This window comes from Salvelinus fontinalis, chromosome 6 (assembly GCF_029448725.1).
Source record: "Salvelinus fontinalis isolate EN_2023a chromosome 6, ASM2944872v1, whole genome shotgun sequence".
NCBI lineage: Eukaryota > Metazoa > Chordata > Actinopteri > Salmoniformes > Salmonidae > Salvelinus > Salvelinus fontinalis.
In genome coordinates, this window is record NC_074670.1 from 6962211 (window position 1) to 7034299 (window position 72089).

The window sequence follows — 72089 nt, forward strand, 5'->3', positions numbered from 1 at the left end:
ACTCTATCACTAACATACTGTATATAGGAGAGTAAAAACTCTACCACTAACATACTGTATATAGGAGAGTGAACTCTACCTCTAACATACTGTATATAGGAGAGTAAAAACTCTACCTCTAACATACTGTATATAGGAGAGTAAAAACTCTACCTCTAACATAATGTATATAGGAGAGTGAACTCTACCTCTAACATAATGTATATAGGAGAGTTAAAACTACCACTAAAATACTGTATATAGGAGAGTAAAAACTCTACCACTAACATACTGTATATAGGAGAGTAAAAACTCTACCTCTAACATACTGTATATAGGAGAATAACAACTCTACCACTAACATACTGTATATAGGAGAGTAAAAACTCTACCACTAATATACTGTATATATTTTTTATTTTATTTTTATTTTTTTATTTTACCAGGTAAGTTGACTGAGAACACATTCTCATTTGCAGCAACGACCTGGGGAATAGTTACAGGGGAGAGGAGGGGGATGAATGAGCCAATTGTAAACTGGGGATTATTAGGTGACCATGATGGTTTGAGGGCCAGATTTGGAATTTAGCCAGGACACCGGGGTTAACACCCCTACTCTTACGATAAGTGCCATGGGATCTTTAATGACCTCAGAGAGTCAGGACACCCGTTTAACGTCCCATCCGAAAGACGGCACCCTATACAGGACAGTGTCCCCAATCACTGCCCTGGGGCATTGGGATATTTTTTAGACCAGAGGAAAGAGTGCCTCCTACTGGCCCTCCAACACCACTTCCAGCAGCATCTGGTCTCCCATCCAGGGACTGACCAGGACCAACCCTGCTTAGCTTCAGAAGCAAGCCAGCAGTGGTATGCAGGGTGGTATGCTGCTGGTATAGGAAAGTAAAAACTACCACTAACATACTGTATATAGGAGAGTAAAAACTCTACCACTAACATGCTGTATATAGGAGAGTAAAAACTCTACCACTAACATACTGTATATAGGAGAGTAAAAACTCTACCACTAACATACTGTATATAGGAGAGTAAAAACTACCACTAACATAATGTTTATAGGAGAGTAAAAACTCTATCACTAACATACTGTATATAGGAGAGTAAAAACTCTACCACTAACATAATGTATATAGGAGAGTGAACTCTACCTCTAACATACTGTATATAGGACAGTAAAAACTACCACTAACATACTGTATATAGGAGAGTAAAAACTCTACCACTAACATAATGTATATAGGAGAGTAAAAACTCTACCACTAACATACTGTATGTGGGAGAGTAAGAACTACCACTAACATACTGTATATAGGAGAGTAAAAACTCTACCACTAACATACTGTATATAGGAGAGTAAAGACTCTACCACTAACATACTGTATATAGGAGAGTAAAAACTACCACTAACATAATGTTTATTGGAGAGTAAAAACTCTACCACTAACATACTGTATGTAGGAGAGTAAAAACTCTACCACTAACATACTGTATATAGGAGAGTAAAAACTCTACCATTAACATACTGTATAATTAGAGAGTAAAAACTACCACTAACATACTGTATATAGGAGAGTAAAACTCTTCCACTAACATACTGTATATAGGAGAGTAAAAACTACTACTAACATACTGTATATAGGAGAGTAAAGACTCTACCACTAACATACTGTATATAGGAGAGTAAAAACTAGCACTAACATACTGTATATAGGAGAGTAAGTACTGCCACTAACATACTGTATATGTCACGAATATTACCGAAGGTGGCTACCCTTCCCGTTCGGGTGGCGCTCGGCGGTCGTCGTCACCGGTCTACTAGCTGCCACCGATCCTTTTTTCCTTTTTCGTTTGGTTTTGTCTAATTGTTTTCACCTGTTCATTGTTGGGTTGTTAGGGTGGTGTTATTGAAGTTCGTTTAGCCCGCTTATGTTTGTGCGGGCTTGTTTACTGTATGGTTAAGAGGTGTTCGTGTTAGTTGGGTTTTTCGCTGTCCGGATTATTTACCAGTGTGTACTTAAGTGGAGTTTATTACGCCTATGTTTGGCGTTTTTTTTTTTTTGTACCTTTTTTGGTTGGACATTGAAGTGTGTTTTTCCCCGTATCTTTTGCTCTCTGCGCCTGACTCCACACCCATTCACTCTTTGAACGTTACAGTATATAGGAGAGTAAAAACTCTACCTCTAACCTACTGTATATAGGAGAGTAAAAACTACCACTAACATACTGTATGTGGGAGAGTAAAAACTCTACCTCTAACATACTGTATATAGGGGAGTAAAAACTACCACTAACATACTGTATATAGGAGAGTAAAAACTCTACCACTAACATACTGTATGTGGGAGAGTAAAAACTCTACCTCTAACATACTGTATATGGGGGAGTAAAAACTACCACTAACATACTGTATATAGGAGAGTAAGAACTACCACTAACATACTGTATATAGGAGAGTAAAAACTTTACCACTAAAATACTGTATATAGGAGAGTAAAAACTCTACCACTAACATACTGTATATAGGAGAGTAAAAACTACCACTAAAATACTGCATAGAGAGAAGGAGAGTAAAAACTCTACCTCTAACATACTGCATTTGTAACAGTATAACTTTACGTCTTCCCCTCGCCCCGACACGTGCGCGAACCAGGGACCCTCTGCACACATCAACAACGGTCGCCCACGAAGCACGGTCGTTACCCATCGCTGCACAAAAGCCGCGGCCCTTGCAGAGCAAGGGGCAACCCTACTTAAAGTCTCAGAGCAAGTGACGTAACTGGTTGAAATGCTACTAGCGCGTACCCGCTAACTAGCTAGCCATTTCACATCCGTTACACATACAGTGAAGGAGAGTAAAAACTCCACCTCTAACATACTGCATACAGTGAAAGAGAGTAAAAACTCTACCTCTAACATACTGCACACAGTGAAGGAGAGTAAAAACTCTACCACTATTATACTGCATACAGTGAAGGAGAGTAAAAACTCTACCTCTAACATACTGCATACAGTGAAGGAGAGTAAAAACTCTACCACTATTATACTGCATACAGTGAAGGAGAGTAAAAACTCTACCTCTAACATACTGCATACAGTGAAAGAGAGTAAAAACTCTACCTCTAACATACTGCACACAGTGAAGGAGAGTGAAAACTCTTCCTCTAACATACTGCATACAGTGAAGGAAAGTAAAAACTCTACCACTATTATACTGCATACAGTGAAGGAGAGTAAAAATTCTACCACTAAAATACTGCATAGAGAGAAGGAGAGTAAAAACTCTACCTCTAACATACTGCACGCAGTGAAGGAGAGTAAAAACTCTACCTCTAACATACTGCATACAGTGAAGGAGAGTAAAAACTCTACCACTATTATCCTGCATACAGTGAAGGAGAGTAAAAACTCTACCACTAACATACTGCATACAGTGAAGGAGAGTAAAAACTCTACCACTATTATACTGCATACAGTGAAGGAGAGTAAAAACTCTACCACTATTATACTGCATACAGTGAAGGAGAGTAAAAACTCTACCACTATTATACTGCATACAGTGAAGGAAAGTAAAAACTCTACCACTATTATACTGCATACAGTGAAGGAGAGTAAAAACTCTACCACTATTATACTGCATACAGTGAAGGATAGTAAAAACTCTACCACTATTATACTGCATACAGTGAAGGAGAGTAAAAACTCTACCTCTAACATACTGCATACAGTGAAGGAGAGTAAAAACTCTACCACTAGCATACTGTATATAGGAGAGTAAAAAATCTACCTATAACATACTGCACACAGTGACGGAGAGTAAAAACTCTACCTCTAACATACTGCATACAGTGAGGGGGGGAAAAGGCCCATCCATGTTCATCCTCTCCTCCCCTTTCATGCTTCGCCAGTAATTAAAATTCTGTCCAGTTAACTGGTGTAATTTAGCTTTTACGCCAAACATACTGTACTTACTTTGTATGTAGCCTCCTCGAGGCAGTTGAGGACCTGAGAGAGAGAGCTCTCTGTACTCACAGTAAGCCCCCCCTCCACTACCCTTTACCACCCCCTGCTAACCGCACCACCTTTCCCAGCATCTCGGGTCAGGGTGGGGTAGTTAGCACACTACTGTATTGACAGTCAGTCAGTGGATGAATCATTAACTTACAAGACCTAACACTGGGACTGACATACAGGTAAGCAAGCAAACAGTTCAGATATCCTTTATTGAGATGAGGAGAGAGGGAGTGAGGGGGAAAAGGAGGGGTGGAGAGAGAGACAGAATGAGAGATAGAGAGAGGGAGGGAGAGAGAGAGAGTGAGAGAAAGAGGGAGAGCTGGTGAGAGAGGGAGAGGGAGAGAGGTAGAGTGAAAGAGAGAGAGAGAAGAGGAAGGGGAGAAGGAGGGTAATGGGTGAAGCTGCAGAGGAACAGTCCAGGGTTTATATGCTGATATTATTTTAATGTCAGAACCCTGTTCCAATGTAAGCAGCATGGGAGTACTGGCCATCACTTCAATCATAGCCAGGTCAATGGCCGTACTGTTTTTGCCATCAGACTTCTCGTTAAACGTGAATCAATAAAGGGTAAGCAAATACACACATACCTCAACATCTCACATTTTCACTTCAGACATACCTTATTTAACTGTTTCTCGACTAACACCTTCAGCACATCTCAAATTCATACGTTTCTTTTTTTCTCCTAAATGGTTTGAATCTAGAATTTGCATCCTGGCATCTCCCAGGCTGTTAATGCTACTGTACAGTAAACGCTAAGGTGTGTTTCTCTATATACAATATCATCTACATAGAATGTCATTACCTGTCAATTGTCCTTTTGACCTTGATCAAACCTCTGTGGTTCGTCACATGTTATACAATGCCAGACTGTTTGGTGTGTGTCAGAAGTTGGATGATGGTGTATTCACATTAGTTGTATAAACATTCCACACAAAAATGGATTCCCAATAACTAGGCCAAGAACAAAGTAGTAGGCATATTCACAATTAAGAGTAGTCATTGGTCCCATTCAGTAGGCCTCGATAATAACAATGACGTCAGTGCAGATAAAACGACTGACATCTTCCTTCACCACAAGATCTCTAATCAAAGCTTCCCAAAGTGCTGTCGCAGCAGTCGACTGCTGAACCAGAACCGCGGGACATGCTTGTGATGTAGACTATAGTGCACTCAGCCATGCCTGTCTGGTTTCACCCATTCTCCAAAGGCCAAGGCAAGGTCAGCAGTTGGCGGTTGGCAGATGGGGAGGTGGAGAGAGAGAGTGAGAGAGAGAGCGGGAGAGAGGGAGAACGATGTGCATGGAGAGAGCGAGAGATGGGGAGAGAGGGCAGAGTCGCTGTTGGAAGTTGCCACCAGATGGAGGCGCTGCTGAGAACAGACCACCCAAGTGGAGCGTGTGTGAGGTTGACCCAGTTAATTTTATCACTGGAGTCATTGGCTGCATCACATAGGGACCAGGGTGCCATTAGGGACGTAGCGATGTCTCACCCATAGGGACCAGGGTGCCATTAGGGACGTAGCGATGTCTCACCCATAGGGACTAGGGTGCCATTAGGGACGTAGCGATGTCTCACCCATAGGGACTAGGGTGTCATTAGGGACGTAGCGATGTCTCACCCATAGGGACTAGGGTGCCATTAGGGACGTAGCGATGTCTCACCCATAGGGACTAAGGTGTCATTAGGGACGTAGCGATGTCTCACCCATAGGGACTAGGGTGCCATTAGGGACGTAGCGATGTCTCACCCATAGGGACTAGGGTGTCATTAGGGACGTAGCAATGTCTCACCCATAGGGACTAGGGTGTCATTAGGGACGTAGCGATGTCTCACCCATAGGGGACATGACAGAAAAAGGGGATATTATATTGAGGCTGTAGTTTTCCAGTATGTTTCCAGTGTGTTTTCAGTATGTTTCCAGTGTGTTTCCAGTATGTTTCCAGTGTGTTTTCAGTATGTTTCCAGTGTGTTTCCAGTATGTTTCCAGTGTGTTTTCAGTATGTTTCCAGTGTGTTTCCAGTATGTTTCCAGTATGTTTCCAGTGTGTTTTCAGTATGTTTCCAGTGTGTTTTCAGTATGTTTCCAGTGTGTTTCCAGTGTGTTTTCAGTATGTTTCCAGTGTGTTTTCAGTATGTTTCCAGTGTGTTTCCAGTATGTTTCCAGTGTGTTTTCAGTATGTTTCCAGTGTGTTTCCAGTATGTTTCCAGTGTGTTTTCAGTATGTTTCCAGTGTGTTTTCAGTATGTTTCCAGTGTGTTTCCAGTATGTTTCCAGTGTGTTTTCAGTATGTTTTCAGTGTGTTTCCAGTGTGTTTCCAGTGTGTTTCCAGTGTGTTTCCAGTGTGTTTCCAGTATGTTTCCAGTGTGTTTCCAGTATGTTTCCAGTGTGTTTTCAGTATGTTTCCAGTGTGTTTTCAGTATGTTTCCAGTGTGTTTCCAGTGTGTTTCCAGTGTGTTTCCAGTATGTTTCCAGTGTGTTTTCAGTATGTTTCCAGTGTGTTTCCAGTATGTTTCCAGTGTGTTTTCAGTATGTTTCCAGTGTGTTTTCAGTGCAGGTCATTGAGAGAAAGGCATTGAAAATGGTCCGGGGGACATTCTGGTGTCAGGAGTGTCTTCAAGAGGCAGGGAGGTGTAAAGAGATCCATTGTACTGTACGATAACCACTCAGGTTTGTGCAGGTGTTGGTGTGTGGGTGGTATTTGTGTATGTTGGTGCCCATTTTGTGCTGTGTCTGTGTGTGTGTTTGTGTGTCTGCGTACGCAAATGTGTTTGATTGTGCAAATATGTGTGCGTGCAGGCGTGCGCACGTGAGTGTGTGTATGTGGTTTACAAAAGGTGGGCTGGTGGGTGGTAATGTGGGTAAAAGACGCAATGCCTCCTTCATACAGCATCCGTTAGACCTGCTAGCTATTCAGTCACTCACATAACACCCCTGTAGTTCTATCCTATTACCTCCAACAGACACGCCATTCATACAGACAGTACTGCAGGTCTGTGGCCACAGCTCGCCGGCCAATACCTGCGGCATCATGGTATGTATCCCATCTGAATCATGGTAATCTGAAACACTATTCAATCAAAACCGTATGAAGGTTTCAGAGGAAAAGTCAAATACTGTAGGCAGGGTTCGAACCAAAAATGGGGCAGGGAGAAATGTGCAGGTTTATAGCTAATCTCATGCTATTCTACACATTTTGTCATGAGGCTGAGAGAAAATGTTGCTGTTTTAGAGCTATTCTGCTATTCAACACAGAGAACATTTTGCAGTTTTAAAGCAAATTTCCTGTTATTCAAAAAAACATTGCATTGCTTATGACGTGTTCATTTGCTATCTGGGGGGACCACAAACCCCAACCCACCCCCCCCAAAAAAACATGACTATTATTATTTTGGGGGGCGGAGAGGGGTTGTGGGCCCCCACGCCTTGCGGGGGCTGCGGGGGTGTGTGCTAAATATGCAGTAGTGTTGTTGTTTCACACTCTAGCTAAACATTTTTCTGACTGAACAAGGCCCTAGTCTTAGAGACTAGAGGATGGTATCTGGACCAGGCTTTCTTCTATTGATGGCTGTAATACATCAGGCTGACGACGCTGAGTAAAAGACCTGTTGACCGTGATATGTTTATGGACATGTAAGTGTAGTGTAGAGTAGCATGGCACAGAATGGCCAAATCTAAACCAGTCAAACTAAATCTAAAGATGACCTCAGGTTTTGACACATATCCTAATCAAATATTTTACATGAAGGCTGCAAGAGTTTCAATGAGGGGGGTAGGTGGAGGGGGTTGAGGGGATTCTGGGGTGGGGCGTTTATAAGTAGGAGCAGGCTTTACCCTCTTTCTAGTGGTGGTCCTTTCTCTCTCTCACGCTCTCTCTCTTTCTCTAGCTCTCTCTCTCTCCTCTTTCCTCCTCCCTCCTTCATGCCTGGGCAGAAGTCTATATGAGGTGCAAAAGACTGATACACACTAAATCACAGGAGGGAATTATTGTCCTGGTAAGTTTCACCTTTTCCTACAAACTTATGGATGATCATGTTATTCAAACATTTTTTAATTAATGAATGAACAATTAAAATACCATAGAGTCAAGCATCTATAGTTAAATAAAGTCATAGGAATAGTACATTTTAAATACAATGAAATATGGTCCTCATCAGTCTCTGTTCTTAAATCTGTGGGGTATGTGAGAAGAGAGGCCGGGGCTGAATGATCAATGATCTACTTCATTCCAAGTCAGTACTAATGTTAATAGTCATGAATTTACTAGTATTGTTCTCCAATTACAAAAAGTTAATGTACTTACTAATGAGTTGTAATCTAATTTCAGAACTTAGTTGTACATGTAATTAGTTGAGGTAAAGTACAATGGAACATCAATGCATGAATAGTGGTGAGAAGCATGGTTGTAGTCTGGGTGTTTTAGTAATGCTTTATCAGTAGCCACAAAACTGTCCCAAAAAAATGATAAACAATCTATAAATTATTAGGAAATAATAAATCATTTAACACAGTAGTTGTGCACACCCTTCATAAATGTCATTATATTACAGATGCTCTGTATGCTCCTAATGTACTAGCTACTGCATAGCCATGTGTTTCCCCATTAATTTAATTCCCCTGAGTTTTAAGAAATACACTTAATCTGAGCATATTTCTCCTGGTGGTTTTCATAAGGCGCGGGTGCAGATGATGTAAGACATTCGTTAGTCAAAGACGCACAGTGAGCAGCATACAGTAAGGCTCTGTTCCACCTCTGCACAGCCTCACCACCGGCAGGGCAGCAGGACCCTCTAGGTCTCAGTTCTCAGTCCTGACACCTTTTTCCTACTTCAACATTAAGTAACTTGCTAGCCTAGGAAGTGACCTGGCCTTATCATTTAATCAGCCATTGGAGTTGGCCATCCAGTGAGAGAAATATTTGTTATTTCAGAGTATCGATGTCTGTGTAAAATGCTTTCCAGATATTCCCCTGCTTGCCCAAGCTCTTTAACTGTAACTGTACTGTACGAAGCATCAGTGGAGACTGCTGAGGGGAGGACGGCTCACAATAATGTCTGGAACGGAGTAAATGGAATGGCATACAAAAAAAATAGAAATCATGAGTTTGATGTATATTATAACATTCCACCCATTTAAAAAACTGGAGGCCTCTTACACTTCAATGTTGTGATCGAAAATCTGGGCGAAATGCATAGCACAGGTTTTACCAGATATTGTTCATCCTGATCCGACAGTTTTTTTTTACATGGATAATATATTGGAGATAATATACGGCAATTACTTGAAACAATTGAACATTATGAAACATCAAAGATACCAGGCCTGGTCTTCATAGCAGATTTTGAAAAGGCGTTTGATAAAGTACGACTAGAATTTATAAATAAATGCCTGGCTTACTTTAATTTCGGCAAATCTCTTATACAATGAGTTACAGTTATGTACAGCCACCGCAGATGTAAAACAGTAAATAATGGTTACTTCTCAGAAAGGATTGAGCTTTTAAGAGGAGCAAAACAAGGCTGTCCGTTGTCTTCATATCTATTTATTATGGCCATTGAAATTGTAGGTATTAAAATTATGTCCAACAAGAACATCAAAGGATTAGAAATCCAGGGGATAAAAACAAAAGTGTCAATGCATGCCGATGACTCAAGTTTTTTCTTAAGTCCGCAATCTGGATCCCTGCACAGTCTCATTTAAAATCTTGATCACTTTTCTAGCCTCTCTGGACTAAAACCTAATTATGACAAGTGTACCATATTACGTATTGGATCGTTAAAAAATACATTGTTTACACTACCTTGTAGTTTACCACTTTAATGGGTGGATGGTGAAGTAGACATACTTGGTATTCACATCTCAAAAAAAATGTCATTACCCACAATCAATTTCAATAGAAAGTTAGCAAAAACAGATACAATTCTGAAACCATGTAAATTCTTGTCTTTTTATGGAAAACAAATTGATGAACTCTTTGGTTTTATCACAGTTGACTTACTTACTAATGGCACTACCTACTCTAGACAAAAACATTTTTTTCATATGAGCAGCAAATATTTCATTTTATTTGGAATGCTAAGCCAGACAAAATGAAACGTGCCTATTTATATAATGAATATGAGTTTGGGGGGCTAAAATTGTTAAATATTAAAGCTTTAAACCTCTCACTAAAAGCTTCACTCATACATAAATTACACTAAACCCAAAATGGTTCTCCAATAGATTATTAAGAAAGGCTCATCCTTGTTAAGGCTGACGCTCTCCTCATCCTCGGACGAGGAGAGGAGAGAAGGATCATCAGACCAAAATGCAGCTTGAGGGAAATAAGCCATCTTTTATTTTGGAAAACTGATGGCAACACGAATAACAAAAACACTTTCAAATTTACAAAACAAGAAAACGACGTAGAACGAAACCTGAACATAAACTTACATAACTGAAACGTAAACTCACGAACAGGAAACAGACGACATCGAAACGAAAACGAACAGCCAAACAGTCCCGTATGGTAAATACATGCAACGACACAGGAGACAATCACCCACAAACAAACAGTGAGAACGCCCTACCTAAATATGACTCTTAATTAGAGGAAAACGCAAACCACCTGCCTCTAATCAAGAGCCATACCAGGCAACCCAAAACCAACATAGAAACAGATAACATAGACTGCCCACCCAAAACACATGCCCTGACCATAAACACATAAAAAACAACATAAAACAGGTCAGGACCGTTACAGAACCCCCCCCTCAAGGTGCGAACGCCGGGCGCACCAGCACAAAGTCCAGGGGAGGGTCTGGGTGGGCAGTTGACCACGGTGGTGGCTCCGGCTCAGGACGCTGTCCCCACACCACCATAGTCACTCCCCGTTTTTGTCTTCCCCTCCCAATGCCCACTCTAAAACTCACATCCCCTAAATAAACATCCAGCACCAGGAGAAGGGGCAGCACCGGGACAAAGGGCAGCACCGGGACAAGGGGCAGCACCGGGACAAGGGGCAGCACCGGGACAAGGGGCAGCACCGGGACAAGGGTCAGCACCGGGATAAGGGTCAGCACCGGGACAAGGGGCAGCACCGGGACAAGGGGCAGGTCCCGGCTGATAAACTCTGGCAGATCCTGGCTGAGGGACTCTGGCAGGTCTATGCAGGCAGACGGCTCTCGACGCTCATGGCAGGCTGACGGCTCTCGACGCTCATGGCAGGCTGACGGCTCTCGACGCTCATGGCGCTCTGACGGCTCTGGCTGCTCATGGCTCTGGCTGCTCATGGCTCTCTGACGGCTCTGGCTGCTCATGGCTAGCTGACGGATCTGGCTGCTCATGGCTAGCTGACGGCTCTGGCTGCTCATGGCTAGCTGACGGCTCTGGCTGCTCATGGCTCGCTGGCGGCTCTGGCAGATCCTGTCTGGTTGGCGGCTCTGGCAGATCCTGTCTGGTTGGCGGCTCTGGCAGATCCTGTCTGGTTGGCGGCTCTGGCGGCTCCTGTCTGGTTGGCGGCTCTGGCGGCTCCTGTCTGGCTGACGGCTCTAGCGGCTCCTGTCTGGCTGACGGCTCTAGCGGCTCCTGTCTGGCGGATGGCTCTGTAGGCTCATGGCAGACGGGCGGCTTTGCAGGCTCATGGCAGACGGGCGGCTTTGCAGGCTCCTGGCAGACGGATGGCTCAGACGGCGCTGGGGAGACGGATGGCTCAGACGGCGCTGGGGAGACGGATGGCTCAGATGGCGCTAGGGAGACGGATGGCTCAGATGGCGCTGGGGAGACGGATGGCTCTGGCCGGATACGGCACACTGTAGACCTGGTGCGTGGTGCCGGAACTGGAGGCACCGGGCTAAGGATAAGCACCTTCCTACTAGTGCGGGGAGCAGGGACAGGGCACACTGCATTCTCAAAGCCCACTCTATACCTGATGCGAGGTACCGGCACTGGTGACACCGGGCTGAGGACAAGCACATCAGGATTAGTAGGGGGAGAAGATACAGTGTGTTCAGGGCTCTGGAGACGCACAGGTGGCTTAGTGCGTGGTGCCGGAACTGGAGGCACCGGGCTAGATACACGCACTACAGGGAGAGTGCGTGGAGGAGGAACAGGGCTCAGGATACGCACTGGTAGCCTAGTGCGTAGTGTAGACACTGTAGGTACTAGGCTGGGGCGGGGAGGTGGCGCCGGAAATACCGGACCGTGGAGGCGTACTGGCAATCTTGAGCATTGAGCCTGCCCAACCTTACCTGGTTGAATACTCCCGGTTGCCCGACCAGTGCGGGGAGGTGGAATAACCCGCACCGGGCTATGTAGGCGAACCGGGGAAACCATGCGTAAGGCAGGTGCCATGTATGCCGGCCCGAGGAGACGCACTGGAGACCAGACGCGTTGAGCCGGCCTCATGACACCTGGCTCAATACCCAATCTAGCCCTACCAGTGCGGGGAGGTGGAATAACCCGCACTGGGCTATGCACTCGTACAGGAGACACCGTGCGCTCTACTGCGTAACACGGCGCCTGCCCGTACTCCCGCTCTCCACGGTAAGCCTGAGAAGTGGGCGCAGGTCTCCTACCTGCCCTAGGCCCACTACCTCCTAGCCCCCCCCCAAGAAATTTTTGGGAATTACTTACGGGCTTTTTGGGCTTCCGTGCCAGACGCGTTCCCTCATAGCTCCGGTTCCTCTCTCCGGTAGCCTCTGCTCTCCCCAGTGCCTCCAGCTGCTCCCATGGCTTTTCGGGCTTCCAGCCACGTCTCCTTGCTGCCTCTTCATATCTCCGCCTCTCTGCCTTCGCTGCCTCCAGCTCAGCTTTAGGGCGGCGATATTCTCCTGGTTGAGTCCATGGTCCCTTTCCATCCAATATTTCCTCCCATGTCCATGAGTCCTGGTTTACCTGTCCCTTACTCCATTGAGTTTTCCCTTGCCGCTTGGTCTTAGCGTGGTGGGTGATTCTGTTAAGGCTGACACTCTCCTCATGCTCGGACGAGGAGAGGAGAGAAGGATCATCAGACCAAAATGCAGCTTGAGGGAAATAAGCCATCTTTTATTTTGGAAAACTGATGGCAACACGAATAACAAAAACACTTTCAAATTTACAAAACAAGAAAACGACGTAGAACGAAACCTGAACATAAACTTACATAACTGAAACGTAAACTCACGAACAGGAAACAGACGACATCGAAACGAAAAGCCAAACAGTCCCGTATGGTAAATACATGCAACGACACAGGAGACAATCACCCACAAACAAACAGTGAGAACGCCCTACCTAAATATGACTCTTAATTAGAGGAAAACGCAAACCACCTGCCTCTAATCAAGAGCCATACCAGGCAACCCAAAACCAACATAGAAACAGATAACATAGACTGCCCACCCAAAACACATGCCCTGACCATAAACACATAAAAAACAACATAAAACAGGTCAGGACCGTTACAATCCTTTGTTAAAAAAATGAACTTTTTGCCTTTATACAGATTACAACTTCTCATTTCCAACTGATTGAAAATGAAATGTTGTTTAAAGTATTGCCCTTTCTTTAACAAGCCATACAAAGATGGTTACAATTTCAGTTTTATCCTCCAGAAAAGATCAAACAAATATTACAACAAATGTTATGGTTAAACTCAAACATACTGATTAATAAAAAAATATTCTTTATGGAAAAAATTTAAAAAAATGTAATTATATGTATTAATGATATTATGAATAGAAACGGAGGAGTTATGTCACATATGCAGCTGTCGAAAATATATGGGAATATCTGCTCAATCCAAACTTACAACCAACTGATTGCAGCACTACCACAAAAATGGAGGCAAGTGGAATCTTGCAAGGGAACTTGTTTTCCTGCCATATATTAAATATACAAATTGGATGAAAGGAATTGGCATAAATAGACAAATACATCAGTTTCTTATGAGGACAAAAATGTTGACAGCTGCGTCATACAGGTTGCAAAATAAATGGGAAGAGATTTTCTTTGTACCAATTCCATTGACACATGGTTTATGAACTGGTACACAAAATACTTGATTCAACACTTAGAGTTTTTCCATTTACATTTAAATCATTTAGCAGACGCTCTTATCCAGAGCGACTTACAAATTGGAAAGTTGATACATTTTCATCCTGGTCCCCCCGTGGGGAATGAACCCACAACCCTGGCGTTGCAAGCACCATACTCTACCAACTAAGCCACACGTAATGTAAAAGTTGCCACCAACAGAATGCAATATATATATATATATATAAACTCAGCAAAAAAGAAACGTCTTCTTACTGTCAACTGCATTTATTTTCAGCAAACTTAACATGTAAATATTTGTATGAACATAACAAGATTCAACAACTGAGACACAAACTGAACAACATAAACTGAACATGTTCCACAGACATGTGACTAACAGAAATGGAATAATGTGTCCCTGAATAAAGGGAGGGTCAAAATCAAAAGTAACAGTCAGTATCTGGTGTGGCCACCAGCTGCATTAAGTACTGCAGTGCATCTCCTCCTCATGGACTGCACCAGATTTGCCAGTTCTTGCTGTGAGATGTTACTCCACTCTTCCACCAAGGCACTTGCAAGTTCCTGGACATTTCTGGGGGGAATGGCCCTAGCCCTCACCCTCCGATCCAACAGGTCCCAAACGTGCTCAATGGCATTGAGATCTGGGCTCTTCGCTGGCCATGGCAGAACACTGACATTCCTGTCTTGCAGGAAATCATGCACAGAACGAGCAGTATGGCTGGTGGCATTGTCATGCTGGAGGGTCATGTCAGGATGAGCCTGCAGGAAGGGTACCACATGAGGGAGGAAGATGTCTTCCCTGTAACGCACAGCGTTGAGATTGCCTGCAATGACAACAAGCTCAGTCCGATGATGCTGTGACACACCGCCCCAGACCACGGCGGACCCTCCACCTCCAAATCGATCCCGTTCCAGAGTACAGGCCTCGGTGTAACGCTCATTCCTTCGACGATAAACGTGAATCCTACCATCACCCGTGGTGAGACAAAACCGCAACTCGTCAGTGAAGAGCACTTTTTGCCAGTCCTGTCTGGTCCAGCAATGGTGGGTTTGTGCCCATAGGCGATGTTGTTGCCGGTGATGTCTGGTGAGGACCTGCCTTACAACAGGCCTACAAGCCCTCAGTCCAGCCTCTCTCAGCCTATCGCGGACAGTCTGAGCACTGATGGAGGGATTGTGCGTTCCTGGTGTAACTCGGGCAGTTGTTGTTGCCATCCTGTACCTGTACTGCAGGTGTGATGTTCGGATGGGCATCTTTCTTTTGGTGTTTTTCAGAGTCAGTAGAAAGGCCTCTTTAGTGTCCTAAGTTTTCCTAACTGTGACCTTAATTGCCTACCGTCTGTAAGCTGTTAGTGTCTTAATGACCATTCCACAGGTGCATGTTCATTAATTGTTTATGGTTCATTGAACAAGCATGTGAACCAGTGTTTAAACCCTTTACAATGAAGATCTGTGAAGTTATTTGGATTTCTACGAATTATCTTTGAAAGACAGGGTCCTGAAAAAGGGACGTTTTTTTTTTTGCTGAGTTTATATACATATGAGGCATACAACAATCTCAGCTCTGTAGATTTTGCTGTGAAGAGACAGAATCAATATATAATTTATTCTGGTATTGCCCCTATGTAGCTTGTTTAAATTAATCTTACAAATAGCAGTGTTTGGTGATTCGGAAAGCTATAGTCAACAAATAATATAATAATACTCGTAGGAAAGGTTTTCATCTTTAGCTCACAATCTGTGGATACTATACAATTAGAAAGGTTAAAAAATATGTAAAACATCACAGAACAATTGAAAAATATATGGAAACCAATCGAGGGTGGACTATGGTGATAGGTGGGATGGGCTGAGAGTGGCAGAGGGGTGGGATTAAAGAGCTGATGTTTGGTAATGTACTATTGCTATGTGACTGCTTTATATAAAAGTACCATGTATGTAAAATGTGTATGCGAAATGTATACGTAAAATGTAGGTATATGTAACAGAAAAGCTGTAAAAATATATATATTTTTCCTCAAAATGGGTTAATAAAAAAAATGTGCCACTGATTCCGCTCCAGCCTTTACCACCAGCCTGTCCTCCCTAATTAAGGTGCCACCAACCTCCTGTGATAAGCATAATGTTCTCATTGAAAGCATTCCAAATAATCTTTGTCAGTTTGGATGTGGGGGTTTGACCTCAAGGAGGACTTGAGGAGAGAGCTACTACAAGTAGTTGGGTTTGTACGGTATAATAGCCCCTTTCTTCACCTGGAGAGTGAGCAAAAAAACAAACAGTTTAGGAGCAAAGTGAGGAAAGGGTTCAGTGTATGTGGTTGGAGAAGGAGAGCGGAAACGTCCAGTGAAAATGTACAGAGCACCGCAGAATATACTACTAGTAGTGAACACAGTGCTTATCTGTTGTGCCGCTGAGACTCTGGCTCGTAGTCACTACATACCTCTACGGCCAATGGCCACAGCACAAACCTAACTTTATGACTTGGTTCCAGAATGGCTTTGCATATGTTAATAAACTGTAATCTGAGTATACATCTTGGCTGACTTGTTTTTTTCTTTTTCATCTGTAGGATAACCCTGGTGGATTGTCTAGCCTCCTCTCCACTGAGTCACTGGGGAAGGAGTTTATAGAACTGTTGGAATTCGGACCCTCCAAACACTATTCTGCCTCAAAATGTTGTTTTCTCTAGCCCTCCTCTTCCTGCTAACCCCATTCCCCTCCCTTCAAACTCCAGTAACCAATGAGAAAAGAAATGCTACAGGAACAGGAAGTGAACCCAAACCCTACGTCCTACTCACCCTCTCCCGCGCAAAACCAAAAACCGCAGCCACGCTCGTGAAAGTCACCAAAGAGACCCCTAAGCCCACTCTGAAAGCCCTAAACCCAACTGCAGCCAATCAGACACATCCAGCCCCCTCTACCCCCCTCAAACCTCCAACAGCCACGCTCGTCAAACTCACCAAAGAGACCACAAAGCCCACTCTGAAAGCCCTAAGCCCAACTGCAGCCAATCAGACACATCCAGCCCCCTCAACCCCCCTCAAACCTCCAACAGCCACGCTCGTCAAACTCACCAAAGAGACCGCTAAACCCACTCCGAAAGCCCTAAGCCCAACTGCAGCCAATCAGACACATCCAGCCCCCTTAACCCCCCTCAAACCTCCAACAGCCACGCTCGTCAAACTCACCAAAGAGACCGCAAAGCCCACTCCGAAAGCCCTAAGCCCAACTGCAGCCAATCAGACACATCCAGCCCCCTCAACCCCCCTCAAACTTCCAACAGCCACGCTCGTCAAACTCACCAAAGAGACCGCAAAGCCCACTCCGAAAGCCCTAAGCCCAACTGCAGCCAATCAGACACATCCAGCCCCCTCAACCCCCCTCAAACTTCCAACAGCCACGCTCGTCAAACTCACCAAAGAGACCGCTAAACCCACTCCGAAAGCCCTAAGCCCAACTGCAGCCAATCAGATACATTCAGCCCCCTCAACCCCCCTCAAACTTCTAACAGCCACGCTCGTCAAACTCACCAAAGAGATCCCTAAGCCCACTGTGAAAACCCTAAACCCAACTGCAGCCAATCAGACACATCCAGCCCCCTCAACCCCCCTCAAACTTCTAACAGCCACGCTCGTCAAACTCACCAAAGAGACCCCAAAGCCCACTCCGAAAGCCCTAAGCCCAACTGCAGCCAATCAGACACATTCAGCCCCCTCTACCCCCCTCAAGGCTCCAACAGCCACGCTCGTCAAACTCACCAAAGAGACCCCTAAGCCCACTGTGAAAACCCTAAACCCAACTGCAGCCAATCAGACACATCCAGCCCCGTTGACCCTCCTTAATCCTTCAACAGCCAAGCTCATCAAACTCACCAAAGAGACCCCTAAGCCCACTCTGAAAGCCTTAAACCCAACCGAAGCCAATCACATTCTTCCAGCCCCTTCAACCCCCCTCAAGCCTCTCAGAGCCAGTGGTCCAAAGACCACCACCAAAGACAAACCCTCCCCCACACCGCCACATCCCATCCCCATCAAGGTGCTCATCACTTCTGACACTGGCTGCATCAGCAAGGACACGCAGAGCAACGCTAGCAACCGCACCAAGGAGCAGACCCAGACCCATGAGCTGAAGCTGAAGCCTGGCTTTCCTCTAACCCTGACCCACCGCATCAGTCTGGTTCCTACCTCCTGCACCGGGGGATGTGTGGCTGAGATGGCAACACTGAAAGGACGCGTTGGCAGGCTGGAGAAAGAGATGTCCCTCATGAAGAGTAAATGTACGACTGGTCTTATTTAGTTATACATAACCGTAACCTCCTAGTCGCAAACCTCTTTCACATAATAACTTCGTTTTGATATGGAGATTATCCATGAGGCTAGTTTGAATCTTTCTGGTAACCAACATTAACATTTAATCTTTTGCTGTTTGCTCTGTCTGGTTTCATACTGTATACTCTCTTCCCCTTCCTACCAGGTGCTTCCTGCTCCAAAGGCCCATGTCCCAATGACTGCAGTGCGAATGGCAAATGTGAGAAGGGAACGTGTGTCTGCCTCCCAGGGTTCCTTGGTCTAGACTGCAGTAAATGTACAGCTGGAGCTGACTGCAGTAAAAGTGAGTTACTGTGCCTTCTTCATTTGATCTGACTCGTCTTCTTTCATCTGATTTTCTTTATTGCAATTCAGCTAGAGACACAATAGCACCTCATAATCTAAGGTTAACTTCCAGTCGCCACACACAAGCACACCACGTAGAATGCACGCCCAATATACATTCCTTCATTCTAACTTGTATGCTAGTGTGGTTATTGGAGCACATATCTTTTTCTCTCATCTCCAGAAGGTACCAAAGACAAAATCCAGATAACGGTGGAGACGGTGGCGTTGAAGGTATCACCTGAGAGCAATGCTATCACGGAGAGTCTGCAGGGGAAGAAGACCAAGGCAGACCAAATCCTCTTCCAGAAGAAAACAGAGCAAAAGAAACCTACAGCCCCCAAAGAGGATGGTGACATCAAAAGCAAAACAAAAGTGACCACAAGTGTAAAAGCAGGCCTCACCAAGACACAAGCCAAACAAGGGGTTACTGTCACTAAAACCAAAAGTAAACCCTCCACCCATTCCAATGCTACCAAGATTGGACTGGGCCGACCAACCGTCGGACAGGTTCTGTTGAAACACCATGGAGGAAGAAAGCAAGAGAGCAAAGGCAAAACGACAGTTATAAAGAAGCAGTCTAAACCTGACCTGAAGTTGAAAGTAACAGTAAATGAGGAATCTGCAGCTACAGTCATTGCTGAAGCTGACAACCTCCGAGACCAACCTCAAGCCAATGTCACCCAAAGCACTGTGAAGATGTTTGTGAACAAAACCCGGTCAGGAAAAGAGACTCTGGAGCAGTCGACGTTGGCTGAGAAGAATGTGACTCTAACATCTGGAAAGAAAACAGTCAAAAAGGTGAAATTAGTTCAGGGGACTATGAACGTTACAAAGGTGTCATTGGCTTTTGATAGCACTAAGGCTGGGACGGGCAAGATCACCCTTACAAAGGACATTAAGACAGAGGCAGACATCTCCTCAGGCACATCTAAAACTACTGTGAAGACAGGGTCAGGCAAAGGGAAGCCAGTCCCACGGAAGAGTCAGTATGTTGTGAACATGACCACTGTGGAGACCACCTCTGAAGTCAAAGTCCTCAGCAACAAGACAACAACTATCCAGTCTTCCAAAAACACCACCAAGAAAGCAGGAACAGGAGTGGGCAGCGGACTTGGCTCTGTGAAGGTTCAGAACATCACCACGTACGGCTTCACCCTCACATGGTCGGCCCCGACCGCCATGTTTAAGAACTTCACTGTGTCCAGAAGAGAGCACAGGGCAGAGGGCGAGGAAGATGAGGAGGAAGAGGCGGAGGAGGAAGCTGCTCTCGGGGCAGAGGACAGAGTAGCCACAGTCGTCAACACCACCATTGAGATGCGAAAACAGAGCCCTAATGGAACCGTGGCTTTCCCCACTAAAGCTCCCGGTAGCTCCAGAGGTAAAGCTCACACAAAGAGGGTGTCCGTTGTTCTCCCCGGCAGCGTTCGCTCTGTGGAGTTCAGTAACCTGCGACCTCAGACCCGATACTCCCTGCACATATTTGGCACCACTCCCGGATCCCGCTCCAAGATTCACAGAGTAACCACCATGACAGGTAATTAGGAGAACCAAACCCACATAGAGACTTATTCATAATATCTGACCATAACTTTTTATGAATAACTCCTATAGTAATGTATATTTTCATTCAATGTGCTTGTTCATGTATTGGATAGCCTGCATGTCTCTCTTTCATTTAAACTGTGGCTGCACTAAATCATCACTTGTCTCGAAACAGAATATCCCATTGTATCTATATTTTCTATACTTCAAATTTACTGGGACTTTAGTGACTTTTTAACTTTTTCCTTCACACTTGAAGGGCAATTCCACCACTTTTCAACCTCATGTTCGTTATCTCCAGAACAATATCAGTGTCTACTTGAAAACGGTGCATTTCCACGTTTTGTAGAAAAAAATATAAAGTAAAAAAAATGATCAAAAGGTATCCGTTTTAAACACTATGACATTTACTGTGACCTGGGGAGCAAAGAAATACCCTCCTTCTGGCTAGAAACTCCTTTAGAAAATCACATTTGTATTACTTTTAATCCAACCCTGTGATGTCACAGAGAAGCAGCTTATAGGACCTTTCATCTCATCTTTTTAACACACAGAATATAGAAACGCCCTGTTTTCGCATATGTTGACACTGGTGTGCTGCTGGAGACAATGAATATGAGGTTCCTTTAAAGATCCTCTTCTGACCTCTCCTCTTCCTCACTCATTTTCTTCCCCATGCAGGGCCTGAGCCACCCACCGAGCTGGTGTTTAGTAACGTGACAGAAGCCTCTCTTTCTGTGTCCTGGTCCAACCCAAAGAACAAAATCTCCGGCTTCAAAATCACATACTCTCACTCAGTCACGGGTAAGTTACTGTTACTGTAACTTTTATCATGTTATCTACCTCTAAGTCGGGGTTTCCAAAACTCGGTCTTAGGGCCCCTCCTTGATAATGAGTTGAGTATTTGAATCCGCTGTGTAGTGCTAGGGCAAGAAAATAAATGTGCCCCCGGGGGGGGGGGGGGGTGGCAGGGCCAGGTTTGGGAAACACTACTATAAGTGACAAGGTAATGAAACTTTGAAGACTTGAAAAAGAGTTTATTCGCACCCCTTTTGTCAGCACAAGGGCTTAACCAGAATCATTGAAGTGGAAGACACAACTTTTGTAGCATTCTTATGTGCTCCATTAATGAATGACAGATGAGCTGTTCAGTCAGAATACCTTCGTCATCCCCAAACACTGACACTGTTTAAGTGTCAATCATGGCCGGTGTCCCAAATGGCACCGATTCCCTTTATGATGCACTACATTTGACAAATAGGGAATAGGGTGCCATTTGTTTTCCCCTGAGGACCAGTGTGTTGCTGTCTGTCATGACAGGAGAGAGTGGTTCTGTGTCTACAGTATGTCTGTCATCATGACAGGAGAGAGTGGTTCTGTGTCTACATTATGTCTGTCATCATGACAGGAGAGAGTGGTTCTGTGTCTACATTATATCTGTCATCATGACAGGAGAGAGTGGTTCTGTGTCTACATTATGTCTGTCATCATGACAGGAGAGAGTGGTTCTGTGTCTACATTATATCTGTCATCATGACAGGAGAGAGTGGTTCTGTGTCTGTCTGTCATCATGACAGGAGAGAGTGGTTCTGTGTCTACAGTATGTCTGTCATCATGACAGGAGAGAGTGGTTCTGTGTCTACAGTATGTCTGTCATCATGACAGGAGAGAGTGGTTCTGTGTCTACAGTATGTCTGTCATCATGACAGGAGAGAGTGGTTCTGTGTCTACATTATGTCTGTCATCATGACAGGAGAGAGTGGTTCTGTGTCTACAGTATGTCTGTCATCATGACAGGAGAGAGTGGTTCTGTCTACAGTATGTCTGTCATCATGACAGGAGAGAGTGGTTCTGTCTACAGTACGTCTGTCATCATGACAGGAGAGAGTGGTTCTGTGTCTACAGTATGTCTGTCATCATGACAGGAGAGAGTGGTTCTGTCTACAGTATGTCTGTCATCATGACAGGAGAGAGTGGTTCTGTGTCTGTCATCCTGACAGGAGAGAGTGGTTCTGTGTCTGTCATCATGACAGGAGAGAGTGGTTCTGTGTCTGACATCCTGACAGGAGAGAGTGGCTCTGTGTCTGTCATCCTGACAAGAGAGAGTGGTTCTGTGTCTGTCATCATGACAGGAGAGAGTGGTCCTGTGTCTGTCTGTCATCATGACAGGAGAGAGTGGTTCTGTGTCTACATTATATCTGTCATCATGACAGGAGAGAGTGGTTCTGTGTCTACATTATGTCTGTCATCATGACAGGAGAGAGTGGTTCTGTGTCTACATTATATCTGTCATCATGACAGGAGAGAGTGGTTCTGTGTCTACAGTATGTCTGTCATCATGACAGGAGAGAGTGGTTCTGTGTCTACATTATGTCTGTCATCATGACAGGAGAGAGTGGTTCTGTGTCTACATTATATCTGTCATCATGACAGGAGAGAGTGGTTCTGTGTCTACAGTATGTCTGTCATCATGACAGGAGAGAGTGGTTCTGTGTCTACAGTATGTCTGTCATCATGACAGGAGAGAGTGGTTCTGTGTCTACAGTATGTCTGTCATCATGACAGGAGAGAGTGGTTCTGTGTCTACAGTATGTCTGTCATCATGACAGGAGAGAGTGGTTATGTGTCTGTCATCATGACAGGAGAGAGTGGTTCTGTGTCTACAGTATGTCTGTCATCATGACAGGAGAGAGTGGTTCTGTGTCTACAGTATGTCTGTAATCATGACAGGAGAGAGTGGTTCTGTGTCTGTCTGTCATCAAGACAGGAGAGAGTGGTTCTGTGTCTACAGTATGTCTGTCATCATGACAGGAGAGAGTGGTTCTGTGTCTACAGTATGTCTGTCATCATGACAGGAGAGAGTGGTTCTGTGTATGTCATCATGACAGGAGAGAGTGGTTCTGTGTCTGTCATCCTGACAGGAGAGAGTGGCTCTGTGTCTGTCATCCTGACAGGAGAGAGTGGTTCTGTGTCTGTCATCATGACAGGAGAGAGTGGTTCTGTGTCTGTCTGTCATCATGACAGGAGAGAGTGGTTCTGTGTCTACATTATATCTGTCATCATGACAGGAGAGAGTGGTTCTGTGTCTACATTATATCTGTCATCATGACAGGAGAGAGTGGTTCTGTCTACAGTATGTCTGTCATCATGACAGGAGAGAGTGGTTCTGTGTCTGTCTGTCATCATGACAGGAGAGAGTGGTTCTGTGTCTGTCATCCTGACAGGAGAGAGTGGTTCTGTGTCTGTCATCCTGACAGGAGAGAGTGGCTCTGTGTCTGTCATCCTGACAGGAGAGAGTGGTTCTGTGTCTACATTATGTCTGTAATCATGACAGGAGAGAGTGGTTCTGTCTACAGTATGTCTGTCATCATGACAGGAGAGAGTGGTTCTGTGTCTGTCATCCTGACAGGAGAGAGTGGTTCTGTGTCTGTCATCATGACAGGAGAGAGTGGTTCTGTGTCTGTCATCCTGACAGGAGAGATTGGCTCTGTGTCTGTCATCCTGACAGGAGAGAGTGGTTCTGTGTCTGTCATCATGACAGGAGAGAGTGGTTCCGTGTCTGTCATCCTGACAGGAGAGAGTGGTTCTGTGTCTGTCATCCTGACAGGAGAGAGTGGTTCTGTGTCTGTCATCCTGACAGGAGAGAGTGGTTCCGTGTCTGTCATCCTGACAGGAGAGAGTGGTTCTGTGTCTGTCATCATGACAGGAGAGAGTGGTTCTGTGTCTGTCATCCTGACAGGAGAGAGTGGTTCTGTGTCTGTCATCCTGACAGGAGAGAGTGGTTCCGTGTCTGTCATCCTGACAGGAGAGAGTGGTTCTGTGTCTGTCATCATGACAGGAGAGAGTGGTTCTGTGTCTGTCATCCTGACAGGAGAGAGTGGTTCTGTGTCTGTCATCCTGACAGGAGAGAGTGGTTCTGTGTCTGTCATCCTGACAGGAGAGAGTGGTTCCGTGTCTGTGGATTCCCTGCAGTCCCAGGTGTCTCTGTCCAAGCTGTCCTCAGGGGCCACGTACGAGGTCAGTGTGATGTCCACCATGGGGAAGAGAGAGAGTGATCCCCTCATTGCCATCATGACCACAGGTGATCACTATACTTACCTAGATCTAATGTGCTGTAGCAACTCACCATTACAGTACATCATGCATTCTGCTTTGGACGTGCAGAACCATCCAGAGTGTATTTGCCTTATTTTTACCCACAGTTTCAGTTGTCTTGCCCTGCAATATGGCAACAATGTGTTTTAAAACATGACATAAAGGCATAACAATAATTGTTATTTAGCTAAATTCACCATGTAAAACACATTGTCTTTGGACTGCAGTACCTGCCCCTCCAACTGTTCTCCAAGCAATTAACGTAACAGATACCAAGGCAGTGCTGCAATGGACCCCCGCCATGGGCCAAGTAGACCGCTTCATCATCAGTTATGAGTCTGCAAAAAGTGAGTGTGGTATCATTTCCTGATGAAAAGATACGGTGAACATACATACAGTAGTATAACTATAGGTATACAGTTCCTTCAGAAAGTATTCAGACCCCTTGACTTTTCCCACATTTTGTTACGTTACAGCCATATTCTAAAATGGATTAAATAAATAAAAAATCCTCAGCAATCTACACACAATACTACATAATGACTAAGTGAAAACAGGTTTTTAGAATTTTTTGCTATGAGAATCGAAATTGAATCAGGTGAATCCTATTTCCATTGATCATCATAGTTAAATAAAGACTAAAACAACTTGATATGAGTTCACCTGTGGTAAATTCAATTGGTTGGACATGATTTGGAAAGGCACACACCTGTCTAAGGTCCCAAAGTTGACAGTGCATGTCAGAGCAAACACCAAGCCATGAGGTCAAAGGAATTGTCCATAGAGTTCCGAGACAGGATTGTGTCGAGGCACAGATCTGGGGAAGGGTACCAAAAACTGTCTGCAGCATTGAAGATCCCCAAGAACACAGTGGCCTCCATCACTCTTAAATTAAGAATTTGGAATCACCAAGACTCTTCCTAGAGCTGGCCACCTGACCAAACTGAGCAATCGGGGGAAAAGAGCCTTGGTCAGGGTTGTGACCAAGAACCCGATGGTCACTCTGACAGAGCTCCAGAGTTCCTCTGTGGAGATGGGAGAACCTTCCAGAAGGACAAGCATCTCTGCAGCACTCCACCAATCAGGCCTTTATGGTAGAGTGGCCAGACGGAAGCCACTCCTCAGTAAAAGGCACATGACAGCCCGCTTGGAGTTTGCCAAAAGGCACCTAAAGACTCTCAGACCATGAGAAACAAGATTCTCTGGTCTGATGAAACCAAGATTTAACTCTTTGGCCTGAATGACAAGTGTCACATCTGGAGGAAACCTGGCACCATCCCTACGGTGAAGCATGTTGGTGGCAGCATCATGCTATGGGGTTGTTTTCAGCGGCAGGGACTGGGAGACTAGTCAGGATCAAGGAAAAGATTAACGGAGCAAAGTACAGAGAGAACCTTGATGAAAACCTGCTCCAGAGCGCTCAGGACCTCAGACTGGGGTGAAGGTTCACCTTCCAACAGGACAACAACCCTAAGCACACAGCCAAAACAATTCAGGATTGGCTTCAGGACAAGTCTCTGAATGTCCTTGAGTGGCCCAGCCAGAGCCTGGACTTGAACCCGATCGAACATCTCTGGAGAGACCTGAACATAGCTGTGCAGAAACGTTCCCAATCAAACCTGACAGAAACTCCCCAAAAACAAGTGTGCCAAGCTTGTAGCGTCAGACCCAAGCTTGTAGCGTCAGACCCAAGCTTGTAGCGTCAGACCCAAGTTGCTTCAACAAAGTACTGAGTAAAGGGTCTGAATACTTATGTAAATGTGATATATATATATAGATTTTTTGATTTTTTAATATATATATAAATTAGCAAAAAAATATATAAATATTTTTGTTTTGTCATTATGGGGTATTATGTGTAGATTGATTAGGGAAAAAACTATTGAATCAATTTTATAATAAGGCTGTAACGTAACTATATGTGGAAAAAGTCAAGGGTTCTGAATACTTTCAGAAGGCACTGTAGACCAGTGGAGGCTGCAGAGGGGAGGACGACTCATAACAGTGGCTGGAACGGAGCAAAGGGAATGGCATCACACACATAGGAACTGCTCCAGTCATTACCACGAGCCTGTCCTTCCCAATTAAGGTGCCACCAACCTCATGTAGTATATACTATGTACCATAGCTAGTATAACTACACCTGTACATTGTATACTGTTCTACTCACGTTCCAAGATGTGATTCAGCCTAAGCTGCATTTCCTGTCCCTCGTCCCTCGTCTCTCCCACAGCTCCTAATGTAACAGTGACAGTGATGGTGTCTGGTAACTCAGTAGAGCAGCAGCTGAGAGGGCTGCAGAGAGCCACCCTGTACACAGTCAAAGCCCTGAGCCAGAAAGACAGTCTGCAGAGCACAGCCATCACTACCACCTTCACAACTGCCAGTGGTGAGTACACAGGGGGGAAACACACTGACATGCACAACATCACATGTAACTACAGTGTAGAACCTCAAAGATTTGAAGCTCAGAGTTACCGACTGACCGGTCAAAGTTACAAACATTTCAGTGCTCCAAACGACCTCTATTCCCGACACGTTGGTATTTCTGAGGTCCTGCTGCTTAGGGAAAAGAACCAGAAAGTACCTGTATGTGTGATGGTTTGTCCTTCAGCTGTAAAGGCCGGGGAGGTGGGCGCTCGTTCTGCTGTTGTATCATGGAAATCCCCCAGTGTTGCGTTCAGCAGATACAGAGTGACCTATCAGACGGCAGGAGAGGAGGTCAAGGTGAGCTTTATTCCTCACATGATACATTCGTATGAACTTAATACCACAACTATACTGCTACTATATTGTATACCAATGCTACAGATGTAGGATCTTCATTTGAGCCAGTTTGCTACAACAGGAAAATAATCCTACCGCAACAGAAACGTTGAATTATGTTTATTATAAGAAATGGACATTTTTATAAGGGCTGATACATTTTTTCTTAAGGGAAAATCAAGTCTGAAATTTCTAAGTGGAAATTACAAGCTTCAGAAGACTTTTTAAACCTCAAATACCAAAATAAATAAATAAATACTATCAAATGAAGATCCTGCAACTGTATACAATGTTGCGTCCCAAATGACCATATTCCTATAGTGTACTAGTTTTAACCAGGGCCCATAGTCAAAAGTAGTGCACTATATAGGAAATAGGGTGCCCTTTGGGACGGACTATATGAGGTGAAACAACAGTGCATGAGGTAAAACAGTTTCATTCATCTGTTTCTCTGGTCCTCTATCTCCCCAGGAGGTGATTCTGGACTCCACGGTGACAGAGTACAAGCTGACTGGACTGTTCTCTATGTCTAAGTACACAGTGCTGGTACAGGGAGAGAGAGAGGGGCAGTACACATCTATTGTCACCACTGACTTTATCACAGGTAGGTGTTACAGACCAGCAGTGAATTTCAAAAATGTACTTTGCATATGAGTCTCTCCATTTCATCAACTCAAGGGAGCAGGGTTACTTATCTTTTATAAGAGAATATAGTAATGGTATAGTAATGTTATAGTAATCGTTTAGTAATTGAATAGTAATCTTATAGTAATTGTATAGTAATCGTATAGTAATTGTATAGTAATTGTATAGTAATCTTATAGTAATTGTATAGTAATGTTATAGTAATGTTATAATAATTGTATAGTAATCTTATAGTAATTGTATAGTAATGTTATAGTAATTGTATAGTAATCGTATAGTAAATATATAGTAATTTTATAGTAATTGTATATTAATCGTATAGTAATTGTATAGTAATCGTATAGTAATTATATAGTAATCGTATAGTAATTGCATAGTAATCTTATAGTAATTGTATAGTAATTGTATAGTAATCTTATAGTAATTGTATAGTAATCTTATAGTAATTGTACCCCCTCGGCTCAGGAAAACTGCGCTTCCCGTTCCCCACGGAGTGTTCCCAGGAGCTGCTGAACGGAGCGCTCCAGTCAGGAGAGGTGGATCTATACCCAGAGGGCAAGGAAGGGAAGGCAGTCAGAGTCTACTGTGACATGGAGACTGAGGGAGGCGGCTGGACGGTAACATACAGGCTTCTCTCTCTCTCATGGGTTTGAATGGGATTGAATCATCAGCCATCTGATTCCAAAGGTTGACAATCACATTTCCTTTTGAATAGCTGCATTTTGTTGGACATAGTACGTGGGGGAATGGTAGAATGGCTATAAATGTGGGACATCTATGCATATTTATTTTCTATGGTGAGTCTGTCTGTTTCCAATATCAGCTTTGTGAATGTGTTGCATACTGTAGGTGTTCCAGAGGAGAATGAACGGGAAGACAGATTTCTTCAGAACCTGGAGTGACTACACTAATGGCTTTGGAAACCTCAGCGAGGAGTTCTGGCTCGGTAAGGTTTGGCTCAATGCTACTGATCCACTCAAAGTCCTCAGAAGAGGACAAACAGGAAACTGTAGTTCAGAGATGGGGTCATTTCTATTATCATTTCAGTAAATTCAGGAAGTAAACAGAAATTAATTTTCCAATTTTCTTTAATCCTTCTCTATGAGAACATTTTTAAATAGGAATTTCAGTCAACTTCTTGAATTGACTGAATAGAGGACATGCATAAAGATGGCGGCCCCCATGTACTTACCACAAATACCTAATTTGCAAAGTTCGTCCTATTATACAGTGGTTTCCATTATTCTTGTTTGGAATCTTCATTAGCTTCAGTAAATCTCCAAGATGGTGAAAATTTGAAAAAAAATAAACGAAAAAGTAAATTGTGCTGATTTACTGGCACATTGAGCCATGTCGTGCTTCGTAGTTTAAAAACTCTGTGAGTCATGCTAAAACAATGACGGCATATCCAAATTCTTTACGCACCCTCACCATTGAAATGGAATTGACCCCAACCATGCTAACTGCATCAACAGGGAGGCTACTACCAAAGCTTGAACATAGAGTACATAGTATATGTTTTAAATGATGTCCTAATCGTCTCTCTCTCTATCTCTCATCCATCCAGGTAATGAGCTGCTTCACAACCTGACCAGCATGGGCCCAGTGAGCCTGAGAGTGGACCTGCGTTCAGGCAACGATACGGCCTACGCCCATTACTCCAGCTTCACCATCGACTCAGAGGACAAACACTACGCCATCGAGGTGTCTGGATACACCGGCACTGCAGGTAAAAGGGGAGGGATGGAAGGAGAACGGAACACAGAGGAGAAAGGAATACAAGATATACATTCGCCAAGATAGAATGTGAGGACAGAGCCCAGCAGAGCAGAATGTACACTAGCCAAGATAGAATGTGAGGACAGAGCCTAGCAGAGCAGAATGTACACTAGCCAAGATAGAATGTGAGGACAGAGCCTAGCAGAGCAGAATGTACACTAGCCAAGATAGAATGTGAGGACAGAGCCCAGCAGAGCAGAATGTACACTAGCCAATATAGAATGTGAGGACAGAGCCCAGCAGAGCAGAATGTACACTAGCCAAGATAGAATGTGAGGACAGAGCCTAGCAGAGCAGAATGTACACTAGCCAAGATAGAATGTGAGGACAGAGCCTAGCAGAGCAGAATGTACACTAGCCAAGATAGAATGTGAGGACAGAGCCTAGCAGAGCAGAATGTACACTAGCCAAGATAGAATGTGAGGACAGAGCCTAGCAGAGCAGAATGTACACTAGCCAAGATAGAATGTGAGGACAGAGCCTAGCAGAGCAGAATGTACACTAGCCAATATAGAATGTGAGGACAGAGCCCAGCAGAGCAGAATGTACACTAGCCAAGATAGAATGTGAGGACAGAGCCCAGCAGAGCAGAATGTACACTAGCCAAGATAGAATGTGAGGACAGAGCCCAACAGAGCAGAATGTACACTAGCCAAGATAGAATGTGAGGACAGAGCCCAGCAGAGCAGAATGTACACTAGCCAAGATAGAATGTGAGGACAGAGCCGAGCAGAATGTACACTAGCCAAGATAGAATGTGAGGACAGAGCCCAGCAAAGCAGAATGTACACTAGCCAAGATAGAATGTGAGGACAGAGCCCAACAGAGCAGAATGTACACTAGCCAAGATAGAATGTGAGGACCGAGCCCAGCAGAGCAGAATGTACACTAGCCAAGATAGAATGTGAGGACAGAGCCCAGCAGAGCAGAATGTACACTAGCCAAGATAGAATGTGAGGACAGAGCCCAGCAGAGCAGAATGTACACTAGCCAAGATAGAATGTGAGGACAGAGCCTAGCAGAGCAGAATGTACACTAGCCAAGATAGAATGTGAGGACAGAGCCCAGCAGAGCAGAATGTACACTAGCCAAGATAGAATGTGAGGACAGAGCCTAGCAAAGCAGAATGTACACTAGCCAAGATAGAATGTGAGGACAGAGCCTAGCAGAGCAGAATGTACACTAGCCAAGATAGAATGTGAGGACAGAGCCTAGCAGAGCAGAATGTACACTAGCCAATATAGAATGTGAGGACAGAGCCCAGCAGAGCAGAATGTACACTAGCCAAGATAGAATGTGAGGACAGAGCCCAGCAGAGCAGAATGTACACTAGCCAAAATAGAATGTGAGGACAGAGCGAGCAGAGCAGAATGTACACTAGCCAAGATAGAATGTGAGGACAGAGCCCAGCAGAGCAGAATGTACACTAGCCAAGATAGAATGTGAGGACAGAGCAGAGCAGAGCAGAATGTACACTAGCCAAGATAGAATGTGAGGACAGAGCAGAGCAGAGCAGAATGTACACTAGCCAAAATAGAATGTGAGGACAGAGCGAGCAGAGCAGAATGTACACTAGCCAAGATAGAATGTGAGGACAGAGCAGAGCAGAGCAGAATGTACACTAGCCAAGATAGAATGTGAGGACAGAGCCGAGCAGAGCAGAATGTACACTAGCCAAGATAGAATGTGAGGACAGAGCCTAGCAAAGTAGGTGCTTAAGGTTGAGGAACCAAAACTCAAATAGCTCACAAACAAATATTCAATACGAGGTCAACCCCATGCACATAATTTCACTAAAGTTAACATTTTACTGAAGTTGGGGTGGGATTGGTCCCTCACTCTACAAATCCTGAATTGTACTTATTTCTTTCTTCCCCATCATGTCTATAAGGTGACTCCATGAGGTATCACAACGGGCGCCCATTCTCCACCAGAGACAAGGAGCCCCACCCCCTGGGCATCCACTGTGCCAGGGCCTACATGGGCGGCTGGTGGTACAAAAACTGCTACAAGACCAACCTCAACGGTCTCTATGGCACCAGCAGCAACAACCAGGTACGACTAGTATCAGTATCATCCCACTAAGTGCTTTTGTCGTTGCTTTGACATTTTGATTCCAGTACCTTTCCTGGTCTTTGCTATTCCAAGACAGCACCCCAATGTTGATATGCTATAAACACTGCACCACATCTCCAGTGTTTCAACTTGATCCATAGAGAATGATAGAGGACCCTTCTTTGTATCTGTCCAATTATGGCATCTGTGAGCACACGGGCAGCACCATTAAGGCCATCTTAATTTTGAATTAGTTTAAAAAAAAATCCTACTACTTATATGAGTTGGTAAACAAACTGAAAAGGTGCATACTGCCACATGGAGTGTGTTATTTGAACAGGTATAAAGCCAAGGTTTGTGAATTACTGCCACCTGTAGTTATGGAATGTTTGCTCATATGTAATTCATTGGCTTATCCCTCAGATGGAATTATGTGATCCTTCATTAGCCCACAGAAAGTCCCACCCAGTTGACTACTTCAAAATGGTGAAATTTCTCAATGACGATGCCCATGCTAAAACGGGCTTTTAGGCACTAGAGTCCTTTATCTATCTCTATGACTTGAACATACTTCTTATTTGAAGGTTTGTCATCTGCTATCAACTCCTATCAACTAATGTAACTGAATTGAAGTTTTGTCAACTCAACTTAATCTACTAAATGAACGTAACTCAACTGCTTGTGCTGTGTTATAGGGTGTGGTGTGGATAGACTGGCAGGGCAAAGACTCGTCCATTCCCTTCACTGAGATGAAGTTCCGACCGGCCGGGATCTCCGTCACAACCCACGGCTAAGACTGTCCTCTGACTCGTCCACCCCTAAAACCCTTCCTTTGAGAAACAGAAAAGTGGAGCACCAAGAGACCATAAACGTGTGGATGTCGCACTTCCTGCATCTGAAATTCCGCCACAATTTGCATGTCCAGTGGTCTTAACAGCCGTCACGACAGACAGCGTATCAGTCCGTACTTGTACTGTACAGTGCAGTGCACCAGGCTCCTGCTCTGTACCTTTATCATGCTGTCTCTCTCAGCTGTATTTGTAGACAGGAAATCTTTCTGATTGCAGCATGTTGTACAGTATTGTTTTATGACCCAACTCTTACTGTCTCCAACTCAATGACTGTTCTACTGTTCTGACCCCAAAGCATCCCTAGCTGATGCACATCACAAAGGTTACCCACCCCACTACTACTGTAATAAAAGATGCACTGTCTCACTCTATTGGAATAAATGAGGCGAATGAATGCCTGGATGGAGATGGGTTTTTAGTACTCAACTATGTGAGTGGTGTTGTGTGTGACTGACATCATAGGAATGATGTCAATCTGCTAACATGATTCTTCAGGTGTTGTCAAGGTTACTCATCACCATGTGTAGTTCACCAGACCACCTGTGACTGACATCATAGGAATGATGTCAATCTACTAAAATTATTCTTCAGGTGTTGCCAAGGTTACTCATCACCATGTGTAGCTCACCATGTGCATACATGCTTATTTCACATATTTCAGTTTTGTTCACAGATATAGTATTTTGTGAACTGATTTGAAATCTTTAGACAAGAAGAGAGAGAGTGCAGGAGATGGCCTCGGACAGGTTAGTGTCAGTAATAAGATGATGAAATCATCATTATTAAACACATTTCCAGTTGACAGTTATGCAATATGACACCCACACCCGGTCTGCGTCCCTAATGGCACCCTATTCCCTATGTAGTCCACTACGTTTGACCAGGGCCTATAGGGAATAGGGTGCCATTTGGGACACAGATTCAAACCCACCTACACAAACTGAGGCTATACATCCCTGGTGTGTTTCTGTCACCATCAGCATTTTCAATCAGTGACAATCTAACACAATCTAATTCACTTCTCCCTCCTCCAATAGGCATTTAGTTCCTGATCTAACAACTCAGCACACTCTGCTCTGAAATGTCCATTTATCAACGATTCATCTGTATACATTCATCTGTGAATCTGTATACAGATTCACAGGAAAGAAGATGAGTCGATATGGAGCTCAACTCCGTGAGGTCTCTAGCACTGCAGCATCCAGGGGAAAGATAACATATGAAGCTATTGGCTTGTCACATCTTACCACAGAAGCACCGACTGAGTGTGTTACAACTATTGAACAGACATTTTGCAGCAGAATGGCTTCAGTCACAAAGCTTAGCATTCTACTGGCCGTTGATGCCTATGAAGTGAAAGAACAAGGTGAGGAATCCTCCTTTTCCACGACTCCTGTGAGTGAAGACTACTGGTTGATCACCAGATCCTCAGCTGAAGAGAGTCTGCTGCTGTGAATACCTCTAACCCTTCACCTGAGAATTCCACCCTGGATGCAGACTTATGGGATCGTCTAAAAGCTATATGTGAATCTGAGGAACAATTCTTATCTCCAGATCAACAACCTCACTCAGTCAGACTCTGGGCGTTACAAGGTGGAGTGCAGGACAAATGGCACAGGGTCCAAACAGAAGAACATAGACCTCACCGTTTGCAGAACTACAGGCAAGAAGCCAGTTGTGCCATTTATCCAGTTAGGAGAGACAGTAGACCTGTTGTGTGGCACGGCAAGGGGTGGTGACAATGTGACCGTGCGGTGGTTATATTTGAACATCTGGGACAACATTAGTTCCCTAGCACCTTTCTTGGAGGACGAAATGAGATGGCAAATGGTTGAGAACAGCTCCACTCTACGTATCACCAACGTTACCACTGAGGACAAGATATCTTTTGTTTTAATGGTACTGGAGCCCCAGCAATGTGTTTACTGGGAGTTGATGGAAGTGAGGCCTGAGGCAATGTATGAATGAAACAAATGTACATGGTGGATGGTAGAGTGTCAGGGAATTACACCCTGGTCATCCCATCACTGATGCTGACCCACACAGGCTCCTGTAGATGGTTTAGGGGTTTCAGGATTCTTCAATGCTGTGATCAGCTGGTGTGCTGCAAGTCCGAGTCCCACACAGAGTTCTGGCCAGAGGGAAGAGAAGCTGCTCTCTGCTGTAACGCTGATCTCACTCAGCCTGCTGAGGTTGTATGGTACAGACAGAGTTCTGCCCAGAGGGAAGAGAAGCTGCTCTCTGCTGTAACGCTGATCTCACTCAGCCTGCTGAGGTTGTATGGTACAGACAGAGTTCTGCCCAGAGGGAAGAGAAGCTGCTCTCTGCTGTAACGCTGATCTCACTCAGCCTGCTGAGGTTGTATGGTACAGACAGAGTTCTGCCCAGAGGGAGGAGAAGCTGCTCTCTGCTGTAACGATGATCTCACTCAGCCTGCTGAGGTTGTATGGTACAGACAGAGTTCTGCCCAGAGGGAAGAGAAGCTGCTCTCTGCTGTAACGCTGATCTCACTCAGCCTGCTGAGGTTGTATGGTACAGACAGAGTTCTGCCCAGAGGGAGGAGAAGCTGCTCTCTGCTGTAACGCTGATCTCACTCAGCCTGCTGAGGTTGTATGGTACAGACAGACTTCTGCCCAGAGGGAAGAGAAGCTGCTCTCTGCTGTAACGCTGATCTCACTCAGCCTGCTGAGGTTGTATGGTACAGACAGAGTTCTGCCCAGAGGGAAGGGAAGCTGCTCTCTGCTGTAACGCTGATCTCACTCAGCCTGCTGAGGTTGTATGGTACAGACAGAGTTCTGCCCAGAGAGAAGAGAAGCTGCTCTCTGCTGTAACGCTGATCTCACTCAGCCTGCTGAGGTTGTATGGTACAGACAGAGTTCTGCCCAGAGGGAAGGGAAGCTGCTCTCTGCTGTAACGCTGATCTCACTCAGCCTGCTGAGGTTGTATGGTACAGACAGAGTTCTGCCCAGAGAGAAGAGAAGCTGCTCTCTGCTGTAACGCTGATCTCACTCAGCCTGCTGAGGTTGTATGGTACAGACAGAGTTCTGCCCAGAGGGAAGAGAAGCTGCTCTCTGCTGTAACGCTGATCTCACTCAGCCTGCTGAGGTTGTATGGTACAGACAGAGTTCTGCCCAGAGGGAAGGGAAGCTGCTCTCTGCTGTAACGCTGATCTCACTCAGCCTGCTGAGGTTGTATGGTACAGACAGAGTTCTGCCCAGAGGGAAGAGAAGCTGCTCTCTACTTTAACGCTGATCTCACTCAGCCTGCTGAGGTTGTATGGTACAGACAGAGTTCTGCCCAGAGGGAAGAGAAGCTGCTCTCTGCTGTAACGCTGATCTCACTCAGCCTGCTGAGGTTGTATGGTACAGACAGAGTTCTGCCCAGAGGGAAGAGAAGCTGCTGTCTGCTGTAACGCTGATCTCACTCAGCCTGCTGAGGTTGTATGGTACAGACAGAGTTCTGCCCAGAGGGAAGAGAAGCTGCTCTCAGATTTAACGCTGATCTCACTCAGCCTGCTGAGGTTGTATGGTACAGACAGAGTTCTGCCCAGAGGGAAGAGAAGCTGCTCTCTGCTGTAACGCTGATCTCACTCAGCCTGCTGAGGTTGTATGGTACAGACAGAGTTCTGCCCAGAGGGAAGGGAAGCTGCTCTCTGCTGTAACGCTGATCTCACTCAGCCTGCTGAGGTTGTATGGTACAGACAGAGTTCTGCCCAGAGGGAAGAGAAGCTGCTCTCTGCTGTAACGCTGATCTCACTCAGCCTGCCGAGGTTGTATGGTACAGACAGAGTTCTGCCCAGAGGGAGGAGAAGCTGCTCTCTGCTGTAACGCTGATCTCACTCAGCCTGCCGAGGTTGTATGGTACAGACAGAGTTCTGCCCAGAGGGAAGGGAAGCTGCTCTCTGCTGTAACGCTGATCTCACTCAGCCTGCTGAGGTTGTATGGTACAGACAGAGTTCTGCCCAGAGGGAAGAGAAGCTGCTCTCTGCTGTAACGCTGATCTCACTCAGCCTGCTGAGGTTGTATGGTACAGACAGAGTTCTGCCCAGAGGGAAGAGAAGCTGCTCTCTGCTGTAACGCTGATCTCACTCAGCCTGCTGAGGTTGTATGGTACAGACAGAGTTCTGCCCAGAGGGAAGGGAAGCTGCTCTCTGCTGTAACGCTGATCTCACTCAGCCTGCTGAGGTTGTATGGTACAGACAGAGTTCTGCCCAGAGGGAAGAGAAGCTGCTCTCGGCTGTAACGCTGATCTCACTCAGCCTGTTGAGGTTGTATGGTACAGACAGAGTTCTGCCCAGAGGGAAGAGAAGCTGCTCTCTGCTGTAACGCTGACTCACTCAGCCTGCTGAGGTTGTATGGTACAGACAGAGTTCTGCCCAGAGGGAGGAGAAGCTGCTCTCTGCTGTAACGCTGATCTCACTCAGCCTGCTGAGGTTGTATGGTACAGACAGACTTCTGCCCAGAGGGAAGAGAAGCTGCTCTCTGCTGTAACGCTGATCTCACTCAGCCTGCTGAGGTTGTATGTTACAGACAGAGTTCTGCCCAGAGGGAAGAGAAGCTGCTCTCTGCTGTAACGCTGATCTCACTCAGCCTGCTGAGGTTGTATGGTACAGACAGAGTTCTGCCCAGAGAGAAGAGAAGCTGCTCTCTGCTGTAACGCTGATCTCACTCAGCCTGCTGAGGTTGTATGGTACAGACAGAGTTCTGCCCAGAGAGAAGAGAAGCTGCTCTCTGCTGTAACGCTGATCTCACTCAGCCTGCTGAGGTTGTATGGTACAGACAGAGTTCTGCCCAGAGAGAAGGGAAGCTGCTCTCTGCTGTAACGCTGATCTCACTCAGCCTGCTGAGGTTGTATGGTACAGACAGAGTTCTGCCCAGAGGGAAGAGAAGCTGCTCTCTGCTGTAACGCTGATCTCACTCAGCCTGCTGAGGTTGTATGGTACAGACAGAGTTCTGCCCAGAGAGAAGGGAAGCTGCTCTCTGCTGTAACGCTGATCTCACTCAGCCTGCTGAGGTTGTATGGTACAGACAGAGTTCTGCCCAGAGGGAAGAGAAGCTGCTCTCAGATTTAACGCTGATCTCACTCAGCCTGCTGAGGTTGTATGGTACAGACAGAGTTCTGCCCAGAGGGAAGAGAAGCTGCTCTCTGCTGTAATGCTGATCTCACTCAGCCTGCTGAGGTTGTATGGTACAGACAGAGTTCTGCCCAGAGGGAAGAGAAGCTGCTCTCTGCTGTAACGCTGATCTCACTCAGCCTGCTGAGGTTGTATGGTACAGACAGACTTCTGCCCAGAGGGAAGAGAAGCTGCTCTCTGCTGTAACGCTGATCTCACTCAGCCTGCTGAGGTTGTATGGTACAGACAGAGTTCTGCCCAGAGGGAAGGGAAGCTGCTCTCTGCTGTAACGCTGATCTCACTCAGCCTGCTGAGGTTGTATGGTACAGACAGAGTTCTGCCCAGAGGGAAGAGAAGCTGCTCTCTGCTGTAACGCTGATCTCACTCAGCCTGCTGAGGTTGTATGGTACAGACAGAGTTCTGCCCAGAGGGAAGAGAAGCTGCTCTCTGCTGTAACGCTGATCTCACTCAGCCTGCTGAGGTTGTATGGTACAGACAGAGTTCTGCCCAGAGGGAAGAGAAGCTGCTCTCTGCTGTAACGCTGATCTCACTCAGCCTGCTGAGGTTGTATGGTACAGACAGAGTTCTGCCCAGAGAGAGGAGATGCTGCTCTCTGCTGTAATGCTGATCTCACTCAGCCTGCTGAGGTTGTATGGTACAGACAGAGTTCTGCCCAGAGGGAAGAGAAGCTGCTCTCTGCTGTAACGCTGATCTCACTCAGCCTGCTGAGGTTGTATGGTACAGACAGAGTTCTGCCCAGAGGGAAGAGAAGCTGCTCTCTGCTGTAACGCTGATCTCACTCAGCCTGCTGAGGTTGTATGGTACAGACAGAGTTCTGCCCAGAGGGAAGGGAAGCTGCTCTCTGCTGTAACGCTGATCTCACTCAGCCTGCTGAGGTTGTATGGTACAGACAGAGTTCTGCCCAGAGGGAAGAGAAGCTGCTCTCTGCTGTAATGCTGATCTCACTCAGCCTGCTGAGGTTGTATGGTACAGACAGAGTTCTGCCCAGAGGGAAGAGAAGCTGCTCTCTGCTGTAACGCTGATCTCACTCAGCCTGCTGAGGTTGTATGGTACAGACAGAGTTCTGCCCAGAGGGAAGGGAAGCTGCTCTCTGCTGTAACGCTGATCTCACTCAGCCTGCTGAGGTTGTATGGTACAGACAGAGTTCTGCCCAGAGGGAAGAGAAGCTGCTCTCTGCTGTAATGCTGATCTCACTCAGCCTGCTGAGGTTGTATGGTACAGACAGAGCGCTCTGGTGGACTATGTTATCATGGACACACAAAACATACTGTATGTCTGCCAACGCAGATATGATTTGAGGAAATGGAGGGCTGAATGAATGTGTCTTGTTCTCACTCCTCTTTGGTGCTCTCTAACGTCTCACTGGAGGACAGACCCATCTGATTTACGTTGAGAGAGATCCCTTTGTTGTCGATTCCACTTTCTATGCAGTGTTCTCGTCATTGCTGGGCTGTGTTCTGCTGGGGATGGTCTGCACTGTGATCACTGTGAACATGAAGACCACGAGAAGAGACTGTGCGTCTCTACAGACTCTGAGGACTGCAGCCCAGTCACAGGGACAACAGAGCAATGGAGAGGAAGAGGAGAGAGAGGAGAGAGAGGAAAGGGAAGAAAGGGAAGAGAGGGAAGAGAGAGGGGAAAGGATAGAGAGTGAAGAAAGTGAGTTATGAGAGAAGAGAGAGGGGAGGATGAGAGAGGGGAGAAAGAGAGAGTGGAGGAAGAGAGAGGGGAGAAAGAGAGAGGGGAGAAAGAGAGAGGGGAGGATGAGAGAGGGGAGAAAGAGAGAGGGGCGCGAAGAGAGAGGGGAGGAAGAGAGAGGGGAGGAAGAATATAGTTATGAGAGAGGCATGAGAGAGAGGAGGGAAGAGAGAGGATATGATCGAGTTATGAGAGAGGGGAGAGAAGAGAGAGGGGAGGATAGAGTTATGAGAGAGGGATGAGAGAAGAGAGAGGACAGGATAGAGTTATGAGAGAGGGGGGAAGAGAGAGGACAGGATAGAGTTATGAGAGAGGGGAGAGAGAGGACAGGATAGAGTTATGAGAGATGGGAGAGAAGAGAGAGGACAGGATAGAGTTATGAGACAGGGGAGGGAAGAGAGAGGATAGGATAGAGTTATGAGACAGGGGAGAGAAGAGAGAGGACAGGATAGAGTTATGAGAGAGGGGAGGGAAGAGAGAGGACAGGATAGAGTTATGAGACAGGGGAGAGAAGAGAGAGGACAGGATAGAGTTATGAGACAGGGGAGGGAAGAGAGAGGACAGGATAGAGTTATGAGAGAGGGGAGGGAAGAGAGAGGACAGGATAGAGTTATGAGACAGGGGAGGGAGGAGAGAGGACAGGATAGAGTTATGAGAGAGGGGAGGGAAGAGAGAGGACAGGATAGAGTTATGAGAGAGGGGAGGGAAGAGAGAGGACAGGATAGAGTTATGAGAGAGGGGAGGGAAGAGAGAGGACAGGATAGAGTTATGAGACAGGGGAGGGAAGAGAGAGGGCAGGATAGAGTTATGAGAGAGGGGAGAGAAGAGAGAGGACAGGATAGAGTTATGAGAGAGGGGAGGGAAGAGAGAGGACAGGATAGAGTTATGAGACAGGGGAGGGAAGAGAGAGGGCAGGATAGAGTTATGAGAGAGGGGAGAGAAGAGAGAGGACAGGATAGAGTTATGAGACAGGGGAGAGAAGAGAGAGGACAGGATAGAGTTATGAGAGAGGGGAGAGAAGAGAGAGGACAGGATAGAGTTATGAGACAGGGGAGAGAAGAGAGAGGACAGGATAGAGTTATGAGACAGGGGAGAGAAGAGAGAGGACAGGATAGAGTTATGAGAGAGGGGAGAGAAGAGAGAGGACAGGATAGAGTTATGAGAGAGGGGAGGGAAGAGAGAGGACAGGATAGAGTTATGAGAGAGGGGAGAGAAGAGAGAGGACATGATAGAGTTATGAGAGAGGGGAGAGAAGAGAGAGGACAGGATAGAGTTATGAGAGAGGGGAGGGAAGAGAGAGGACAGGATAGAGTTATGAGAGAGGGGAGGGAAGAGAGAGGACAGGATAGAGTTATGAGAGAGGGGAGAGAAGAGAGAGGACAGGATAGAGTTATGAGAGAGGGGAGAGAAGAGAGAGGACAGGATAGAGTTATGAGACAGGGGAGTATAGAGTTATGAGAGAGGGGAGGGAAGAGAGAGGACAGGATAGAGTTATGAGAGAGGGGAGGGAAGAGAGAGGACAGGATAGAGTTATGAGAGAGGGGAGGGAAGAGAGAGGACAGGATAGAGTTATGAGAGAGGGGAGGGAAGAGAGAGGACAGGATAGAGTTATGAGAGAGGGAAGGGAAGAGAGAGGACAGGATAGAGTTATGAGAGAGGGGAGAGAAGAGAGAGGACAGGATAGAGTTATGAGAGAGGGGAGGGAAGAGAGAGGACAGGATAGAGTTATGAGAGAGGGGAGGGAAGAGAGAGGACAGGATAGAGTTATGAGACAGGGGAGGGAAGAGAGAGGACAGGATAGAGTTATGAGAGAGGGGAGGGAAGAGAGAGGACAGGATAGAGTTATGAGAGAGGGGAGGGAAGAGAGAGGACAGGATAGAGTTATGAGACAGGGGAGGGAAGAGAGAGGACAGGATAGAGTTATGAGACAGGGGAGGGAAGAGAGAGGACAGGATAGAGTTATGAGACAGGGGAGTATAGAGTTATGAGAGAGGGGAGAGAAGAGAGAGGACAGGATAGAGTTATGAGAGAGGGGAGGGAAGAGAGAGGACAGGATAGAGTTATGAGACAGGGGAGTATAGAGTTATGAGAGAGGGGAGAGAAGAGAGAGGACAGGATAGAGTTATGAGAGAGGGGAGAGAAGAGAGAGGACAGGATAGAGTTATGAGACAGGGGAGAGAAGAGAGAGGACAGGATAGAGTTATGAGACAGGGGAGGGAAGAGAGAGGACAGGATAGAGTTATGAGAGAGGGGAGAGAAGAGAGAGGACAGGATAGAGTTATGAGACAGGGGAGAGAAGAGAGAGGACAGGATAGAGTTATGAGAGAGGGGAGAGAAGAGAGAGGACATGATAGAGTTATGAGAGAGGGGAGAGAAGAGAGAGGACAGGATAGAGTTATGAGAGAGGGGAGGGAAGAGAGAGGACAGGATAGAGTTATGAGACAGGGGAGTATAGAGTTATGAGAGAGGGGAGAGAAGAGAGAGGGCAGGATAGAGTTATGAGACAGGGGAGGGAAGAGAGAGGGCAGGATAGAGTTATGAGAGAGGGGAGAGAAGAGAGAGGACAGGATAGAGTTATGAGAGAGGGGAGGGAAGAGAGAGGACAGGATAGAGTTATGAGACAGGGGAGGGAAGAGAGAGGGCAGGATAGAGTTATGAGAGAGGGGAGAGAAGAGAGAGGACAGGATAGAGTTATGAGACAGGGGAGAGAAGAGAGAGGACAGGATAGAGTTATGAGAGAGGGGAGAGAAGAGAGAGGACAGGATAGAGTTATGAGACAGGGGAGAGAAGAGAGAGGACAGGATAGAGTTATGAGACAGGGGAGAGAAGAGAGAGGACAGGATAGAGTTATGAGAGAGGGGAGAGAAGAGAGAGGACAGGATAGAGTTATGAGAGAGGGGAGGGAAGAGAGAGGACAGGATAGAGTTATGAGAGAGGGGAGGGAAGAGAGAGGACAGGATAGAGTTATGAGAGAGGGGAGGGAAGAGAGAGGACAGGATAGAGTTATGAGACAGGGGAGGGAAGAGAGAGGACAGGATAGAGTTATGAGAGAGGGGAGGGAAGAGAGAGGACAGGATAGAGTTATGAGAGAGGGGAGGGAAGAGAGAGGACAGGATAGAGTTATGAGACAGGGGAGGGAAGAGAGAGGACAGGATAGAGTTATGAGACAGGGGAGGGAAGAGAGAGGACAGGATAGAGTTATGAGACAGGGGAGTATAGAGTTATGAGAGAGGGGAGAGAAGAGAGAGGACAGGATAGAGTTATGAGAGAGGGGAGGGAAGAGAGAGGACAGGATAGAGTTATGAGACAGGGGAGTATAGAGTTATGAGAGAGGGGAGAGAAGAGAGAGGACAGGATAGAGTTATGAGAGAGGGGAGAGAAGAGAGAGGACAGGATAGAGTTATGAGACAGGGGAGAGAAGAGAGAGGACAGGATAGAGTTATGAGACAGGGGAGGGAAGAGAGAGGACAGGATAGAGTTATGAGACAGGGGAGAGAAGAGAGAGGACAGGATAGAGTTATGAGAGAGGGGAGAGAAGAGTGAGGACAGAATAGAGTTATGAGAGAGGGGAGGGAAGAGAGAGGACAGGATAGAGTTATGAGAGAGGGGAGGGAAGAGAGAGGACAGGATAGAGTTATGAGACAGGGGAGTATAGAGTTATGAGAGAGGGGAGAGAAGAGAGAGGACAGGATAGAGTTATGAGACAGGGGAGGGAAGAGAGAGGACAGGATAGAGTTATGAGACAGGGGAGTATAGAGTTATGAGAGAGGGGAGGGAAGAGAGAGGACAGGATAGAGTTATGAGACAGGGGAGTATAGAGTTATGAGAGAGGGGAGAGAAGAGAGAGGACAGGATAGAGTTATGAGAGAGGGGAGGGAAGAGAGAGGACAGGATAGAGTTATGAGACAGGGGAGGGAAGAGAGAGGACAGGATAGAGTTATGAGAGAGGGGAGAGAAGAGAGAGGACAGGATAGAGTTATGAGAGAGGGGAGAGAAGAGAGAGGACAGGATAGAGTTATGAGACAGGGGAGGGAAGAGAGAGGACAGGATAGAGTTATGAGAGAGGGGAGAGAAGAGAGAGGACAGGATAGAGTTATGAGAGAGGGGAGAGAAGAGAGAGGACAGGATAGAGTTATGAGACAGGGGAGGGAAGAGAGAGGACAGGATAGAGTTATGAGAGAGGGGAGAGAAGAGAGAGGACAGAATAGAGTTATGAGAGAGGGGAGGGAAGAGAGAGGACAGGATAGAGTTATGAGAGAGGGGAGGGAAGAGAGAGGACAGGATAGAGTTATGAGAGAGGGGAGGGAAGAGAGAGGACAGGATAGAGTTATGAGAGAGGGGAGAGAAGAGAGAGGACAGGATAGAGTTATGAGACAGGGGAGAGAAGAGAGAGGACAGGATAGAGTTATGAGACAGGGGAGTATAGAGTTATGAGAGAGGGGAGAGAAGAGAGAGGACAGGATAGAGTTATGAGACAGGGGAGGGAAGAGAGAGGACAGGATAGAGTTATGAGAGAGGGGAGGGAAGAGAGAGGACAGGATAGAGTTATGAGAGAGGGGAGGGAAGAGAGAGGACAGGATAGAGTTATGAGAGAGGGGAGGGAAGAGAGAGGACAGGATAGAGTTATGAGACAGGGGAGAGAAGAGAGAGGACAGGATAGAGTTATGAGAGAGCGGAGAGAAGAGAGAGGACAGGATAGAGTTATGAGACAGGGGAGTATAGAGTTATGAGACAGGGGAGGGAAGAGAGAGGACAGGATAGAGTTATGAGACAGGGGAGGGAAGAGAGAGGACAGGATAGAGTTATGAGACAGGGGAGTATAGAGTTATGAGAGAGGGGAGAGAAGAGAGAGGACAGGATAGAGTTATGAGACAGGGGAGAGAAGAGAGAGGACAGGATAGAGTTATGAGAGAGGGGAGGGAAGAGAGAGGACAGGATAGAGTTATGAGAGAAGAGAGAGGACAGGATAGAGTTATGAGACAGGGGAGAGAAGAGAGAGGACAGGATGGAGTTATGAGACAGGGGAGGGAAGAGAGAGGACAGGATAGAGTTATGAGACAGGGGAGGGAAGAGAGATGACAGGATAGAGTTATGAGAGAGGGGAGAGAAGAGAGAGGACAGGATAGAGTTATGAGAGAGGGGAGAGAAGAGAGAGGGCAGGATAGAGTTATGAGAGAGGGGAGGGAAGAGAGAGGACAGGATAGAGTTATGAGAGAGGGGAGAGAAGAGAGAGGACAGGATAGAGTTATGAGAGAGGGGAGAGAAGAGAGAGGACAGGATAGAGTTATGAGAGAGGGGAGGGAAGAGAGAGGACAGGATAGAGTTATGAGAGAGGGGAGGGAAGAGAGAGGACAGGATAGAGTTATGAGACAGGGGAGGGAAGAGAGAGGACAGGATAGAGTCATGAGAGAGGGGAGAGAAGAGAGAGGGCAGGATAGAGTTATGAGACAGGGGAGGGAAGAGAGAGTACAGGATAGAGTTATGAGACAGGGGAGGGAAGAGAGAGGACAGGATAGAGTTATGAGACAGGGGAGTATAGAGTTATGAGAGAGGGGAGGGAAGAGAGAGGACAGGATATAGTTATGAGAGAGGGGAGGGAAGAGAGAGGACAGGATAGAGTTATGAGAGAGGGGAGGGAAGAGAGAGGACAGGATAGAGTTATGAGAGAGGGGAGAGAAGAGAGAGGACAGGATAGAGTTATGAGACAGGGGAGGGAAGAGAGAGGACAGGATAGAGTTATGAGAGAGGGGAGAGAGAGGACAGGATAGAGTTATGAGAGAGGGGAGGGAAGAGAGAGGACAGGATAGAGTTATGAGAGAGGGGAGGGAAGAGAGAGGACAGGATAGAGTTATGAGACAGGGGAGTATAGAGTTATGAGAGAGCGGAGAGAAGAGAGAGGACAGGATAGAGTTATGAGAGAGGGGAGGGAAGAGAGAGGACAGGATAGAGTTATGAGAGAGGGGAGAGAAGAGAGAGGACAGGATAGAGTTATGAGACAGGGGAGAGAAGAGAGAGGACAGGATAGAGTTATGAGAGAGGGAAGGGAAGAGAGAGGACAGGATAGAGTTATGAGAGAGCGGAGAGAAGAGAGAGGACAGGATAGAGTTATGAGACAGGGGAGGGAAGAGAGAGGACAGGATAGAGTTATGAGAGAGGGGAGGGAAGAGAGAGGACAGGATAGAGTTATGAGACAGGGGAGAGAAGAGAGAGGACAGGATAGAGTTATGAGAGAGGGGAGAGAAGAGAGAGGACAGGATAGAGTTATGAGAGAGGGGAGAGAAGAGAGAGGACAGGATAGAGTTATGAGAGAGGGGAGAGAAGAGAGAGGACAGGATAGAGTTATGAGAGAGGGAAGGGAAGAGAGAGGACAGGATAGAGTTATGAGAGAGGGGAGAGAAGAGAGAGGACAGGATAGAGTTATGAGAGAGGGGAGGGAAGAGAGAGGACAGGATAGAGTTATGAGAGAGGGGAGGGAAGAGAGAGGACAGGATAGAGTTATGAGACAGGGGAGGGAAGAGAGAGGACAGGATAGAGTTATGAGACAGGGGAGTATAGAGTTATGAGAGAGGGGAGAGAAGAGAGAGGACAGGATAGAGTTATGAGAGAGGGGAGAGAAGAGAGAGGACAGGATAGAGTTATGAGAGAGGGAGAGAAGAGAGAGGACAGGATTGAATTATGAGAGAGGGGAGGGAAGAGAGAGGACAGGATAGAGTTATGCGACAGGGGAGAGAAGAGAGAGGACAGGATAGAGTTATGAGAGAGAGGAGGGAAGAGAGAGGACAGGATAGAGTTATGAGAGAGGGGAGAGAAGAGAGAGGACAGGATAGAGTTATGAGACAGGGGAGTATAGAGTTATGAGAGAGGGGAGGGAAGAGAGAGGACAGGATAGAGTTATGAGAGAGGGGAGGGAAGAGAGAGGACAGGATAGAGTTATGAGACAGGGGAGGGAAGAGAGAGGACAGGATAGAGTTATGAGACAGGGGAGAGAAGAGAGAGGACAGGATGGAGTTATGAGAGAGGGGAGGGAAGAGAGAGGACAGGATAGAGTTATGAGACAGGGGAGTATAGAGTTATGAGAGAGGGGAGAGAAGAGAGAGGACAGGATAGAGTTATGAGAGAGGGAGAGAAGAGAGAGGACAGGATAGAGTTATGAGAGAGGGGAGGGAAGAGAGAGGACAGGATAGAGTTATGAGAGAGGGGAGAGAAGAGAGAGGACAGGATGGAGTTATGAGACAGGGGAGGGAAGAGAGAGGACAGGATAGAGTTATGAGACAGGGGAGTATAGAGTTATGAGAGAGGGGAGAGAAGAGAGAGGACAGGATAGAGTTATGAGACAGGGGAGGGAAGAGAGAGGACAGGATAGAGTTATGAGACAGGGGAGTATAGAGTTATGAGAGAGGGGAGAGAAGAGAGAGGACAGGATAGAGTTATGAGACAGGGGAGGGAAGAGAGAGGACAGGATAGAGTTATGAGACAGGGGAGAGAAGAGAGAGGACAGGATAGAGTTATGAGAGAGGGGAGAGAAGAGAGAGGGCAGGATAGAGTTATGAGAGAGGGGAGAGAAGAGAGAGGACAGGATAGAGTTATGAGAGAGGGGAGAGAAGAGAGAGGACAGGATAGAGTTATGAGAGAGGGGAGGGAAGAGAGAGGACAGGATAGAGTTATGAGACAGGGGAGTATAGAGTTATGAGAGAGGGGAGAGAAGAGAGAGGACAGGATAGAGTTATGAGAGAGGGGAGGGAAGAGAGAGGACAGGATAGAGTTATGAGAGAGGGGAGGGAAGAGAGAGGACAGGATAGAGTTATGAGACAGGGGAGGGAAGAGAGAGGACAGGATAGAGTTATGAGACAGGGGAGTATAGAGTTATGAGAGAGGGGAGAGAAGAGAGAGGACAGGATAGAGTTATGAGAGAGGGGAGAGAAGAGAGAGGACAGGATAGAGTTATGAGAGAGGGAGAGAAGAGAGAGGACAGGATTGAATTATGAGAGAGGGGAGGGAAGAGAGAGGACAGGATAGAGTTATGCGACAGGGGAGAGAAGAGAGAGGACAGGATAGAGTTATGAGAGAGGGGAGAGAAGAGAGAGGACAGGATAGAGTTATGAGAGAGGGAAGAGAGAAGAGAGAGGACAGGATAGAGTTATGAGAGAGGGAAGAGAGAGGACAGGATAGAGTTATGAGAGAGGGGAGAGAAGAGAGAGGACAGGATAGAGTTATGAGACAGGGGAGTATAGAGTTATGAGAGAGGGGAGGGAAGAGAGAGGACAGGATAGAGTTATGAGAGAGGGGAGGGAAGAGAGAGGACAGGATAGAGTTATGAGACAGGGGAGGGAAGAGAGAGGACAGGATAGAGTTATGAGACAGGGGAGAGAAGAGAGAGGACAGGATGGAGTTATGAGAGAGGGGAGGGAAGAGAGAGGACAGGATAGAGTTATGAGACAGGGGAGTATAGAGTTATGAGAGAGGGGAGAGAAGAGAGAGGACAGGATAGAGTTATGAGAGAGGGAGAGAAGAGAGAGGACAGGATAGAGTTATGAGAGAGGGGAGGGAAGAGAGAGGACAGGATAGAGTTATGAGAGAGGGGAGAGAAGAGAGAGGACAGGATGGAGTTATGAGACAGGGGAGGGAAGAGAGAGGACAGGATAGAGTTATGAGACAGGGGAGTATAGAGTTATGAGAGAGGGGAGAGAAGAGAGAGGACAGGATAGAGTTATGAGACAGGGGAGGGAAGAGAGAGGACAGGATAGAGTTATGAGACAGGGGAGTATAGAGTTATGAGAGAGGGGAGAGAAGAGAGAGGACAGGATAGAGTTATGAGACAGGGGAGGGAAGAGAGAGGACAGGATAGAGTTATGAGACAGGGGAGAGAAGAGAGAGGACAGGATAGAGTTATGAGAGAGGGGAGAGAAGAGAGAGGGCAGGATAGAGTTATGAGAGAGGGGAGAGAAGAGAGAGGACAGGATAGAGTTATGAGAGAGGGGAGAGAAGAGAGAGGACAGGATAGAGTTATGAGAGAGGGGAGGGAAGAGAGAGGACAGGATAGAGTTATGAGACAGGGGAGTATAGAGTTATGAGAGAGGGGAGAGAAGAGAGAGGACAGGATAGAGTTATGAGACAGGGGAGGGAAGAGAGAGGACAGGATGGAGTTATGAGAGAGGGGAGAGAAGAGAGAGGACAGGATGGAGTTATGAGAGAGGGGAGAGAAGAGAGAGGACAGGATAGAGTTATGAGACAGGGGAGTATAGAGTTATGAGAGAGGGGAGAGAAGAGAGAGGACAGGATAGAGTTATGAGACAGGGGAGGGAAGAGAGAGGACAGGATAGAGTTATGCGACAGGGGAGAGAAGAGAGAGGACAGGATAGAGTTATGAGACAGGGGAGAGAAGAGAGAGGACAGGATAGAGTTATGAGACAGGGGAGGGAAGAGAGAGGACAGGATAGAGTTATGAGAGAGGGGAGAGAGAGGACAGGATAGAGTTATGAGAGAGGGGAGGGAAGAGAGAGGACAGGATAGAGTTATGAGAGAGGGGAGAGAAGAGAGAGGACAGGATAGAGTTATGAGACAGGGGAGTATAGAGTTATGAGAGAGGGGAGGGAAGAGAGAGGACAGGATAGAGTTATGAGAGAGGGGAGGGAAGAGAGAGGACAGGATAGAGTTATGAGACAGGGGAGGGAAGAGAGAGGACAGGATAGAGTTATGAGACAGGGGAGAGAAGAGAGAGGACAGGATGGAGTTATGAGAGAGGGGAGGGAAGAGAGAGGACAGGATAGAGTTATGAGACAGGGGAGTATAGAGTTATGAGAGAGGGGAGGGAAGAGAGAGGACAGGATAGAGTTATGAGAGAGGGGAGGGAAGAGAGAGGACAGGATAGAGTTATGAGACAGGGGAGGGAAGAGAGAGGACAGGATAGAGTTATGAGACAGGGGAGAGAAGAGAGAGGACAGGATGGAGTTATGAGAGAGGGGAGGGAAGAGAGAGGACAGGATAGAGTTATGAGACAGGGGAGTATAGAGTTATGAGAGAGGGGAGAGAAGAGAGAGGACAGGATAGAGTTATGAGAGAGGGAGAGAAGAGAGAGGACAGGATAGAGTTATGAGAGAGGGGAGGGAAGAGAGAGGACAGGATAGAGTTATGAGAGAGGGGAGAGAAGAGAGAGGACAGGATGGAGTTATGAGACAGGGGAGGGAAGAGAGAGGACAGGATAGAGTTATGAGACAGGGGAGTATAGAGTTATGAGAGAGGGGAGAGAAGAGAGAGGACAGGATAGAGTTATGAGACAGGGGAGGGAAGAGAGAGGACAGGATAGAGTTATGAGACAGGGGAGTATAGAGTTATGAGAGAGGGGAGAGAAGAGAGAGGACAGGATAGAGTTATGAGACAGGGGAGGGAAGAGAGAGGACAGGATAGAGTTATGAGACAGGGGAGAGAAGAGAGAGGACAGGATAGAGTTATGAGAGAGGGGAGAGAAGAGAGAGGGCAGGATAGAGTTATGAGAGAGGGGAGAGAAGAGAGAGGACAGGATAGAGTTATGAGAGAGGGGAGAGAAGAGAGAGGACAGGATAGAGTTATGAGAGAGGGGAGGGAAGAGAGAGGACAGGATAGAGTTATGAGACAGGGGAGTATAGAGTTATGAGAGAGGGGAGAGAAGAGAGAGGACAGGATAGAGTTATGAGACAGGGGAGGGAAGAGAGAGGACAGGATGGAGTTATGAGAGAGGGGAGAGAAGAGAGAGGACAGGATGGAGTTATGAGAGAGGGGAGAGAAGAGAGAGGACAGGATAGAGTTATGAGACAGGGGAGTATAGAGTTATGAGAGAGGGGAGAGAAGAGAGAGGACAGGATAGAGTTATGAGACAGGGGAGGGAAGAGAGAGGACAGGATAGAGTTATGAGACAGGGGAGTATAGAGTTATGAGAGAGGGGAGAGAAGAGAGAGGGCAGGATAGAGTTATGAGACAGGGGAGAGAAGAGAGAGGACAGGATAGAGTTATGAGAGAGGGGAGGGAAGAGAGAGGACAGGATAGAGTTATGAGAGAGGGGAGGGAAGAGAGAGGACAGGATAGAGTTATGAGACAGGGGAGAGAAGAGAGAGGACAGGATAGAGTTATGAGAGAGGGGAGAGAAGAGAGAGGACAGGATAGAGTTATGAGACAGGGGAGAGAAGAGAGAGGACAGGATAGAGTTATGAGAGAGGGGAGGGAAGAGAGAGGACAGGATAGAGTTATGAGAGAGGGGAGGGAAGAGAGAGGACAGGATAGAGTTATGAGACAGGGGAGGGAAGAGAGAGGACAGGATAGAGTTATGAGACAGGGGAGGGAAGAGAGAGGACAGGATAGAGTTATGAGACAGGGGAGTATAGAGTTATGAGAGAGGGGAGAGAAGAGAGAGGACAGGATAGAGTTATGAGACAGGGGAGGGAAGAGAGAGGACAGGATAGAGTTATGAGACAGGGGAGGGAAGAGAGAGGACAGGATAGAGTTATGAGACAGGGGAGAGAAGAGAGAGGGCAGGATAGAGTTATGAGAGAGGGGAGGGAAGAGAGAGGACAGGATAGAGTTATGAGACAGGGGAGTATAGAGTTATGAGACAGGGGAGAGAAGAGAGAGGACAGGATAGAGTTATGAGACAGGGGAGGGAAGAGAGAGGACAGGATAGAGTTATGAGACAGGGGAGAGAAGAGAGAGGGCAGGATAGAGTTATGAGAGAGGGGAGGGAAGAGAGAGGACAGGATAGAGTTATGAGAGAGGGGAGAGAAGAGAGAGGACAGGATAGAGTTATGAGACAGGGGAGTATAGAGTTATGAGACAGGGGAGAGAAGAGAGAGGACAGGATAGAGTTATGAGACAGGGGAGAGAAGAGAGAGGGCAGGATAGAGTTATGAGAGAGGGGAGGGAAGAGAGAGGACAGGATAGAGTTATGAGAGAGGGGAGAGAAGAGAGAGGACAGGATAGAGTTATGAGAGAGGGGAGGGAAGAGAGAGGACAGGATAGAGTTATGAGAGAGGGGAGAGAAGAGAGAGGACAGGATAGAGTTATGAGACAGGGGAGGGAAGAGAGAGGACAGGATAGAGTTATGAGAGAGGGGAGAGAAGAGAGAGGACAGGATAGAGTTATGAGACAGGGGAGGGAAGAGAGAGGACAGGATAGAGTTATGAGACAGGGGAGAGAAGAGAGAGCAGATCATTCTCAAAACTCAAATGAAAACATTTATTTTTCAAATTGCCTTGAATGATTCCTATTAATATTTTGCAATGTGATACTTTGGTCCCATCTTTTGACTTCTATGTGAACTCGTGCTGTATAGGTTCCACCTCTGTTCCTATCTGAGTCTTTCCGGCAAAGTAAACATCATCCTCTTTAAAATCACATGTCCTTCAGAAAGACCCTGCCTTGGTGAAACCTAACCTCGGCTGACCAAAGGACTTCAATCATCCTCCAACTTGGAGCCATATTTCCACCCAGTTGCACCATGAGAACAAGCCAAAGACCTTCAGTGGTTTGGTGTGTCAGGTCAACGTGTTACTGAGATATCCAAGGATATCGGCCGTCGTAGTTTCTCAGCTGTTGTTTTTTCCACCATATAAATACATTGAAATAATAGTTGGTTATCCAGAGGGTCAAGACAAGACAATATTTACCCATCCTTGAGCAGGACCATGCCAACACTGAAGAGGGCACATGCAGGGTCTGTGAGGAGTCTGTATAAAAGGGAAGACCAGAGTGAAAGGTGATTTTGGGGGGACAAGGAGAGAGGGACTTAAAGCCTGCATAATGACAGCGTATGTGTCAGTGGTGAGTGTAGGTGCTGTGGTCGTGCTTACACTGTTATGGATCCTGCTCATCTACCGCCCTGGAAAAGGAGTCACACAGGGAGAACCCAATGGATGTCAGTCAGCAGGTAATCAATACAATGCTCTTTCTTCCTTCATGTACTGTACAGTCTATGTCCTACAGGTAAAGGGCCAATTAGTTGTTGAAACACAGACAAAGCCCTCTCCCCATCACTGTTTCGCTATAAAGCTGAGAGATGTGGCTGGAGAAATGTCATCTCTCTCAAATTCATAGACAGAGCTATCCATAATATCGACATGATAGTTGTAACCATGTTTTGACGCTCTACAGTGTTTGTTGACATTTACTTTGTTTACAAACACCGGAGTAAAACAATCTAATATTTTGGTTCTGATGGGGAACAACAGTGGAACTAAGCTCATTAAGGCATTTATAAGTTATATTCTTTAAGAATCAATGGGTACATTTCCTTAATATCATACATATCATGGCTGTAGCAACTGCTGATTGGCCCTTCAAGGGTCTAGGACAATCTATGACAGTCTGTTCAACGATCTATATCAAAAGCTGCTTTACCTGGAACTCTGCTTATCATTAGATTATAGGCTATGAATAGGCCTTATGTAAACCTCAATGTAAACGGTAATAGGACAAGTCATTTTCCATATGGGCACGTGGCTTCGCTTGATTAGCAATGGTCAACAGTAACATTATGAAGAGAATGACAACCAACTTTCCCTTTGTGTACCTACTGTATGTTATCCAGCTCCTCCATCCCAAGCTGTTGGGTCTAGACTTCTACACTCTTTCTATCAGTTCTTTCCCCGTTCTCTCTCTCCCTCTCTCTCTGGCCCTCTCTCTCTCCCTCTGCTGGGCAACATGCTGGAGCTGGCACACGACCACCTGCCCAGTCACCTGACCTCCCTGGCACGTCGCTATGGCAACATCTACCGCCTCAAGTGTGGCAACACCAGTAATGAAGTCACTTCCAACCAAGTGACTCAAGTTATCTCTGTTTGAAGACAGTTAGAATAGTTGTTGATACATGTAACATCCTCAGTGTGTGAACGGTTTAAGTATTACAGTACGCTTGTCTTGACTCTGTATTTTCTGTTTGCTGCAGCCATGGTGGTATTAAACAGTGGTGACATCATCAGAGAAGCCTTGGTGAAGAAATGGTCTGACTTTGCTGGGAGACCACATTCTTACACCGGTAAAGAACACGTTACTAGAACCACCCGAGTATTCCCAGCAACCATCACTCACTTCTGTTACTCTGAGCCAACAGTGCTTTTGATTCAAATGATTTACTCTTCACCTCCCTCTCTTTCTTCGCCCTCCATTTCGCCCCACCCTCCCTCTCTCTCTCTCTCTCCCTCTGTCTCTCTCTCTACCCCACTCTCCCCCTCCCTCCCTACCTGTCTCTCAGGAGACGTGGTGTCAGGGGGAGGCCGCTCCATCTCTCTGGGGGACTACAGTGAGGAGTGGAGGGCCCATCGCCGTCTGGCCCATAATGCACTGCAACGCTGCTCCCAGCAGTCGCTCCACGGGGTCATCCAGAAACAGGCCCTCCACCTGAGACAAGTAGAGATGAAACACATGACAGTTCTGAACTTGTTTTGGCTTTGTCATTACGGGCTAGTGTGTGATCAGATGTGTATTTATTTAGATTAAGGCTGTAACGTAACAACATTTGGAAAAAGAGAAAGGGTCTGAATACGTTCAGAATGACCTGTATATGTACAAATTCATTGTTTTACACAATATTTTAACGCATTTGATCGGTTTCTCAAAGGAAAGCTTCCCTGACCAAGATGGATGATTGTTTGTCATGTTGCTAGGATCCTAATCTGGGTTAAACCAGAACTAAAATCTTTTGTCATTTGTTCAGATGCTTGATTAGGTTCTGGGGGTAAGCCTGTTAGAAATAAAGATTTCTGGTTTGTGAAGTATCCACCCTCACAAAAATAATCTCTCAGCTTCAGCGTTCTAGAGTTCTATATGTAATTATATGGTTGTATGCTCCTGCAATGTTTACTCCACGAAGACCTTCCACCTTTCTGGGGGTCAAAACATTGTAATGAACTATAATGGAGCATACACCAATGTGGAGGTATTTCGAACCCTTGCACAGAACACAGAACACTTTCTCTACCAAGGGAGGGAACAGCAGCATGGAACAAATACACTGTGTTCTGAGAAGGAATGTTAACCAACATGTACCAGTACACTGACTGACTCAACTGGAGATTACACAATGCAACACAACCTCAGCAACATGCCAACCACAACTTAATGATGTATCACGTGTTCTACTTCTTGTTTGTGGCCTTGTGTATTGACGATGTAGTGGTTTCAAATTGAAAAAGTTACAGCCCAAAAAAAGTTGAAGTGACAAGTCAGCGGGGTAACTCATCTTCTTAAGTGGAGGCAATCGATATGTAGTTTACAGTGAGGGAGTTTATATCTGAATATGTAACCTGTGATCCATCAGGTGCTGCTGGACTATAACGGCAGAGCTGTGGATCTCTCGGAGGATTTCACTGTAGCAGCCAGTAACGTCATCACCACACTGGCCTTTGGGAAAGAGGTGAGGATCACACCGGGGTTAAAATAGTATGTGTTGTCTGTGCTTGATTGAGCTTGCCTGGCACAACGGAACCAATGGAACAGTCCCAAAAAAAGAAAGCACTCTGGCCATTTGATCTGGCTGCTCCAGGCAGGCTCAATCAAGTATCTGGAAGAAAACCAACACTATTGAAGCTGGCTATCTGTCAGTACTCTGAGTCTGTACAGTGTATACACCAGGAGTGGCACCCTATTCCCTATATAGTGCACTACTTGGGCTTTGGTGAAAATGTAGTGCACTATATAGGGAGTAGGGTGTTATTTGGGACATAACCCAGAATTAGAATGAAGAGAGACACCAGGTTTGGCCAAGGGATAACCATGACGGAAATATAGTCATGTATTTTATTAACCACTGCGTGGGTAAGCTATCTAAAAGCAGAGGCACGATAAGCAGTTATATATCACAGTTGGAAAATTGAACCAGGCTGGTTATCTAGTGGGGTTGGTGATCAAATCAAATCAAATTGCATTTGTCACATGTGCCGAATACAACAGGTGTAGACTTTACAGTGAAATGCATACTTACAAGCCCTTAAACAACAATGCAGTTTTAAGAAAAATACCTAAATAAATAAATAAATAAGAGTAACAAATCACTGAAGAGCAGCATTAAAATAACAATAGTGAGACTATATACAGGGGGTACCGGTACAGAGTCAATGTGTGGGGGAACCAGTTAGTCGAGGTAATTGAGGTAATATGTACATGTAGGTAGAGTTATTAAAGTGACTATGCATAGATAATAACAGAGAGTAGCAGCGGTGTCAAAGAGCAATGCAAATAGTCTAGTTAGTCATTTGATTAGATGTTCAGGAGTCTTATGGCTTGGGGGTAAAAGCTGTTGAGAAGCCTCTTGGATCTAGACTTGGAGCTCCAGTACCGCTTACCGTGCGGTAGCAGCAAGAACAGTCTATTACCATGGGTGGCTGGAGTCTTTGACAATTTCCAGGGCCTTCCTCTGACACCGCCTGGTATAGAGGTTCTGGATGGCAGGAAGCTTGGCCCCAGTGTTGTACTGGGCTGTACGGACTACTCTCTGTAGTACCTTGCGGTCGGAGGCCGAACAGTTGCCATACCAGGCAGTGATGCAACCCGTCAAGATGCTCTCGATGGTGCAGCTGTAGAACCTTTTGAGGATCTGAGGACCCATGCCAAATCTTTTCAGTCTCCTGAGGGGAAATAGGTTTTGTCGTGCCCTCTTCATGACTGTCTTGGTGTGCTTGCACCATGTTAGTTTGTTGGTGATGTGGACACCAAGGAACTTGAAGCTCTCAACCTGCTCCACTACAGCCCTGTCAATGAGAATGGGGACGTGCTCGGTCCTCCTTTTCCTGTAGTCCACAATCATCTCCTTTGTCTGGATCACGTTGAAGGAGAGGTTGTTGTCCTTGCACCACACGGCCAGGTCTCTGACCTCCTCCCTATAGGCTGTCTCGTTGCTGTCGGTGATCAGGCCTATCACTGTTGTGTCATCGGCAAACTTAATGATGGTGTTGGAGTCGTGCCTGGCTGTGCAGTCATGAGTGAACAGGGAGTACAGGAGGGGACTGAGCACGGACCCCTGAGGGGCCCCCGTATTGAGGATCAGCGTGGCGGATGTGTTGTTACCTACCCTTACCACCTTGGGGGCGGCCTGTCAGGAAGTCCAGAATCCAGTTGCAGAGGGAGGAGTTTAGTCCCAGGGCCCTTAGCTTAGTGATGAGCTTTGAGGACACTATGGTGTTGAACGCTGAACTGTAGTCAAAGAATAGCATTCTCACATAGGTGTTCCTTTTGTCCAGGTGCGAAAGGGCAGTGTGGAAGGCAATAGAGATTGCATCATCTGTGGATCTGTTGGGGCAGTATGCAAATTGGAGTGGGTCTAGGGGTTTTGGGATAATGGTGTTGATGTGATCCATGACCAGCCTTTCAAAGCACTTCATGGCTACAGACGTGAGTGCTACGGGTCAGTAGTCAGTTAGGCAGGTTACCTTAGTGTTCTTGGGCACAGAGACTATGGTGGTCTGCTTGAAACATGTTGGTATTACAGACTCAGACAAGGAGAGGTTGAAAATGTCAGTGAAGACACTTGCCAGTTGGTCAGCGCATGCTCGGGTACACATCCTGGTAATCCGTCTGGCCCTGCGGCCTTGTGAATGTTGACCTGTTAAAAGGTCTTACTCACATCGGCTGTGGAGAGCGTGATCACACAGTCGTCCGTGTGTTTTGGGTATGTGGGTGGTGTGCTTACAGTAATAGCCATGCATGGTTAGTTTACTGTTAAGGTTGTGCAACTTTACGCAATGAATGACACCAAATTGACCAACAACACATTTTGATCCAAAAAAACTCCCACTGGGCAAACACTGGTTGAATCAACATTGTTTCCAAGTCATTTCAACGCAAAATCTATGTGATGAAGTTGAATCAACGTGGGAAACTAATTGGATTTGCAAAAACTCATCAACGTAAGGGATTTATTTATTATTTTACCCAACTTTAACCTAAATCCAATGACAAGGTGATATTTTTAGTTGATTTCACGTTGAATTCACGTTAGTTGACAACTCAAACAAATGTAAATCAAAACTAAACGTTGAACTGATGTCTGTGCCCAGTGGGTTATGTAACAGTACTGTACATTGTTTCAGTGTTGAAGTAATATCTCATTATATCCCAGTTTAATCTAACAACAACCTGAAAGAGTTTAGCAATCCTTTATACAAGAAAAACGTATTGGTGCTTTATGAATACTGTAAAATCATGTTATAGAAGGTGGAAAAGGGTTATGCCACATATGGTAAAGCATCTACTGTACTACTGTGTGTACTGTAAATAATAATACTGATAATAATTATGATAATACTAGGATAATGATAATAATAATTATGATAATAATAATAATTTTGATAATGATAATAATAATAACAAATGGGATTTTTTAATAACTTTTCAACGAGCCAAAGACGCTTTACATACAGTAGTATCAAATGGAATAAGTGGGACTTCCTGTAATATATTGTAACGGTCATCGTTGCATGAAGAAGTGGACCAAAGCGCAACGTGGTAAGTGTTCATGATTTGTTGAAAAAAACTGAACACTGAATAACAAAAACAACAAAGAGAACGACCGAAACAGTTCTGTCTGGTGCAGACACACAAAGAACAGAAAACAACTACCCACAAAACACAGGTGGGAAAAGGCTACCTAAGTATGGTTCTCAATCAGAGACCACGATAGACAGCTGCCTCTGATTGAGAACTACACCCGGCCAAACACATAGAAATAGACAACATAGAACACAAAACATAGAATGCCCACCCCAACTCACGCCCTGACCAAACCAAAATAGAGACATTAAAAGGATCTCTAAGGTTAGAGCGTGACATATATTGATTCATTTGTCTGTGTTTGTGACCCCTGTCTATTTGTCTGTGTCTTTTAGTATGAGAAGAGTTCTGCAGAGCTGCAGAGACTGCATGGCTGTCTTAATGAGATCGTGTCTCTATGGGGCTCTCCCTGGATCTCTGCTCTGGACTCCTTCCCACTGCTCAGGGTCGGTCAAGTTTATACACTCATACTACACTATCTGACAGGGAAACTGCATGCACAGACAGCTACTCTGATACACACATTAAAATGTCTAAAATGGTGCAAACAAAAGTGGGAATATGTGATTCTCTTGTGTAATTATATTGATCTGTTCCCATTTGTCCAAGAAATTGCCCAATCCTCCGTTCTCCCGTCTTCTGAAAGAGGTGGCCAGGAGAGATGAAATCATCAGAACACATCTGGATGAGTACAGGGTTGGTGTGAATACTGTAGCTTCTTTTTCAAACGTTTGTTCAAGTAGCCAGCAGCAAACACAAATACAATCATGTCAAAGTTTTAAAAAAGCATCTGTAATGTAATATTGGTACATTGGTAGCATATGGAATATATGAACTGTATTGCTGCCACAGATGCAGGCACTGAGCAAAACATCTGAGGAAGCCATTGCCATCACAAGCGCTCTCCTCAACGGCCTTGGGAAGCCCCAGGACACAACACAGGGCGTGGTAGGTTCTGGCTTATCATGGTTTACAACCTGAACTCAGATGTAGACGTAAGATAGTAAAGTGAATCCGGGCCCCTACAATTAGTATTATAGGTTACGTTTTGTATAGTATGCATTAATTGAAATTCGTACAATATGTTATGAATTTGCAAAAAGTATGATATGTTGCGAATTCTAATTTGTTGTGGCTAACATTAGCTAGGTGGCTAAGGCTAACGTTAGAAAGGCTAGGGGTTAGGGTTAGGAGTTAAGGTTGGGGTTTGGAGTTAGATTAAAGGGTTACAGTTTTGGTTAGGGGAAGGGTTAGCTAACATGCTAAGTAGTTGCAAAGCATCTAAAAAGTAGTAACCTGTCCCAGACCTGTTGTTTTTCAACTCTTAATGATCAGCTATGAAAAGCCAACTGAAAATTATTCATGATTATTATTTGACCATGCTTGTCACTTATGAACATTTTTGAACATCTTGGCATAGTTCTGTTATAATCTCCACCCGGCACAGCCAGAAGAGGACTGGCCACCCCTCATAGCCTGGTTCCTCTCTAGGTTTCTTCCTAGGTTTTGGCCTTTCTAGGGAGTTTTTCCTAGCCACCGTGCTTCTACACCTGCATTCTAGCTGTTTGGGGTTTTAGGCTGGGTTTCTGTACAGCACTTCGAGATATTATCTGATGTACGAAGGGCTATATAAAATAAAATTGATTGATTGATTGATAGTAAGTAGTTGCACAGTTGCTAATTAGATAAAAGTTATCCGTGACGAGATTCAAACACGCAACCCTTGGGTTGATAGACGTTCGCGTTAAGTAACTTTCTTTCTTATGTAACCACACCAAACGTAACATATCATACTAATTTGAGTTTTCCAGATTAACGTTTACTATGTTAGGTCTAGTCTATGAGACCAGGCTGTGGTTTATCATGGTAATCAATCAAAATCACAAAGCAAATGCAAATGCTCACTACAGAACTCTACTACTTGCTATGAACATGTAATAGTAAGTGTTATACTGCGCATCCGAAATGGCACCCTGTTCCCTAGTGCACTACTTTTGACCATGGCCCTGGTTAAAAGCAGTGCACTATATAGAGAATAGAGTGCCATTTGGGTCACACTCATGGTCATGGTGTGCAGTAAGGGCATGGTCCATTCCCAGGTCCTGACAGACACTCACGTCCACATGGCCACTGTGGACCTTCTGATCGGGGGAACAGAGACAACAGCTGCCTGGCTCAGCTGGACTGTGGCCTTCCTACTGCACAGGCCTGAGGTACACTACAGAACTCTACACTACAGAACTCTACACTACAGAACTCTATACACTACACTATAGAACTCTATACACTACACTATAGAACTCTACACTACAGAACTCTATACACTACACTATAGAACTCTATACACTACACTACAGAACTCTACACTCAGAACTCTATACACTACACTATAGAACTCTATACACTACACTATAGAACTCTATACACTACACTACAGAACTCTACACACTACACTACAGAACTCTATACACTACACTACAGAACTCTATACACTACACTACAGAACTCTATACACTACACTACAGAACTCTACACACTACACTACAGAACTCTATACACTACACTACAGAACTCTATACACTACACTACAGAACTCTATACACTACACTACAGAACTCTACACACTACACTACAGAACTCTATACACTACACTACAGACCTCTACACACAACACTACACTACAGAACGCAATACACTACACTACAGAACTGTATACACAACAGAACTCTACACACTACACTACAGAACTCTATACACTACACTACAGAACTCAATACACTACAGAACTCAATACACTACACTACAGAACTCTACACATTACACTACAGAACTCTATACACTACACTACAGAACTCTATACACTACACTACAGAACTCTATACTACAGAACTCTACACTACAGAACTCTATACACTACACTACAGAACTCTATACACTACACTACAGAACTCTATACACTACACTACAGAACTCTATACACTACACTACACTACAGAACTCTAAACTACAGAACTCTATACACTACACTAAATAACTCTATATACTACACTATAGAACTCTATACACTACACTACAGACCTCTATACACTACACTATAGACCTCTACACACTACACTACACTACAGAACTCTACACACTACACTACAGAACTCTATACACTACACTACAGAACTCTACACACTACACTACAGAACTCTATACACTACACTACAGAACTCTATACACTACACTACAGAACTCTATACACTACACTACAGAACTATACACACTACACTACAGAACTCTATACACTACACACAGAACTCTATACACTACACTACAGAACTCTATACACTACACTACAGAACTCTATACACTACACTACAGAACTCTATACACTACACTACAGAACTCTATACACTACACTACACTACAGAACTCTAAACTACAGAACTCTATACACTACACTAAACAACTCTATACAGTACACTACAGAACTCTATACACTACACTACACTACAGAACTCTACACTACAGAACTCTATACACTACACTAAAGAACTCAATACACTACACTACAGAACTCTATACACTACACTACAGAACTCTATACACTACACTACAGAACTCTATACACTACACTAAAGAACTCTACACTACACTACAGAACTCAATACACTACACTACAGAACTCTACACTACACTACAGAACTCTATACTACAGAACTCTACACTACAGAACTCTATACACTACACTACAGAACTCTATACACTACACTAAAGAACTCTACACTACACTACAGAACTCTACACTACAGAACTCTACACTACAGAACTCTACACACTACACAACTCTATACACTACACTACAGAACTCTATACACTACACTACAGAACTCTATACACTACACTACAGAACTCTACACACTACACTACAGAACTCTATACACTACACTACAGAACTCTACACACTACACTACAGAACTCTACACACTACAGAACTCTACACACTACACTACAGAACTCTATACACTACACTACAGAACTCTATACACTACACTACAGAACTCTACACACTACACTACAGAACTCTATACACTACACTACAGAACTCTATACACTACACTACAGAACTCTATACACTACACTACAGAACTCTACACTACAGAACTCTACACACTACAGAACTCTACACACTACACTACAGAACTCTATACACTACACTACAGAACTCTATACACTACACTACATAACTCTATACACTACACTACAGAACTCTATACACTACACTACAGAACTCTACACTACAGAACTCTACACACTACACTACAGAACTCTACACACTACACTACAGAACTCTACACACTACACTAAAGAACTCTACACACTACACTACAGAACTCTACACTACAGAACTCTATACACTACACTACAGAACTCTATACACTACACTACAGAACTCTACACTACAGAACTCTATACACTAAACTACAGAACTCTATACACTACACTACAGAACTCAATACACTACACTACAGAACTCTACACACTACACTACAGAACTCTATACACTACACTACAGACCTCTACACACAACACTACACTACAGAACGCAATACACTACACTACAGAACTCTACACACTACACTACAGAACTCTATACACTACACTACAGAACTCTATAGACTACACTACAGAACTCTAAACACTACACTACAGAACTCTATACACTACACTACAGAACGCAATACACTACACTACAGAACTCTACACACTACACTACAGAACTCTATACACTACACTACAGAACTCTATACACTACACTACAGAACTCTAAACACTACACTACAGAACTCTATACACTACACTTCATAACTCTATACACTACACTACAGAACTCTACACTACAGAACTCTACACTACAGAACTCTACACACTACACTACACAACTCTATACACTACACTACAGAACTCTATACACTACACTACAGAACTCTATACACTACATTACAGAACTCTATACACTACACAACTCTATACACTACACTACAGAACTCTATACACTACACAACTCTATACACTACACTACAGAACTCTATACACTACACTACAGAACTCTACACACTACACTACAGAACTCTATACACTACACTAAAGAACTCTACACACTACAGAACTCTACACACTACACTACAGAACTCTACACACTACACTACAGAACTCTATACACTACACTACAGAACTCTATACACTACACTACAGAACTCTATACACTACACTACAGAACTCTACACACTACACTACAGAACTCTATACACTACACTACAGAACTCTATACACTACACTACATAACTCTATACACTACACTACAGAACTCTATACACTACACTACAGAACTCTACACTACATAACTCTACACACTACACTACAGAACTCTACACACTACACTACAGAACTCTATACACTACACTACAGAACTCTATACACTACACTACATAACTCTATACACTACACTACAGAACTCTATACACTACACTACAAAACTCTACACTACAGAACTCTACACACTACACTACAGAACTCTACACACTACACTACAGAACTCTACACACTACACTAAAGAACTCTACACACTACACTACAGAACTCTATACACTACACTACAGAACTCTACACTACAGAACTCTATACACTACACTACAGAACTCTATACACTACACTACAGAACTCTATACACTACACTACAGAACTCAATACACTACACTACATAACTCTATACACTACACTACATAACTCTATACACTACACTACAGAACTCTATACACTACACTACAGAACTCTACACTACATAACTCTACACACTACAGAACTCTACACACTACACTACAGAACTCTACACACTACACTACAGAACTCTATACACTACACTACAGAACTCTATACACTATACTACATAACTCTATACACTACACTACAGAACTCTATACACTACACTACAGAACTCTACACTACAGAACTCTACACATTACACTACAGAACTCTACACACTACACTACAGAACTCTACACACTACACTATAGAACTCTATACACTACACTACAGAACTCAATACACTACACTACATAACTCTATACACTACACTACATAACTCTATACACTACACTACAGAACTCTATACACTACACTACAGAACTCTACACTACATAACTCTACACACTACAGAACTATACACACTACACTACAGAACTCTATACACTACACACAGAACTCTATACACTACACTACAGAACTCTATACACTACACTACAGAACTCTATACACTACACTACAGAACTCTATACACTACACTACAGAACTCTATACACTACACTACACTACAGAACTCTAAACTACAGAACTCTATACACTACACTAAACAACTCTATACAGTACACTACAGAACTCTATACACTACACTACACTACAGAACTCTACACTACAGAACTCTATACACTACACTACAGAACTCTATACACTACACTACAGAACTCTATACACTACACTAAAGAACTCTACACTACACTACAGAACTCAATACACTACACTACAGAACTCTACACTACACTACAGAACTCTATACTACAGAACTCTACACTACAGAACTCTATACACTACACTACAGAACTCTATACACTACACTACAGAACTCTACACTACACTACAGAACTCTACACTACAGAACTCTACACTACAGAACTCTACACACTACACAACTCTATACACTACACTACAGAACTCTATGCACTACACTACAGAACTCTATACACTACACTACAGAACTCTACACACTACACTACAGAACTCTATACACTACACTACAGAACTCTACACACTACACTACAGAACTCTACACACTACAGAACTCTACACACTACACTACAGAACTCTATACACTACACTACAGAACTCTATACACTACACTACAGAACTCTACACACTACACTACAGAACTCTATACACTACACTACAGAACTCTATACACTACACTACAGAACTCTATACACTACACTACAGAACTCTACACTACAGAACTCTACACACTACAGAACTCTACACACTACACTACAGAACTCTATACACTACACTACAGAACTCTATACACTACACTACATAACTCTATACACTACACTACAGAACTCTATACACTACACTACAGAACTCTACACTACAGAACTCTACACACTACACTACAGAACTCTACACACTACACTACAGAACTCTACACACTACACTAAAGAACTCTACACACTACACTACAGAACTCTACACTACAGAACTCTATACACTACACTACAGAACTCTATACACTACACTACAGAACTCTACACTACAGAACTCTATACACTACACTACAGAACTCTATACACTAAACTACAGAACTCTATACACTACACTACAGAACTCAATACACTACACTACAGAACTCTACACACTACACTACAGAACTCTATACACTACACTACAGACCTCTACACACAACACTACACTACAGAACGCAATACACTACACTACAGAACTCTACACACTACACTACAGAACTCTATACACTACACTACAGAACTCTATACACTACACTACAGAACTCTAAACACTACACTACAGAACTCTATACACTACACTACAGAACGCAATACACTACACTACAGAACTCTACACACTACACTACAGAACTCTATACACTACACTACAGAACTCTATACACTACACTACAGAACTCTAAACACTACACTACAGAACTCTATACACTACACTTCATAACTCTATACACTACACTACAGAACTCTACACTACAGAACTCTACACTACAGAACTCTACACACTACACTACACAACTCTATACACTACACTACAGAACTCTATACACTACACTACAGAACTCTATACACTACATTACAGAACTCTATACACTACACAACTCTATACACTACACTACAGAACTCTATACACTACACAACTCTATACACTACACTACAGAACTCTATACACTACACTACAGAACTCTACACACTACACTACAGAACTCTATCCACTACACTAAAGAACTCTACACACTACAGAACTCTACACACTACACTACAGAACTCTACACACTACACTACAGAACTCTATACACTACACTACAGAACTCTATACACTACACTACAGAACTCTATACACTACACTACAGAACTCTACACACTACACTACAGAACTCTATACACTACAGAACTCTATACACTACACTACAGAACTCTATACACTACACTACAGAACTCTATACACTACACTACAGAACTCTATACACTACACTACATAACTCTATACACTACACTACAGAACTCTATACACTACACTACAAAACTCTACACTACAGAACTCTACACACTACACTACAGAACTCTACACACTACACTACAGAACTCTACACACTACACTAAAGAACTCTACACACTACACTACAGAACTCTATACACTACACTACAGAACTCTACACTACAGAACTCTATACACTACACTACAGAACTCTATACACTACAGAACTCTATACACTACACTACAGAACTCAATACACTACACTACATAACTCTATACACTACACTACATAACTCTATACACTACACTACAGAACTCTATACACTACACTACAGAACTCTACACTACATAACTCTACACACTACAGAACTCTACACACTACAGAACTCTACACACTACACTACAGAACTCTATACACTACACTACAGAACTCTATACACTATACTACATAACTCTATACACTACACTACAGAACTCTATACACTACACTACAGAACTCTACACTACAGAACTCTACACACTACACTACAGAACTCTACACACTACACTACAGAACTCTACACACTACACTATAGAACTCTACACACTACACTACAGAACTCTATACACTACACTACATAACTCTATACACTACACTACAGAACTCTATACACTACACTACAGAACTCTACACTACATAACTCTACACACTACAGAACTCTACACACTACACTACAGAACTCTACACACTACACTACAGAACTCTATACACTACACTACAGAACTCTATACACTACACTACATAACTCTATACACTACACTACAGAACTCTATACACTACACTACAGAACTCTACACTACAGAACTCTACACACTACACTACAGAACTCTACACACTACACTACAGAACTCAATACACTACACTACAGAACTCTACACACTACACTACAGAACTCTATACACTACACTACAGACCTCTACACACAACACTACGCTACAGAACGCAATACACTACACTACAGAACGCAATACACTACACTACAGAACTCTATACACTACACTACAGAACTCTATACACTACACTACAGAACTCTATACACTACACTACAGAACTCTATACACTACACTACAGACCTCTACACACTACACTACAGAACTCTATACACTACACTACAGAACTCTATACACTACACTACAGAACTCTATACACTACACTACAGAACTCTACACTACAGAACTCTATACACTACACTACAGACCTCTACACACAACACTACACTACAGAACGCAATACACTACACTACAGAACTCTACACACTACACTACAGAACTCTATACACTACACTACAGAACTCTATACACTACACTACAGAACTCTATACACTACACTACACTACAGAACTCTACACTACAGAACTCTACACACTACACTACAGAACTCTATACACTACACTACAGAACTCTATACACTACACTACAGAACTCTATACACTACACTACACTACAGAACTCTACACTACAGAACTCTATACACTACACTACAGAACTATACACACTACACTACAGAACTCTATACACTACACACAGAACTCTATACACTACACTACAGAACTCTATACACTACACTACAGAACTCTATACACTACACTACAGAACTCTATACACTACACTACAGAACTCTATACACTACACTACACTACAGAACTCTAAACTACAGAACTCTATACACTACACTAAACAACTCTATACAGTACACTACAGAACTCTATACACTACACTACACTACAGAACTCTACACTACAGAACTCTATACACTACACTAAAGAACTCAATACACTACACTACAGAACTCTATACACTACACTACAGAACTCTATACACTACACTACAGAACTCTATACACTACACTACAGAACTCTATACACTACACTACAGACCTCTACACACTACACTACAGAACTCTATACACTACACTACAGAACTCTATACACTACACTACAGAACTCTACACTACAGAACTCTATACACTACACTACAGAACTCTATACACTACACTACAGAACTCTATACACTACACTACAGAACTCTATACACTACACTAAAGAACTCTACACTACACTACAGAACTCAATACACTACACTACAGAACTCTACACTACACTACAGAACTCTATACTACAGAACTCTACACTACAGAACTCTATACACTACACTACAGAACTCTATACACTACACTACAGAACTCTACACTACACTACAGAACTCTACACTACAGAACTCTACACTACAGAACTCTACACACTACACAACTCTATACACTACACTACAGAACTCTATGCACTACACTACAGAACTCTATACACTACACTACAGAACTCTACACACTACACTACAGAACTCTATACACTACACTACAGAACTCTACACACTACACTACAGAACTCTACACACTACAGAACTCTACACACTACACTACAGAACTCTATACACTACACTACAGAACTCTATACACTACACTACAGAACTCTACACACTACACTACAGAACTCTATACACTACACTACAGAACTCTATACACTACACTACAGAACTCTATACACTACACTACAGAACAATACACTACAGAACTCTACACACTACAGAACTCTACACACTACACTACAGAACTCTATACACTACACTACAGAACTCTATACACTACACTACATAACTCTATACACTACACTACAGAACTCTATACACTACACTACAGAACTCTACACTACAGAACTCTACACACTACACTACAGAACTCTACACACTACACTACAGAACTCTACACACTACACTAAAGAACTCTACACACTACACTACAGAACTCTACACTACAGAACTCTATACACTACACTACAGAACTCTATACACTACACTACAGAACTCTACACTACAGAACTCTATACACTACACTACAGAACTCTATACACTAAACTACAGAACTCTATACACTACACTACAGAACTCAATACACTACACTACAGAACTCTACACACTACACTACAGAACTCTATACACTACACTACAGACCTCTACACACAACACTACACTACAGAACGCAATACACTACACTACAGAACTCTACACACTACACTACAGAACTCTATACACTACACTACAGAACTCTATACACTACACTACAGAACTCTAAACACTACACTACAGAACTCTATACACTACACTACAGAACGCAATACACTACACTACAGAACTCTACACACTACACTACAGAACTCTATACACTACACTACAGAACTCTATACACTACACTACAGAACTCTAAACACTACACTACAGAACTCTATACAATACACTTCATAACTCTATACACTACACTACAGAACTCTACACTACAGAACTCTACACTACAGAACTCTACACACTACACTACACAACTCTATACACTACACTACAGAACTCTATACACTACACTACAGAACTCTATACACTACATTACAGAACTCTATACACTACACAACTCTATACACTACACTACAGAACTCTATACACTACACAACTCTATACACTACACTACAGAACTCTATACACTACACTACAGAACTCTACACACTACACTACAGAACTCTATACACTACACTAAAGAACTCTACACACTACAGAACTCTACACACTACACTACAGAACTCTACACACTACACTACAGAACTCTATACACTACACTACAGAACTCTATACACTACACTACAGAACTCTATACACTACACTACAGAACTCTACACACTACACTACAGAACTCTATACACTACACTACAGAACTCTATACACTACACTACATAACTCTATACACTACACTACAGAACTCTATACACTACACTACAGAACTCTACACTACATAACTCTACACACTACAGAACTCTACACACTACACTACAGAACTCTACACACTACACTACAGAACTCTATACACTACACTACAGAACTCTATACACTACACTACATAACTCTATACACTACACTACAGAACTCTATACACTACACTACAAAACTCTACACTACAGAACTCTACACACTACACTACAGAACTCTACACACTACACTACAGAACTCTACACACTACACTAAAGAACTCTACACACTATACTACAGAACTCTATACACTACACTACAGAACTCTACACTACAGAACTCTATACACTACACTACAGAACTCTATACACTACACTACAGAACTCTATACACTACACTACAGAACTCAATACACTACACTACAGAACTCTATACACTACACTACATAACTCTATACACTACACTACAGAACTCTATACACTACACTACAGAACTCTACACTACATAACTCTACACACTACAGAACTCTACACACTACACTACAGAACTCTACACACTACACTACAGAACTCTATACACTACACTACAGAACTCTATACACTACACTACATAACTCTATACACTACAGAACTCTATACACTACACTACAGAACTCTACACTACATAACTCTACACACTACACTACAGAACTCTACACACTACACTACAGAACTCTACACACTACACTATAGAACTCTACACACTACACTACAGAACTCTATACACTACACTACATAACTCTATACACTACACTACAGAACTCTATACACTACACTACAGAACTCTACACTACATAACTCTACACACTACAGAACTCTACACACTACACTACAGAACTCTACACACTACACTACAGAACTCTATACACTACACTACAGAACTCTATACACTACACTACATAACTCTATACACTACACTACAGAACTCTATACACTACACTACAGAACTCTACACTACAGAACTCTACACACTACACTACAGAACTCTACACACTACACTACAGAACTCAATACACTACACTACAGAACTCTATACACTACACTACAGACCTCTACACACAACACTACGCTACAGAACGCAATACACTACACTACAGAACGCAATACACTACACTACAGAACTCTATACACTACACTACAGAACTCTATACACTACACTACAGAACTCTATACACTACACTACAGAACTCTATACACTACACTACAGACCTCTACACACTACACTACAGAACTCTATACACTACACTACAGAACTCTACACTACAGAACTCTATACACTACACTACAGACCTCTACACACAACACTACACTACAGAACGCAATACACTACACTACAGAACTCTACACACTACACTACAGAACTCTATACACTACACTACAGAACTCTATACACTACACTACAGAACTCTATACACTACACTACAGAACTCTACACACTACACTACAGAACTCAATACACTACACTACAGAACTCTACACACTACACTACAGAACTCTATACACTACACTACAGACCTCTACACACAACACTACGCTACAGAACGCAATACACTACACTACAGAACGCAATACACTACACTACAGAACTCTATACACTACACTACAGAACTCTATACACTACACTACAGAACTCTATACACTACACTACAGAACTCTATACACTACACTACAGAACTCTACACACTACACTACAGAACTCTATACACTACACTACAGAACTCTATACACTACACTACAGACCTCTACACACAACACTACACTACAGAACGCAATACACTACACTACAGAACTCTACACACTACACTACAGAACTCTATACACTACACTACAGAACTCTATACACTACACTACAGAACTCTATACACTACACTACACTACAGAACTCTATACACTACACTACACTACAGAACTCTACACTACAGACCTCTACACACAACACTACACTACAGAACGCAATACACTACACTACAGAACTCTATACACTACACTACAGAACTCTATACACTTGGGTGAGGCTTTTTTCCTCGCCTGAGTAGCCTTGTTTCACTGCCAAAAATAAAATTAAACCATTTAGTGTTCAGCGGAATAACAACACAATGTCGAATACAGGTAGCCTAGTCAAATAATTAACATGCAATCGCATTAACCGTTACTCACGGGAATTCCACT

The 72089-nt window shown here is 44.5% G+C and overlaps 2 protein-coding genes across 8 annotated transcripts in view; both read left to right on the forward strand.

The window, feature by feature from the left end:
• Positions 1-4044: 4044 nt before the first annotated feature.
• LOC129856896 (tenascin-R-like) lies at positions 4045-32822 on the forward strand. Of its 6 annotated transcripts, XM_055924651.1 has the most exons (19): positions 4045-4190; positions 4485-4578; positions 4716-4771; positions 6950-7043; positions 7897-8004; positions 16596-18302; positions 18500-18637; positions 18863-20215; positions 20905-21027; positions 24161-24304; positions 24546-24665; positions 26552-26707; positions 26933-27045; positions 27556-27688; positions 28195-28346; positions 28579-28675; positions 29297-29458; positions 31400-31563; positions 32259-32822. In XM_055924651.1, the coding sequence occupies exons 6-19, from the start codon at positions 16700-16702 to the stop codon at positions 32355-32357; spliced, it is 4557 nt and encodes a 1518-aa protein (XP_055780626.1). In that variant the 5' UTR covers positions 4045-4190; positions 4485-4578; positions 4716-4771; positions 6950-7043; positions 7897-8004; positions 16596-16699; the 3' UTR covers positions 32358-32822. The 6 variants fall into 6 exon arrangements, with proteins under 6 accessions (XP_055780626.1, XP_055780625.1, XP_055780629.1 ...); XM_055924650.1 differs by lacking the exons at positions 4045-4190; positions 4716-4771 and having other exon boundaries at positions 4303-4578; XM_055924652.1 differs by lacking the exons at positions 4045-4190; positions 4485-4578; positions 4716-4771 and adding an exon at positions 6589-6679 and having other exon boundaries at positions 6973-7043.
• A 19013-nt stretch (positions 32823-51835) lies between these two features.
• The window catches only part of LOC129856905 (steroid 21-hydroxylase-like), a 23966-nt gene continuing 3712 nt past the window's right edge, over positions 51836-72089 (forward strand). Inside the window, exons 1-9 of one of the 2 annotated variants that reach the window (XM_055924664.1) lie at positions 51839-52138; positions 52799-53005; positions 53156-53245; positions 53462-53616; positions 54527-54622; positions 58089-58199; positions 58363-58449; positions 58606-58701; positions 59853-59966. In XM_055924664.1, coding sequence (XP_055780639.1) covers positions 52012-52138; positions 52799-53005; positions 53156-53245; positions 53462-53616; positions 54527-54622; positions 58089-58199; positions 58363-58449; positions 58606-58701; positions 59853-59966 — 1083 coding nt within the window. In that variant the 5' untranslated portion in view covers positions 51839-52011. Of the gene's footprint in view, positions 52139-52798; positions 53006-53155; positions 53246-53461; positions 53617-54526; positions 54623-58088; positions 58200-58362; positions 58450-58605; positions 58702-59852; positions 59967-72089 lie in introns of both variants that reach the window. The other variant, XM_055924665.1, reaches the window with a different exon arrangement.

What these genes read in the sequence shown, in the direction of transcription:
- LOC129856896 (XM_055924651.1), top strand. Translation starts at nt 16,700, where the DNA reads ATGTTGTTTTCTCTAGCCCTCCTCTTCCTGCTAACCCCATTCCCCTCC. An exon ending in GTCCCTCATGAAGAGTAAAT is followed by an intron (nt 18,303 to 18,499) that starts GTACGACTGGTC and finishes CCTTCCTACCAG; the next exon opens with GTGCTTCCTGCTCCAAAGGC. An exon ending in CAGCGAGGAGTTCTGGCTCG is followed by an intron (nt 28,676 to 29,296) that starts GTAAGGTTTGGC and finishes TCATCCATCCAG; the next exon opens with GTAATGAGCTGCTTCACAAC.